This window comes from Carya illinoinensis, chromosome 3 (assembly GCF_018687715.1).
Source record: "Carya illinoinensis cultivar Pawnee chromosome 3, C.illinoinensisPawnee_v1, whole genome shotgun sequence".
NCBI lineage: Eukaryota > Viridiplantae > Streptophyta > Magnoliopsida > Fagales > Juglandaceae > Carya > Carya illinoinensis.
The window spans coordinates 37,799,320-37,871,408 of NC_056754.1; the positions used below are offsets into that span (position 1 = coordinate 37,799,320).

At 36.1% G+C, this 72,089-nt stretch overlaps 2 protein-coding genes across 2 annotated transcripts in view; both read right to left on the reverse strand.

Annotated features, from left to right (window-relative positions):
• Positions 1–5,794: 5,794 nt before the first annotated feature.
• On the reverse strand, positions 5,795–21,424 carry LOC122304179 (protein LIGHT-DEPENDENT SHORT HYPOCOTYLS 10-like). The gene is made up of 2 exons (XM_043116286.1): positions 20,717–21,424; positions 5,795–6,101 (listed from the first exon to the last, which is right to left on the reverse strand). The coding sequence occupies exon 1, from the start codon at positions 21,260–21,262 to the stop codon at positions 20,735–20,737; it is 528 nt and encodes a 175-aa protein (XP_042972220.1). The 5' UTR covers positions 21,263–21,424; the 3' UTR covers positions 5,795–6,101; positions 20,717–20,734.
• Positions 21,425–71,815: 50,391 nt separating this feature from the next.
• LOC122304763 overlaps positions 71,816–72,089 on the reverse strand; it is a 480-nt gene continuing 206 nt past the window's right edge. The window contains exon 1 of the mRNA XM_043117028.1: positions 71,816–72,089. This exon is cut by the window's right edge and continues 206 nt beyond it. Coding sequence (XP_042972962.1) covers positions 71,816–72,089 — 274 coding nt within the window.

Here is a 72,089-nt window from a genome sequence, read left to right on the forward strand (position 1 = left end):
TACAATTTTTTAGACCAAAGTCTCTCAAAAATTGTGATCAATCCATTTTAGTTTGGAATCACTACACCTATTGGGAATAGGTGGGCCTCGCTGGAATCGTCCTCTCTTATTCTCTGTCTATGAATTGTTTGTAATTCTTCTCATGTAATTCTACAGTATGCAATGAATGCAACTGGTACTGATCTGCATGATATCACCAAGGAAAATAAGTGTATATTATTGTATTATCTATAAATTAGTGGTTGATTGTAAACAATTGGGTATTTGATTGCAGAAGAGAAGGGCCCACGTACTCATGTAAAGTCAAGCTTCCAGGAAGCAACAAAGGCGACAACACCAAATGTGCTAAAATCTATGCACCAATAACACCACCTGCACTTCTGGCCAGGATCCAAAATATAAGACACAAAGCACATGCTATGGAGTTTTGGTTTAGCTAGCTTTTGTTTTTAGTATGCATGGTAATTAACACACCCACCACTTTTTAAGATCAATTGACGAATTTTGATCTAGCATGCATGCCAGAGCATTAGTAGCTTTTGAGTTTTTGCTTGTGTAAAAATAGCTGCCCCTTTTCCATGCACTTCAGTTTTCTTGTTTATTTTCTTGTTTTCAAACCTTCCCTCTTTCTAATACATTCCTAATTACACAAGCAAGGATTTAGAAGTGATCAAATGGAGGTAAACAAGCTAGAGAGTCAACCAAATAGAAACTAGTAGGAAGGAATCAATTGCATAAATTTAGAGGAGGAAACGCATTGCATAAAGAGTTTGCTGCTATGCTACAATTTTGGACAGAATTAAAAGAGGGATCTTACCTGCTGCTTTGGTAGCTTCTCTGGTGGTTGTGCTACCTCTTGAGGTGGTCTAGAATGAGGCAAGTTCAATTGCTACAAGAGGCTTGAGTGGAGTAGTTAAGAAATAGGTGAAATAGGTTGTTAGTTCACTGCTGCAGATTTTACTGGTTTGGTTGTTCACATTGGTTTAAGCTTGAGAAATGGCTCACAAACAAGCACTCATTTCTAATGGTTTGACGTATAAAATGGAGGGTTTAAACCTATTGAAAATGGATTAAGGTAAAGGAAATGATAGAGCTAAATCTATAGTAGAAACTATAATAATAGAAATTTAATTGCCTAGACCAAAACAGAGTAGAATTTTATTCTACCTCATCAACTAGTAGGTTGAACTAATTTCTCTTGTTTCTATGTGCATAAATATTTTCTCAAACTCATAAGCCCCTCGACAAAGCATACTCGTGATTTCATAAGTTCAAACCATGATATTCCTCTACTTATACACTCAAAACACAACATGATCTAACTTAATGAATGGAAAAGCAAGTGGCATGAACAAAGGGCTATGTAGGTTGTCTTGGGGCTGAACTACCTTAAAGGAAGAACAAGAAAAAAAAAATTGCAAACTTTGTTCAACTAGATTGAGTATTACTTTTTAATTATAAATAGTAAATTATATCAAGAAGGTCATGAGGAGGCTTAAGAAGAGCTGCCTAAGAAAGCAAAGTTCTTCTTCAGTACTGTAGTTCAAAATTGGGATGCAAAATTTTATGTAAAAGTTGAGGACAATATAGACCTTGATCTTTGAGGTTTGGATTCTCAATCTTTGATTATAGCTACCTTTTCTTTTTTCTTTTTTCCTGGGTATTCCAGTTTAGATATTGGTTATAACTTTTCATGCTTGACTTGATTTGAATATTGCATAACTCTTAATTACTTTACAATTTTGACTAGAGTTGTGTTATAATTTCTATATGGACAAGAGTTGGATACAAATCACTGATAGATTTGGATCTAGGGAATATGCTATGGAAGAAACAAGCTGAGTACGACAAGTTTGAGTACTGCAAAGGTGAGTTTGTGACTTCTATAAGGCATTTTCTTTTTGTAATACTTGCATCTCAAATGGCACAAAACTTGGGTGGAATAATACCAATGATATGCATACCATATACAGGGTAGATGTGTGGAATGAATCACACCAAAGGAAAATTAATTCAATGATTTGAACAAGAACAAACCTTTTCATAAATTGTAACAACAAAATTAATAAAACATGAAAATGTAAAATTGATGGTTACAATTACTTGAGAATTCAATTTTGTGAATTTGACCGGCAAAGGTATATTGGTGAATATAAATTGTTGATCCACATTTGAAATTGGGTTTTATGATTTTCTGTGCATGTCTTTCACTTGGCTGAATGGTCTAGCAAGTGTTGTAGATGTTCAAGATGCTGCCAATAGGTACACCTTTCATTGAATTTTATTTACGGTTTTGATTGATGTGGATTTTCTTTGCATGTCTTTCACTTGGATGATTGTTCGCATACTGGTTTTGAGCATATAAAACTTTGATGTTTTCAAGTAGTAATGATTCAGGCATTCTTCCTTCTTCTCATTTTATATATATATATTTTTAAATGATAAAGGCATTCTTTTTTCTTGTAATTTTTGAAAATATTTTGGGCAGTCACATAAACAACAATTCAATTCGTGGGCAAAAATCCTTTCTTTGATCTAATTCAAATGTCATTGTTTTTTTTTTTTTTATAAATATTTCGAGGACAAGTATGTAAAGATGAAGAAGGAGGAGGGTGTCTTCCACCTTTACCAGAATATATCGAGAGTGCCATGACTTGGTGGAAGTCTTTTCAATTATAACTGACTAGAAAATTCAAAACCCTAATCCTCTCAAAAAGAGCCCCCAATTCAATTTTATGGCGATGGAAGTGGATTGAATGGTTTTGCTTTGATATTTTCTCTAGGTGTATACAGTTACTCATGATTAAGTCATCAAACATTGAGTGACACTTACAAATAACATCATTTTATTGTTTTCTCGAGATAGTTTCCCCATGAATTGGGGCCATAAGTGACTTCAGAAGAGCAAATTACACTGGATAAACTGAATAGTAGTGCTCAACAATTGTGGCTCGGATTCATCAAATAGCTTTGTGGGTTCTTTTGGACCTTTTGCTTTTTTTAATGACATTAGAAAACTTCAACAGTAGTGTTTATCCTTCTTTTTTTTTTCTAAACAAGAAGGAAAAGAAGCTCATTTGGTATGAGTGGATAAAATCCAATATAATTAAAAAAAAAAAAGAGTCTGCAGATCTATTTTGGCAAATTTTGATACTTTTTGCGGCGACTAAATGTCGTCGAAAATAGTAAAATATTTCTGTCAACCACTATAGTAGCTGGGGAAAACCATTCTTGGTTCAAAATTTGTGGCAAGTGTTGGGCAATTATTTTTCGTCGGAAATAAGTATTTGCGGCAAAAATAAGACTATTTACGACAATTTATGTTCGTAGGAAATTAGCTTATTTATTGTAGTGGCTCCGCACTCACACCGGTTGAGCCCCACGCTCGGGGATTATCATCATTTTAGCAAGCAGAAGACCAAGGACCAATTTTCAAAGTTTTATTTTCTACATGAAGTTCAATTTGAAGATTCTCAAGGCCCTCCTATTGAGCACAACAACCTTAAGAATCACGCGATGACTGGAAGGGGTAAATTATCACTAGCCCAAGCTCACAAAGCCCTGTCCAAAGGAGGGGTCCCATCTTCATAAAGGAAGAGAGAAAGAGAGATAGAAGTAAAGTGACAAAAGCTAGGGAAGGAAAAATGTGTCAGGGCAAAAGAAATGAAGTGACTGGAAAAGGGTCAGGCATGCTACAAATGACAACAAAGTGACATAAAGCCAAGCTCTTCACTAACCACTAATAGAGACCAATAAAAGGGATATGAGATCAAAGATGTGGGAACTTTTGGGTGACTTGAGGAAAGAACTTCTTCAACCTCCAGATGGAAGCTTCAGTTTTATTTTCTCCAAGCAGTATTACAGTTACCTTTGAGAGACTGTAAATTTGCCACTTATAGTGGAGTTGCCCTTCAAACGATCCATGAATGTAGGCCTTATGTCAAACTACGTAAATCTAGATGTCTTATTCTCTATTTATATTTGCTGTATCTATTTCTATTTACTGAAATTGACGTACGTGCGGACACTGTACTGCCCTTCCTGACCACTGTCGTGGGCTCCAGACAATACCGACCAAGGCCTGAATCGTCACCATGGGCCAGGAATGACTTCTTCTCCCCTTCTAACCTGTTACAAAATAGGCTTTAACACTACTATTTCTCTTTCTCAAGAATGTTCACCTCCAGTACCGTTGCATTCTCAAGAATAAGGTCTCCCGGCTCCCTTCGATTGTGGACATTTCATTGATTGGTTAATATATATACGGTCGCGTATTTATTTTAGTTGTCTAAAACGGTTGATTGCAATTCGACCCATGTATTTGGTTAATTTAAATGATCGCGGTTGTCTTAAAACCATCTACGCATGACGTACGTAGCTCATCAAACCTGAACTTCGGCGGCTTGCCTCAATGTGTTTCCTCAATATTTCACCAACATATCCTGAGAAAACGTTACATTGGCTTGTATCGTTTCAGCCCCCTGGCCTCCCCCCTCCAGCCTTCAAGAAGCTAATTGGCTTCTTGATCTCTTATGAATTAACTCCCCGGCCAATAACGGCAACTCATGTTTCTCTGGAGATTAATGCCTCTATGTTCTCATAATCTTCCATTCGCTAAAACCGATTTTAAAATCAAAGGTAGAGACCAAAGTGAAAATAATTTTAGGCCCATAAATTTGATTTAAGGAGCTAATAATCCTCTAAGAGATATTCCTCCATTCATGGCTGCTTCCATACTGCAGAAGTTGTCCTTGTCACCCAACATATAGCATTATTTGTGCTTTGGGTCAAAATACTTGTCAAGTTCAGTTAATTTGCATTCATTTTCACCCCATCTCCATTTATGGTTCAATATAGACTAGCTAGTTAACCCTATTATTCCTCAGTTCTCAGTTATGCCCCTATTCTGTTTATTAAGTAGTTTAGTTTGTTGCTGTATATGAAAAATTCAGTCAATTTGTGTAGAAATGACTAACCATCAGATTCTACTTGATCTGACTCTTAATTAGTGATCTCAAACATATATATTATATGATGCTGATTGATGATGCCTAACCATTTGCAACAATATCTCTGTCATGGAACTGGGTTCATGATTTTGAATGCTCTACTCTTCTGAGTTTGTATTGCCAAGTACTGCATGCTCAATGATTGTGACAGATCTAGCAAAGCAATAAATAATTTGACGATACAACCACAAAAATTAAACATGATTAATTAATTACTACGTACTCTAATTATTAAATTGTCGACCCGAATGCATGCTCATCAAGTTTAACTCAGTTTAATTCAGTTTACAGTATTGACGGTTGGATTTTATCAAAAGGTGAATATTAATATATAATAAGCTTTAGTAGTTAGAAGATGTAATGTACGTGTTAGTTTGGATGGTTTGAGCTATATGTAAAGTGTATATATAATCCAATGTTTAATTCCTTGATCGAGATCAGTTGCTGTAAGTACTTTCTTATCATTTTGTATTAAATGTATCACCTCAAAATTAAAAGCATGTATATATATTGGCAAGCTAGCTCCTAGTGCAGCTTCTTCGTAACCACAGGAGCAGAACCAAAGCCAGCAGGACCCACGGCATTCATCCCGGCTGGCCAGCCGGGGGGTTCTAGCTAATATTTAGCATATCGTGTGGTTGGCAACAATGTTCATAAATTTGGAGCTGGCTAGGTTGATCATAACTTTAATATGGTAAAGAAGGTCATGACCTTGCAGCTCCTTCATTTCCAAAACCAACAAATGATCAAAATTTTGATCACAACATGCACACATGCTGCAGCAATATTTATGGATGATCTCGCGACCTCGTTATATACTTACGTCAACGTACAAATAACCATTAATATAGAAATATAATATCACTTCTCCGAAGAAATAAATAACTGTTTATTCACTTTTAATTACAACCTTAAATATATAAAAAACAAGATATATATATATATATAATTCAGACTATCTTATAATTAAAACACCTCCTTATAGATAAAATATATCCAACATAATAATAAACTCAGACCACTTGCATAGTCCAGCTTAGAATTACTTTCTGACAAAGCTTAGCCTGAAAGGATCGATCCTCCATATTCTATCTGTAAAATGTCAATAAGATCATTTTAATGAGTCACTTCAATATATAGGAGTACTTAAATCTCAGGTGTTCGGTCGATCGAACCATTTCAGCAAATTAAAGTACATATCCTTTTCTTTTATCCAACATGAAAAATGACAGCAACCCCAACAAAATCATGTGAACTTTGTAATATATATGTTAACTCAATTTAAAAATATGAAAAAGAAGTACGTACTCCATTGCAAATGGACATATAATATTCTACTGTGTGAGCAAAACAGATATTTCAACATTCCAACAGATCATCACATGATCAATAACACAAGTCATTGTCAATATATGTTTTTAATTCTGTATAGCTAGGGTGGATGCTGGAACTTATGGTCAAATATGTTTTTTCGGCCTCGTAAAGTCAATATGGTTGCACTACTATATTTATCCGGCCAATCAGAAAACGTATATGTGTGTGTGTGTGTGTGTGTGTGTGTGTGTGTGTATGTCTTTATATTCTGCTCCTCGTGACTAACTTATAAACTCTGTGTGTGTGTGTGTGTGATATCGTTCTTCGATCTACAACCATGGTCATGTTACATGCATGCTATCAGGAGTTCGAAAACACAACTAAAGTCGCTTGAGGATATGATCATCATGATATATATAATTTTCAAAGAAACATAGTGAATAATGCAAAATCAAATTTGCAAATGTTTGCGCAAACCCTTTCAGCAAAAATATACATTTCAAATCATGACATCAACATTAAAATCAGTTTATGAGGTTAATATATCATTCAATATAAACCAGTACAAATCCATGGAAAACCTAGCTAGCTCGACTCAGAAGGTAAAGGCCAAAGATGATTATTTGGAAGAGTAGTTGAACCTTTACTTGAATTGTTGTCACACTTCTTGATGACGCTTTGTGAATATTGCATCATATGAGGTTGGGTTTTATTAGAAAATTCTGTTTATCATTGTAAAGTTTGTTTAATTACTCATCTGTATTTTTCCTAGTAGTACTTCGATAAGGATCTGAGCGGTATTGTGTTTTAAGTTGCTTAGAATTTGAATTTTAGTTCCGAACCCTTAATAGAGTTTACTCATTTTGTTTTGTCTCCAAGATTAGATCAGTTGTATTCATTTGAAATGATAGATCTTGCTAGGAGCTAATACTATTAAGTATAAAAGTTCAAACAACCACACAGCTTGTTACCAAAGCAAAAGATCAGAGATCAGAAGATCACACGGGAAAGGGAGGAAAACGTACAAAAGAGTTTAGGTGGCATTTTGATATGCAATGTTATTAGAGATAACCTTGATTCAGTTTACATTTTACTTTACTTTAGTTCTCTTTTAGTTTAGGCTTATGATTAGTTCAGTTAGATATTTAAATTTTACTTTTTCCCGCTTGTATGTTGATATAAAAGCAACACTTCTATTTTATGTAAACTTAACTTTTGAGGAATACAATTTTTCGATACCCTCTGCATCTTCTTGGTATCAATCTTAATATGGTATTAGTTTGAACAACACATTCCTGCACAAAAACACCATGGTATCTTCCTCTACTGATCCTTCTAAGTCTTCCAGTCCATACTATCTTCATCATGGTGATAGTCTAGGATCTGTTCTTGTCACTCAAGTTCTCACATGTGACAATTATCATGCATGGCATCGATCCATGCTCATGGCCCTAACTGCCAAGAAAAAAGTCTATTTCATTGATGGATCTCTTACTAAACCATCCAAAACTTTTCCTCTTTTTTCCTCCTGGACTAGATGTAACAACGTGATCCTGTCTTAGCTTCTCAATTCTCTTTCTAAAGACATTGCTACTAGTGTGATCTATGTTGAATCTACCATGGACATGTGGTTTGACCTTCAAGAAAGGTTTTCTTAGGGTAATGGCTCTCATATTTACCAATTGCATAAGTCAATTGCTTCTCTTATGCAGAAGGACCTTTCTGTCAGTGCATATTTCACTCAAATGAAGGGTTTATGGGATGAGTTGATGAATTATAGACCCTTACCTGTTTGTTTGTGTGGAGGTCTACATACCTTGATGGATATGCATCAGCAAGACTATGTTATGTGATTCTTGATGGGGCTGAATGATTCTTTTTCTCAAATGCGTGCCCAAATCCTCCTCATTGATCCACTTCCTCACATCAACAAGGTTTTCTCCCTTGTTCTTTAAGAAGAGCGTCAGAAAGACATTGGCTCGGTAATGATTTCTAATATTCCATCTACTGTACTTTCATCTTCAGCAAAACTTGTCCATCAGAATAAGCCTTCAATTCGGAAAGATAGACATATTTGCTTCCATTGTTCTATTCTTAGGCATACCATTGAAAAATGTTTCAAGTTACATGGATATCCTCTGGATATCACTCCAAAGGGAAGTTTTCCAATCCCTCATCCTCAACTCATTTTGATTTACCTTGTAACAATGTCAACAACTTCTAGCACTTCTCAATTCTGGGTCACATGATTCTCAAGCAGCAAATGTAACTTCTCCAATTGATCACCTTTTGGGTAAATCTTCCTTCTATTTTTTCCATCAAAACAATATCCCCTTCGTATATTGCTCATAATGATTGGATTATAGATATTGGTGCTATGGATCATATGGTCCATTCCACATCCTTTTTTACTTCTTGTCATTCTGCTCACAATTCATTTGTTCAAATGCCAAATGGATTTTCTACACCAGTTACACATATAGGATCCATTCATCTCTCCCCACAGCTTATCTTACATAGTGTTTTGTGTGTACCCTCTTTTAAATTCAATCTTCATTTTGTTAGTTAATTAACCAAATCAACATCTTGTTGCTTGGTTTTCTCTGGTAATGCTTGCTATATATAGGACCTCACCCATTGGAGAACGATTGGGAACGGTAAAGCCAAAGGAGGATTATGCCTACTACACAAACCAGATGATCATGTTGATCTTCCTTGAGATTCACCTTTCAATTTTGCTTTTGTTTCTAACTCTAATCATTCTAAATTTGATATTTAGCATAAAAGGTTGGGTCAGCCCTCCTTTTCTCGGATAAAATTGTTGTCATCTATTGTACCTACTGTTTCTGTCAATAATAATATTTTGTGTTCAATTTGTCCACTTGCTAAACACAAAAGGTTGCCATTCCCTTCCCATAGTGAGCATAGTTCTTCTTGTCCTTTTCAACTTATCCACTGTGATATATGGGGCCCCTTTCGATATTAGTCATTGGATGGTTTTAAGTATTTTTTAACCATTGTAGATGACTTTTCTCATAGCACTTGGGTTTATTTGATGAGGTCTAAATCTGATGCTCAAGTGCTATTGCAGCATTTCATTAATATGGTTGCCAATCAGTTTGATTCTTCCATCAAAACTATAAGGATAGATAATGGCATTGAATTTGCTATGCCTCAGTTCTTTTCTTCTAAAGGCATAGTTCATCAATTGTCTTGTGCAACCACCCCTCAACAAAATTCAGTTGTTGAAAGAAAGCATTAGCACATTCTCAATGTTGCTTGTGCTCTTCTTTTTCAATCTAATGTTCCTTTGGTTTTATGGTCTGAATGTATCCTTACAGCAGTATACTTGATTAATAGGATTCCTTCTCCTTTGCTACCAAATAAAACTCCATATGAATTAATTTTCCAACAACCACCTTCCTATTCCCATCTTAAAGTCTTTGGTTCTTTTTGCTATGCATCTACACTAGCTCATAACTGATCTAAATTTGCTCCTTGAGCTAGGAGATGCATTTTCATTGCTATCCTCTTGCCATTAAAGGCTACAAAATTTATGATCTTGATAGCCATATTGCTTTTGTTTCTTGAGATGTTGTTTTTCATAAACATATCTTCCCTTTTAAATCCATAACTCAAAATCTTAATACTTCACCGTATTCTTCTCATGTTTTCCCTAAACCTATTTTTGATTATTTTATTTCCATCCCTACTCAATCTGTTCCTTCTCCACATCAATTTGTTTCTATTCCTACTCATATAGAATCTATTTCTAACCAGTCCTCTCCACCTTCTCCTACCCTTACAGAATCTGTTTTATCTTCTTCTCATCAATCACCTTCTTTACCAGCTTCATCCCTTCCTAGAAGATCTTCCCGAGCACACAAGCCACCTGGTTACTTGTATGACTTTCATTGCCATTTGTCATCTTCACAAGCTTGCTCTTCTCCACCTTCAACTGTAAATTCTGGTTCTTTATTAGGTAAGCAATATCCTATTTCCCACTGACTTGGTTATTCTCACTTGTCCTCTAAACACAAAACTTTTACCTTAGCTCTTTCCACCTTTTTTGAACCCTAATTTTATCACCATGCTATCAAACTTCCCCATTATGGTTGATGAAATTAAAGCCTTAGAAACCAACAACACTTGGACATTAACTAATTTTCCCCATGAAAAGAGCCCAATTGGATGCAAATGGGTTTATAAAGTTAAAGTTAAATCTGATGGCACACTTGAGAGGTATATGGCAAGGTTGGTTGCCAAAGGTTATACAAAACAAGAAGGAGTGGATTATTTTGATACCTTTTGTCAGTTGCTAAAATGGTAACTATCAAATGTCTTCTTTCTATAGCAACTGCTAAAGATTAGCATCTAATTCAATTGGATGTCAACAATGCCTTTCTTCATGGAGACTTGTTGGAAGAAGTCTATATGTCTTTGCCCCTGGTTTTGGTGATAAAAATGATAAATGAGTTTGTAGGTTAAAAAAGTCTTTGTATGTTTTGAAACAAGCTTCAAGACAATGATTTGCTAAGTTCTCTTATACCATTCTTGACCTTGGTTTTAAACAATCCAAACCAGACTACTCTCTTTTCACATGGCTTCAAGGTACTAGTTTTATTACTTTACTAGTATATGTGGATGACATCCTTATTGTTAGCAATGATATATATTCAATTAACACTTTCAAAGCATTTCTTGATCAGAAATTCAAGCTTAAGAACATTGGGTCTTTGAAGTATTTTTTATTTTTGGAGGTTGCAAGAAACATCACTGGTATTTCCCTTTCTCAAAGGAAATATGCCTTAGAGATCTTATCAGACACTAGGTTCCTGAGCTTTAAACCTATTAAAACTCCCATGGAACAACACCGTAAACTCTCTTGAGATGATGGTCCTAATGTAGGAGATCCTCAAGCATATAGAAGATTGGTGGGTAGGCTGCTTTATCTTACCATCACAAGACCAAATATCACTTTTACAGTCTACATTTTAAGTCAATTTATGGACTCCCCTCGATTGCCTCATCTTCATGCTGATCAACGAGTTTTGCAGTACATTAAGAATTCACCTGGTTAGGGTTTATTCTTCTCTGCTAGTTCTTATCTTTACTTGACTGCATTTGCTGACTCAGATTGGGCTGGCTGTCAAGATACTCGAAGATCCATCATGAGTTTTTGTGTTTTTCTTGGCTCATCACTCATCTCATGGAAATCCAAGAAGTAGTCCGTAGTTTCTAGGTCCTCAGCTAAATCAGAATATCGAGCCATGGCCAACACAGTTTGTGAGATCGTGTAGTTACTCTCCTTGCTTGATTTGCAAGTCCCTCACTCTCAAGCTGCTGCTCTATATTGTGACAACAAGGTTGCCATTCACATTGCCACTAAGCCCGTGTTTCATACGTTCATGAAACACATAGAGATCGATTGCCATTTTGTTCGTGACAAGGTTCAAGAAGGAGTTGTGAAGCCCTTTCATGTTTCTTCTCATCATCAATTAGTCGATTGTTTCACTAAACCATTAGACCTTCCTCTATTCTCTTCCTTGATATCCAAGCTGGGCATTATTAACATACATGCTCTAGCTTGAAGAGGGGGTATTAGAGATAGCCTTGATTTAGTTTACATTTTACTTTCGTTTACTTCTGTTTTAGTTTAGGCTTATGATTAGTTCAGTTAAATATTTAAATTTTACTTTTTACTACTTGTATGTTGATATAAAAGCAACACTTCTATTTCATGTAAACATAACATTTAAGGAATACAATTTTTTGATACTTTCTGCATCTTCTTGGTATCAGTCTTAATACATGTAGGTGAATTAATTTGCCTATTGCTTAGAGCCAATGCTTGCAATCATGTGCTAGAATCACTCAGCAAGGATACAGACATCCAACCGTTATAGATCATAATTTAATTACTATACATACATATGTATATGTCATTTAGAATTTATATCTATATGTGTGTGTACTCACACATATATATGCATACACATACATGTGTGTCTGTGTGCGTGTGGGTGTGTCGTGTGTGAGTGTGAGATATATAGATGAGATTCATGGAAAATTAATGAGGATTTTTTTGTTCTTTTTACATTTCCTTGCAAAGTCTAAGCACTCTTTTAAGGAGGTTTTTTTTTTTTCCAAAGTGGTTTTAATGCTTTATCTTTCTTACCTTTTGAGGGGGACTTTATCTATATATATTGGTCTATTTTATCTAGTGAAATCTCTATACCTTCGTACTAGGTCATCTCATTGACACTCTATAAGTGAGAGAGCACATTAAAACTTGTTGATCACAAAATACAACTTTCTCATAAATATTGATTGTTCCACTCCAACTAGCTAGCCTAGTTATTGAAGCCTAGGCCCAAAGCCCAGTTTTTTTTGTTATTGTTGGTCTAGCCCATGTAGAAGCTAAAAACCTAGAATTAAGGACTAGCCCCTTTGCCCTGTGTGGTGTCATTTTGGCTCTGATGGGATAAAACCCTAATTTTTTTCTCTTCTCTCTTTCTCTCCTCCTCCCTTTCTTCTCCTGCACTGCAACCCTCCTCACCCCCGTGGCCCTCTCTCCCTTTTCTACTCCCACGAGTCCCACACATCGAAGTTGCTCCAGACATCTACCACCATTTGACTGCCACCCGCCTCCATTTGAAAACAAGCCTCATTGCTGTGAAGGGTGGTTTGGCCTATAATAGGCCAAAATCCACCCCCTCTGATCACCCTATCACCACCTCTGTCGGCTCCACCTCCCTCTCAATTTCTTCCTCCTCTCATATATCTTTTTATCTCTCAACCTCTGCTCCTGTTACTTAGGGATTTTACTGCCACCGCCCCCGTCCTCCAACCTCAAGACCGAGCAAAAGAGACTTTGATCTCTCATTCTCTAGTTTCCTTTCTCTAGCTCTCTCTTTCTCTCTCTCTCTCTCTCAAACACGCAATCCTTCTTCTTCTGTTTTCTCTCTATGGCGTGCCGCCGTCGTTGGCTGTTCAATAGTGCATCTGACCAAGACCATCCATAAGGTTCACCTATTTCCTCCCTCTCTCGACACCACTTTCCTCCCTCATATCTCTATTATCTCTCTTGGATGCTCTCTCTTGTTCTCCGTTTCTCTCTTAGGTTTCCACCTCAATCCACTGTACTCTGACACACCATTGTGGATATGCACACCCAACTCACACCCAAGTACCACCCCACTCACTCTCTTTCCCTATCTCAGAAAGCTTAGCCCTCTGGGTTTGAAAAACCCTTGCCGCCACTGTCACCCTGCCATGCTTCCGCCTTCCACAGTAGGCTCCCTCCTGTAACACCCCACTTAAAAACACCTTAGGCCTTAACCCTAGTAGCTATGACCCTAGCTAAGTAGAGGTTGTGATACTTGAGAAGAAAGGAGATTTTGGAGCTTGAGTTGGCAAAAGAGCTTACACCTTTGGTTTAGTTAGGATTATTAGAAAATTTTAGTGCTTTATTAAATTGAGGAAATGTGTCAAGAGGCCAATGGAAGAATGACACCTGGCATAGTGGAAGAATGACACATGGCCTCAACCCACACGACCCTAGGGTTAACTTCAGACCATCATAAGGCTTCTAACTTGAGTTAAGGTTACTATTCATCACACCCAGGAATAGTAACTCAAAGCATCATGACTTGCATAGTTTTCTTGAAACCATTTTCTTCATAATTTTAGATATAAAATTTTTGTCTTTTACAATTTTTTACATCACTCTTAGCTTTGAAGGATAGAATTACAACCCATGTCACTTGAGGCAAAGGCATGTTAATGACACAACAACCCACCAATTAGTACCCTTGGTGCAAAACCATGCAATCCTTCAACAAGTTACCAAAGCCATGTCTCTTCCACAAGCTTTTCAAGAGGTTTTCTACACCATTCAAACCTATTATGCCACCTAAAATCAGACCTAGGAGGTGGCCAAAAACAGTCCCATAAGGCAAGCAAAAATCACAACTATTTCACCTAGGAAATGAAGTTTTGTTCCAACCGAGTATCCTTGTTCCTTCAAGAATTTTCTGTACTTAAATTACCCACCTCATGCCATTTCACCCTAAATAAGTTATTCAAAGCACTCCATTACAATCTTAGCCAATCCCCTTCTACGAACCTTAAAACCGATTGGCAAATGGGAAGGTGAAGCACATCATGTTGATTGAAACCCATGCACTTTCAAATCCCTTTCTTCATTTTCTGCTCAAACCAAATAAATTGACCACCACTATACTTCTTTGCCCACCTGAGAAAGTCACTCAATGGTGATAATTATGCCCTCAAATCAAACCAAGAGGATGGGAAAAGAGAGGGATCAAAATTGGACAGTTTTGGATGAAACCAAAATCGTCGACCATAACTTGCTTTCCTTGTGAATTTTGCTTCAAATTTCTAGAACTACTCAGCCCCTGCACCTCTGGCCATCTTCTAGCGCTTGACCATGAGGTAATCATGAAGGTTTAGGCCACTATTCAACTAACCAAACCATGACAACTGAAATTGCACTCAACACCCTCCACCACCCACTACCCTCACCCTTCAACCAAGCCCCCCTTCATCCCCCACTTCCTCTAAAAACTTCCTCAAGCATTCTCCTAGAATTATCAAGAGCAAAATACTCCTAGTGTGAGAGTGAGTTCTTGGAGTGAATTTATTTTTGGAGCATCAAAGCCACGGTTTGGTGAGTTATCCTACCCTATCTTTTGTTGGGTGTTAGAATTACATGTTAGGCTTTTAATTATGGCGTGAGAATGGAGATTTGATTGAGTTATATGAGGTTTAACTTGAAGACATGCATTTCGGTTTAGATTTGAAGTCTTACTTGAATTAATTGTTTTGGGATGAAATTTTAGCTATTACATATCTTGATATGATCTTACATATTTTACTAATGTCCTGAATGATTGATTGGAGGTTTAAATTTGAGGAAAATAGCATGTCATGATAAGTTTATAAATCAATATCTTGTATTGATCATCAAGCATGTTTCAGGTTACAATTGGTTGAAGTTTATCTTGAGGAATCTTAGCTAACTTTCCAAAGCATGAGTGTTAAAAATCTAGAAATGCTTTGTTATCAAGATGAGAGTTAGAATGCATGATTCATTTAGGCTTTAAAACCCACATTGACAAAGAGAAGTTAGTAACATCATGCATGCACTCGATTTGAAGGTTTTATGATGATTTGTTGTTAATCAATGCATAAGTGTTGGGATAAACTCCTATGACCTGAATCTAAGTTATAAACATGTTTCCAAGATCATATTAAAGGTTCATTTTGGATTGAGAAATACTTTTAACCTATCTCATCTCATATCATCTCATTATTATAACTTTTACAAATTCTCACATAAAATACAATAAACAGTTCAATTTTTTCAAATCTCAAAACAATAATAATATTTAAAAAATAATATTCTAACAATTTTTTATTCAACTTTCATCTCAACTCACTATCCAAACCTAACCTAAGGTGCTATTTGATGAAAAGTTATAAACATGTTTCCAAGATCATATTAAAGGTTCATTTTAGATTGAGAAATACTCTCAACCTATCTCATCTCATATCATCTCATTATTACAACTTTTACAAATTCTCACATAAAATACAATAAACAATTCAATTTTTTTCAAATCCCAAAACAATAATAATATTTAAAAAATAATATTCTAATAATTTTTTATTCAAATTTCAACTTTCAGCTCAACTCACTATCCAAACCTAACCTAAGGTGCTATTTGATGAAACTTGATTACACATGCATCCAAAGGGGTTATAGGCTTGGAAATCACAAAAAGGCCCACAAAATGCATGCTAGGGGTTGGATTGATTTTCTCATAGTAATTGATTGATTCTTGCAATTCTAAAGTCATATATAGATTTAGATTTAGTGAAATTGGTGAAATTTGGGGCTAAAATGCAAATAGGAAAAGTTTAGTGCCTAAGTGGCAATTTCGGAAAAATGTAGGGGCAATTTTGTAGGTATGTTTTTAAACCCTTTTGATTTTGAACATATTCCTTAGTTTTAAAATTTTTAACTTAGAATAACTTTTATTATGGCCGCATCAAATTCTTAAGTACCCGAAAAGTTTGTAAGTTAGCTTCTAACTTACTATTAGATAATTTATTTATGATTCTTGTATAAATGTAACATTCATATGAAATATCATTTTGAGGATGAAAAATTATATGATACATCATTAAGTATTTGATTTCCTACTTGCATGACATGTGAAATTCTCATCATTTTAGCGTATTGCATATAAATATCATTTTCACATGAAACTTGCTATATATGCACATGTCATGAACTATATTTTTTTTCAAGCATAGCATGAAAATATATTTTTTTATGACCCCAAAAGCTAGAATGAGGAATTATCCTAGTGGAACTCCTCTTTCTACTCTGGAGTGGGTAAAAATGGAGTGGTAATCCTTGAGTTGACAAATAACCGTCAATAGTTTTAAATCGATTCTTTTTCAAGATTGCTAGAGTAAAGTCATATATGGCACCTAATGCTGATGAGTGCATACGTTATGATGATCTTTTATCATAATGATATGTTATGATGAAATGTTAATGATACCAATGCATTGGGTTACGATATCTGTAGACAAAGACGTAGTTTTAATGTGAGTTATACTACAGTCACCGGTAGGTACTCATAGTGCATATAGGGGAGCTGTAACAATACAATATGTTATGTTAATGATGGCTTTAATAACTATGTTATGTTTTTTAAAAGATGAAGTGAAAATTGTTCTCTGTAAAAAAAGATGTAAAGGAATCTGGATGGTAGATAAATACCGATTTATCTTCTGTATGCATCTCAAGTTTATCATTAATTATAAATATCTTATCTTTGTGCAAGTTGGTTATTTGGTTATTTAAATTATTGAGATTTTAAGGCATCTCATTGTGTTAGTCCCACTACCATTCCTTCCAAAATGGTAGAAGTTGTGTCAAGACTGACATACAATGAATAGGATAAACTGTTGGCTTCAGATGGTTAAGGATGAGCCCGAGCGGAGGCTGGATTTGATTTTAGTATTTATAGCAATGGCTCTATACACCATAGAGTGGATGAGAGAATTGACTTGAAACTTTGATGTTGTCTTTGAAGTAAGGAGATTCTCTCTCCCACTTTATGTATGAACTCATGCCTTAATATGTAGATCTCTGAAGTAAGGGAGTATCTAGTTATGATTAATTTAATCTATCAGGATGTTTAGTTCATTCTGACATAAAATTTTTTTAAGTCACACTATTGCCGCTGTGATTATTGTATACTGCTAGTTGTATACTATGATGCATTATACATTAACTGTCATGAAAGAGGGTATATAACCATGTGTTGCATGTCTGGACACATCAAGTCTCTATTACATCCCAAGCAGAGGTCTGAAGCATCACACACCCCTCTCAGACTCACCATCCCTCCAAATCTCTCACTCTCTCGCACTCTCTACCCTCACACACACATCATTTCTCTCTCAATCTGAGACATCATATCGCCACTTGGAGGACCACTTCAACATCTACTGTCAGGAACAACCATTAATGGTAAAGTAACACTCATGGCGTCTTGATCATCTAGAATTCCTACATCCGCGCTGTAAGTGGTTCTCAAACTAGCTTTTAAAATAGTTGTAGTTGAAAAAATTATGAAACTGTATTTTGTGTAGTCTGGGTGTGAATTATGAACGGATTATTTATGTGAATAGTTGGGATTAATCTATAATGAAGGCTGTGAATTTGTGAAGTGGTCGAGGGTCGTGGAGCGTTGGGAAGGAAACATATAGTTGATTATGATGTTGAAAATTGGTTGATGTTAAATAATGTATTTGGTTTCATTATAAATTTTATGTTGTTGCTATGTCATTCACTAATTAATTGTTACATGTTTCTCTGCATTATATTTGATAATTGTCATTAATATTTCTGTAATTATGCTTTGGTTATGTCTAAACTGGACTTGGAAAAACTGTTAGTTTTTTAGTCAAATAATTTTGTGGGTGTGTGTGTATCATGACCCCAACCTGAGATGGGCCATTATCTCGATAGAGTTCCTCTGGTCATTTGAGAGTATATAAAATTGAGTGACGTCTTCTAAGTTGTCATCAGGCAACAACAAGTTCGAGCGAGATGGTAACACTCTTGGGTCAACTATGTTGCCTCTCTACCAGCAAAGGCTAGAGGATGCCCAGTCACTTACTTGCTGAGCGTGAAGTTGGACATTGCTTGTTACAAAGGCATACGCACGGTCGTTTTTCATGGTGTGATGAAACGAGTGAAGATTTGGGGCCTTTTTCCCCTTTGTGTTTAAGCTTTGTTATTTGGCTTAATCTTATTTCGATGACTGTTATATTTTTTTAAGCGTAGTTTGGAAAACTTGTGGTTTATGGATATCTGCTTGGTAGTTTAGCTTTAGTTTCTAGTTCTATTAGAATTAATGACTGCCCTTTTTATTTTTACGCTTTGAATTAACTGCACACTATTGTATTGTATGTATGCACACACTTGCTATCACAATCCGCTAAGGATGTATGATCCAAGCGGCCAACATCCTGACATCACAACTTTAGCCAAAACACAAGGAAGGGTTGAGGGTGGTATCAAAGTTTTTGCGGCTCTGGGTAAATCCATAAGCCACCTAGATATAGTACTAGATTTTGGCTTTAATCTTAGTACGACTGACTTGAGATTTGTCAAGTAATACTTGGATTTTAAGCAAAGTTGTTTGAGATTTTAGTATGAGGCATGAATCTTTAGTAATGCTAGGTTGAATAATTAGTCATTAGGTTTGAATATGAGTCTAAATTATTAACATGCGCGAGGTTAGTATTTAGATTGGACAGATCATGTTCTTTTAGGAGATCCTCCGTCAGGAGGCTTCCTGGCTAGTTCAACTATCACTGCAACAGTTCCTTTTTCTTGTGATCAACGTATTTGTATATATGTTGTGTATAAACATACAAACACACAATTTTGAGCAAAGCTAAATATTCTTGATCATGCGGCCAAGAACTTGATCTGTCCAATCTATATACTAAGCTCACGCATGTTAATAATTTAGACTCATTTTTGTGTGTACGTACAAGTTAGAGTTGTGTATCATGAAGAGCAGAAAACAACATTTCAGATTGAGCTAACATATATATATATATATATATCACCAGTAAAATATTAACTTCTAGCTATATAGGTAATTATATAATTCATCATAAGCAAAATTCTCAAGCATTTCATGACTACCCCGGAAAAATTCTACAAAGTTTAGTTTGAGAAATATGCAAATCTAGTATTGAAGGCACAAAGTATTAAAAAAAAAAAAAAAAAAAACTGCTCCCCAGCGTGGATACATCTTCTGCTGTAAGGAGAAGCAACTAGCTGCTAGTGGGGAACTTTTAAGCTAGATAACAACTTGCTACTTTATTAATTAACATTAGCTCCTGATGATCCTACATCCAAGAAATTTGATTAATTGGGTGAAGAATTTATATATACACGACTATATCTGAGGAAAGCCATACATAATAACAGTAGTACTAGTATATATATATATATGTTCGTTTAGGAGGACAGCGTAAAATCTTAAAACTTGTTTGTTTCTTTGTGTAAACGCGTGACAGAAAAGTTAAACTAGGGAAAATTTAAGATCCAAAGAACAATTAATATTTAGCCAATGCACCAAGAACACACTGTTTAACTAGTATATATGTTTCTTTGTGTATGTGAATGTGTGCGTGTGTGTGTGTGTGTGTGTGTGTGTGTGTGTGTGAGAGAGAGAGAGAGAGAGAGAGAGAGAGAGAGAGAGAGAGAGAGAGAGAGGGAGGGAGGGAGTATTGATCTTCTCAAGGCCAGTATCACAGTTTTGAATTTACTCATGAGTTAGTTTTCAAGAGTAAAGTGTGCTAAACTACGTTCTGATATGATCGACTGGCATCAAAATTAATATTTCGGTGAGCTTAAAAGCATTTCATTGTACTTACAGACCCCATTCCATCTTGGGGACGCGTACCTCATTTATAATTAATTAGGTCTTCTAGTGCTTATATATACCAATTAGGGTTTCAGGGATTTATAAGTTTGAAAGAAAGATATATACTTCATTTGATCTTTAGTACTACCCTCATTTATAAAATATTCCTTGATCAGTATATTTTGTAGTCCACCAATTGAATTCGAGGACGAAATATAAATCAAAAGATCTTGTAGATTAAAGTTGGCTCACTGTATTTTCTCTTTATATATAGTTTCTTCAACGTGCATGATATTAGAATTTCAATTTAATGACAGGAAATAGAGGTTAGGCTTCTCAGCAAAAACTATTTATGATCTGGAATTTGAAAGCAACTGATAATCATAAAGAAATAATTACCATATCCAATTGCAGGAATCAACCTGCAAAGTGCGTAGAAGAAGTTGATTCTTCATTTCCCTTGCTTTGATTAGTCTTCTTCTTTTTCTTCTTATAAGGGATCCCCCTTGCTTTAGCTTGATAGTCCCTCACCTCTCGAAGATAAACTCGGATTGCACTATTGGCAAAGGGATTCATCTCTGGTGAGCCTCCATTCTCTTCATAAGCAGCTCTAAGTCGCCCAATGAGAGCATCTAGGCTACCCCAAGCTTGTCTTAGTGGGCAGGCGCAAGGTGCTGGCGGCTCTGGCTGTCCATAAAACATACAGCCTTGAAGATGAACTTTGGTCTTTCCAAATTGGTCAAGATATCGAAGAAAGTCTAACACATGATTGCAATTGCACTGGGAGAGTGGAACTAGGGGCCTCTGGTTCTTCAGATATTGGCCAAAAGTGTTCCAATCCCTTCTTTTTTGCGATTCATAACGGCTTGGTGTTGTTTGTTGGTGTTGCTGATAATCGTTTGGAGAGTTTGACGATCCTTGTGCAAGATCTTTCCCACTAGACATTGTGGTCCTGATTAATGAATACTGAAGATAATTGATAGATTTGATTTAATTTGCTAAATAAAGCAAAGGTCAAGCCGATGCGGGTGAAGGGAATAGAAATAGGAAAGTGGAGGAAGATGAAGATTACATCATGAGGCTATTGAGTAGACATGCCATGGGCCATATGTATGAATTGCCATTTTTCTTCATCTTTCATTCTCAATAATATATATATATTTTTTAAATTACCATCAGTATTAATTGTTCATTTCACCCCTAGCTAGCTATAATTAGCTGCATACGATCATCGAATATATGTATTTATAAAGGGGTATAGTAAGAGGGTTTCGAACCTAGATTTTCTATTTATATAACTGGCTCATATATTATCAGGTCATCAAACTTTTGACACATCATCATTAAATATTAATTAGGTATATATGCCCTTAATTTGTCAACGGAAGCCACCTTAATCATTGAATTAAAAACCTGCAAATTTACCATTATTTATTATAACCCTAGACACTACCATCAGTAATATTCACCATTCAATATTGCAATCGGATTAATTTTTTATTTTATATTACTGGTAATATAAAAATATATATATATATGTACAAAAAATAGCTGAATTAATTAATGTTCAAACATTAAAGATCGAATTAATGTCATATATATATATATATATATATATATTGTTATGCTCTCATGATCTAGATGTATTGATCCATCGATCTTGTAAGACGTTGTACGTGTGTTAATCTTTTTACTGTTGGAGCACAGTGTTGGGTGAAACAAGTTGCAAATTGGGATGACTTTTTGTGTTGTTAAACAACTGTTCATATTTGAATTATTAAGCAGATTTGTAAACGAGATATGCTAGAAAGATTTGATGTTGCTGGCTTCATATATTTATGGTTGTCTTTGTCAATAAAAGCTGGATCGAATATATATATATATATATATATAAACAAACCCTAAGTACTACAAGAAAAAGAGATACTAAAACTACCACCAGTCATAGAAACTCCCCATCAAACCTGTTATCAAATTCAAACTTCAGAAGTTTCTCGAAAATAATAATGATCGATCGAGGCGCAGCTGCATGCATGCCATGCCATGCCAAACACATATTATATATGCAGTACTGCAGCTGTAAACCATGCATGCATGCAAGTGTAAAGTCATGCATATATAGGGAAACATGTATATATATATCTTCTTTCTTACTTTTTTATCTTTCTCCTCCTTTTTCTCCCTACCAACCCGGCCCTGATCCTCTCTTTACATGCATGCTTAATTAGTACATGATCATGCATGCATGTGCATGCGAGGCAGGACGTACAAAAGGCTTTTTAGCCATAAGTTTTTTCAAAGATTGCTCTATAGCAAGCCAGCTAAATATATAGTGAAACCTTATTAATTAACACATCCATCTGATTATAATTAGTATTTTTTTTAATAACAAGCTTTCCAATAAAAGAAAAACCTTTAGAAACACTATTTATCCACCCAAATAACAGAGATAAGAAAATCAGGAAAAGACCCCTCCCAAACGCTTTGATCTGTAATGATCCAAGCATGCTTAGCCAGCTTGTGTGCCCCTTCATTACCTATGCGACCAACATGTTGTATGTTGCACTGGTGGAAGAGCCTCATCATCTCTTGAATCTCTTTAACCATACATGCATTACTAAGGAGCTAGAGACATAGAATCTCCATTGTCTTAAATGGTTTGAACCATTATTAAAAAATCACTTTCGATCACCAAGTTTGTAATTCACCTATGGATACAAAGTTACAGACCTCTTAAATTTTCCAACAGTTCTATTTCAATAGGATCATTGACTGCCATCTCCTTATTGCTAGCTGCGAATAGTACCTCTCCTTTCTCATATCTAAGAATGACGCCTACCACTGATCTTTGTTGATCATGGAATATTGCGCCATCAACATTAAGCTTCAAAGATCCTTATCTTGTGGAGGAGGTAGCCAAGACCCTTTATGCTTCTTATCCACATATATAATCACTTCATGATCAGACCATAAAGAGAGAGCATTATGCAGAACGGCTTCGTCAGGTTGAAAATCTTTATTCTCATACAATTTATGATTCCATCTATACCAGAATGCCCATGCAATTAGGAAAAATTTCTCGGGTTCTTGTTTACTTCTTTTAGTGTGGATAGATCTAGCAAGATCACCAAAATTAAAAAAATTTGCTTGAGGTTGCACCCATAAATCTTGATTCTCCCAACATTGTCTCAACCTGGGACATTTATATAAAGCATGCAAAACATCTTCTCCTTCATCTCCACAAAAAATGCATGAATCCTGCTTAAGACTTGCTTTTTCTTCAAGTTTACTCTTGTAGGAAGACCATTCGTACAAGCCGTCCATATAAAAATCTTTTCTTTTTAGGGGTATTTGTAACTTCGAAAGTCATTTCCATATCTTCTTCTGTTCTGCTGCATTAGAAGTTTCAGCAAGTCTATCATCCTTCTCCAAAGATCTAAATAATTTGTATGCACTATAAATTAAATAATTATAACTACAATCACGTCATTTCTTTCTCTAATATATATATATATATAATATCTTGTTCTACCAATGAAATCACAGATTTGGTCGGAAACAATATCATTTGTCATGCCAAGTGTTGCTTTACTCGTGATGGGAGAGTACTGTTGGCCTTGGGACCTCAAAAAATGTCCAGGATCGCGCAGATTCCCTATTTACTAATATTTCCCTTTTTTTTGTCTTTGTTGATCATTCGTTTCCATTTACATACATCCTCTCATGGCCTTTTCTGAATTGTAGGGATTGTGGCCCAAAAACGACGTCATCAACGTGTGCACCATGTCAGAGATTCTAGCTGATTAATAGTATCTCTGGGATTTTTATTTTTATTTTTGCTTTCTATATGGTGGTTGTGAATGCATTAATCAGGTATTAAAGATCCTGATCATCTTAACCCACATATAATTACAACCAACGAAAAAGACATTAGACTTGCATGTTGTATAAGCAACAACGTTAATAATACTACTATTTCTCTTCCCAAGAAATAGTTTGTTTTTTTTTTTTTTTTTAATTCAAATGGATTCACAATATTTGTAACCGACTGAGTGAATTATTTAAGTAGCATTAAATTGTTTTCTGACATAGAATTGAAAATTCTTGGTTTGATTATTTTTTATAAATAAATATAAGAAAGAAAAAGCTGAACCCATGCATGAACCTAATTCGGTATATCTTAGACCTTTTATGCACTAAAGATACCTTCCGTACGAGGGGGTCCTCTTCACTGTCTTCTCTAAAATATTTATACTCATGAAATCACAAAGTACGGAAAAGTTGAAATTGTGAAGCATCGTCGATAAACAGATCTGCAGTAAAGCGGAAAAGAAGTGTATATTAATCACCAAGTTCTAATCTTAGTCTGTTTACTTTTTATACTTGTAATTTTGATCAAATATTTAATCCTTTTTAACTATTTCGTTAGTAGACTAGTACTGTTGAAAGTGTTACGTCCGCACCAATAAATATTTTACACGTATGTATAGTACACTTTACAATTTTTCAAACAATGAAGAAATAATATTATAAAAAACGTTCTTCACAAAATTGAGAAAAACATCTAAATACATATCAAAATCCATACTACCCACCATTTATAATCTCTCAAAATACATATCTGAATCCATATGCTTACCTTAGAGTAGCGTGGTAGATGGCTTTTATCGTTTTAAAAAGTTTGTTTGATGACTTTTGAATCTAATGTTGCGCCGAATTGCTGCATCCTTTTGGACCAATATGTCATACCCTCCATCGAATAATCCGAAAGACTTGAGACTAATTGAGGAGACCATCCAATTAGATGCATTTTAATTTTTCAACAAGTTTTATTATATGTATATTTTTTTCTTTCTAACACCATGCTTAATTGCAACATCCGTCGATGTCACCTTATATGCCATACCCTCTGTTGAGTAATCTGTAAGACTTGAGACGAGTTGAAGAGACCATCCAGGTAGATGTATTTTATTTTTATTTTTCAAAAAATGTTTTTTCGTAAGTGCATTTTAGTCTTTTTAATACTGTGTCTAATTGCAGCAACCGTCAATATCACCTTATATATCGTACCTTCTATAGAGTAATCCGGAGGACTTGAGATGAATTGAAGAGATCGTCTAGGTAGATGCATCTTAGTTTTTTTTTTTTTTTAATTTTTTTAATTTCATATATGCATTTCAATCTTTTTAACATTGTCTAGTTGCTGCATTTGTTGATGACACCTTATATGTTGTACCCTTCGTTGAGTAATTTGGAGGACTTGAGATGAGTTTAAATGACCCCATCATCAACTGTGCCAAATAATGTTGAAAGTTCTAATAATATTGGAAGGACATCACTGACGATTGATCAAAGTTGTCATGCTACTAACAGTATTACACTTTTAACTCGATGACTTTAACATCTAGTGTATTTAATATAAATGCTAATCTCATTCACATATTTGCACTTTTAGAAATTGTATCCAACGTAAATAAAGAGATGGAGGTGGAGGGGACTAATGAAGTATCGAATAATAATGTACGAGTTGAAGCACCATAATTTGGTATAAAGCTTGCAACTTAGAAAGAGCTTATGGCCTATTACAAATGATATGCCAAGCAAGAGAGTTTTAGTGTAAGAACACAAAAGATAAAGAGAGAAGCAGATGAGAGTGCAAAGTATGTGGCAATTGGTTGTTCACGTGGCTGTAAGTACCGACCTAGCCACAATAATGTCTCGAGGCCACAACCAATAGCTAAAATAGATTTTAAGGTGAAGGTAAATGCTCACTTGAACAAGAATGGGATATTGGTTTTGACCACTATTGAAATTACTGACAATCATAGTACTGTCAACTCTAAGAAGTTCAAACTTTTGAGATCTTACAAGTGTTTTATATGAATATAGTCAAATGATGCTCGATTTGAATGACAAAGCAGGTATTCGAATGAACAAGAATTTCAACGCACTTGTTGTAGATCACCCGAGGAGGGGGGAGGGTTGGGAATTTTGAATTTCAAGAAAAAGATTATCGGAGTTTCATTGACAAAACTAGACACAAACAATAATTTCACAAACCGGCATTTCACAATTTTTCATTACCAACTTGTTGATCTGGTATATTACACAGCTTGCTGCATTTGATAGTTAAACACCCATTCAAATAAAGTCTAACTCAATAAGTTAATTGCAAGGTCAAGCACATGCCGGCATTTCACAAACTGGTTAATATATATACTCCATAGTAACAGGTTAGTTTCACAAATAGGCATTTTCATACACATATGGATATCATACATATGGATACCTCTTTTGTATATCATATCCAAAACATCATAACCACCTCATTGGCCAAGTGCAAATAGAAAACATAAGGGGAGTACTATTACAGTTGATCCATATAAAAACCATCCAGACCACACTCAACTATTTATATGTTATAATTTATCCAAACCAAGCAAAAACTATTACAATTGATAGAATCTAGTACAAACACAATAATATTCTCTTTTCCTTATGAACATCTCTCTCTCTCTCTCTCTCTCTCTCTCTCTCTCTCTCTCTCTCTCTCTCACACAATTTATCTTCCATTTTTTGAGTTTCATACTCGCGCAGCAATATGTCATCTCACATCTTCCGAACTACATTCTCTGTTTTACAAATGTTCTCCTCTATCAAGTAAAGTATATCCACACATATAAAAATTCACATCTTGCTTCTCTCTGTACACATTACGAGCATTTAATTAACATGATAAAGTACACCTTGCAAACTAAAAAGCAATATGCAAACATTATAAGAGAAAGTTGCTTTACTGTTTTATACTTTGGGTAGACATAAAATTTTCTTCCAGAATTTTTCTTAGTATGTGACGTTTTTAGTGGTACTTTCAAACCATACCAACAATTTGGTGGTTTCATCACAAAATCATTAACTACATACGATGATGATTGGGTTAATGCCATACTTGATTCTAAAAAACTAAACAAAAGTTCATAAAATAGATTTACTGTTGTACAAAAAGTTTTGTTCTCAATTGTTAAAATGCTCGAATTTTATTGTATTTTCATAAAAACGTTTTGAAAATTATTTGTAGAGTACAAGTGGAATTAAAAGCAGGAATCATTTGAAGAATAAATATAATAGAAATATGACTGAATTGCTTTTTCATGCATGCTCATATGCATGCTACAAGTATAATCTAATTTTTTTTAAGATGTGAATTGTGGGTATAAACATTTATAAAGAATTCTAATGTTCTGTTTGATAATGATATGGCAAGTAGAGATGTCAAACATCCCAACTGAAATGTATCAATCATAATGCAACGGTGCTTCCTTCATGTCTAATGTTCTGTTTTATGCAGATTCACCCAGATCATGAAACTCAATATGGAGTGCTACCTAGCCTAAGGAAGTTGAACAACTTGCTAGGTAGTTCCTTTACAAGCCATACAAAATAAAGTCCCCTCAATGAGTTCTGTTATCGTAGTGGGATATCATGTAAGAAGTTTTTTTACTTTTTTTTTTTTTGGCAGTACAATTTTTATTCTACACTTTTGAAGCATTAAATTGCCAATCAAGTTGTTATTCTACACTTTTAAACATTGAAGTATTAGATTGTTAGAAGCTATTTACATGTGATAATATTGGAAATGTGTTCACTTAGATTGTTAATCCAAAATTTCTTTTTTGTAGACACAACAATGGAACAATTGGTGAGCCATACAAAAAAATACACAATTAAAGACTCCAATCACTTGTCACACAACAAAAATCATTGTAATGGGGAAACAAAAAAGGAGGATTCTTCAACCAAAAATTACCATACTGTGGCAAGATAAAAATCTGGATGCGGGGCTGGGTTCTCTTCTGTAGATATGGAACACGATTTCTCTTCTGTAGATCTGGACACATTAATACTCAAACAATATTCCATGTGCTGGTTTCCAAACAAAGTCACAAACCCACGACCCATAAATGTCTATGTTTGCTTAGAATCACAAAGAGGCAAAGAGATGGAGTAAAAAGGGAGAGAAGAGCATGGGAGGAAGTGTGTGTGTGTGTGTGTGTGTGTGCGCGGGCGCGCGTGAGAGAGAGAGAGAGAGAGAGAGAGAGAGAGAGAGAGGAGCATGCAAGGCTTTGCCCTAGAATCACAAAGAAATGAGAGAGAGGAGTAAAGAGTGTGACAGAGGAACATAGGAGGAAGTGATAGAGGAGCACAATGAGGAGACGGAGTCCAGTGCTTCAGTGGATGACTTGGTGCACGAGGAGATGAAGCATGAGCAAAGGAGAGAAGTCCTTCAAGTGTAAGAGATGAAGATAGAGCACAGGAGATTCGTGGGTTTAGAGAGGGAAGAGTAGAGGAAACGCATGAACGAGGAGAGAATCTGGGGGGCTAGTTCGAGTGCTTTTATTTTTAATTCGTGAACCCGATTTACCATATTAAGTGTGTGGTGTAGAATATGTGAACCTACTGATGAGTATATTTTCCTATTAGTTTTCCATGTATGTATCACAAAAAATGATAGAGGTCTCACTATTACACAAGTTTTGCATATTTACACAATGAGATATTAATCTTTTTAGATGTTATTTTTTTGTTTTGACTTTGATGCATTTAAATTTGAGAAATAGTACTTTATTATAGAGTTGTGAATTGATTTTATATATATTGCATCACTAACTACACTTAAAGTCTCTACGGGGTTTCTTAACAATGATTATTGTGGCATATGGTTGTGGGTATGCCTAGAGCACTATTTTAATATATTTATTGTTGTTGTTGAACCCAATGTTTCAAGTTTCATGTGATTATAAATCTACACATGGATTTTGATGATAACAAATGAATTCAAAGAATAAAGGAGTTTTAAGGTCAAGTTGTTCACACAATGGAATCAAGCACATCAAAGAACCAAGCATGAGCAAAAAGGAAACAAGTTCACATTAAAGTCATAGAGTAATGTTGAAAATCTCTTAAAATTCGAAATTAAGATTAATGCTCAAAATTAATATTTTATCATAAAGCATTAAAATACATTTTCCACATGTGCATGAATATTTTTGAAAATTAAATTTGAAAATTTTGAAAGATGATTGATTGTCATCTTTTGCATGTGCGTGCCTTAATTAAAGGGTTGAACTTTGAAAATATTAAAGATGATTGATTGTCATCTTTCACATGTGCATGTTTTATTTGAATATTTTCAAAAGTGATTGATGTTTTTTTAGACTTATACAAAAGGTAGATGATTTTGTTTGAAAATTTTGAAAAGTAAAGTGTGCTCATTTTGTCATATGCAAAAAGTAAAAGATTAGGTTTGAATTTTTTGAAAAGGAAAGTGTGCTCATTTTGTCATATGCCAAAAGTAAAATATTAGGTTTGATTTTTTTGAAAAAGTGAATGATGTTGTCTTTGACAATTGAAAAAGAATAACCTTTTATTTGAATTTTTTGAAAAAAGTGAATGATGTTATCTTTGACATGTGAATCTTTTTAAATTTGAATATGAAGTCTCATATGCCTATAAATAGATCATTTGAGAGCTTCATATTTACAACACCAAGAGCATACAACATTCATTCAAAGTTTTCATTCTCTCTTTTCTAAGCATTGAGCCTTAATCCTTGTTCATTTTGAGAGATATAATTTACGTTGTATTGTTCTTATTTCACTCATTGAGGAGTGTTTTCTGATAACCTACCCACTATCAGCTCTTGTATCAGAAAAAGGGTGTGTATAACCCTTGTGTGTGTAGAAAGTATTCTACACGGAGAATAGTTGAATCACCACGTGTAAGGTGATTGCAAGTGTAGAGGGTGTTCTACACGGATCCTTTGTAGCGGTGTTGTTCAAAGGTTTAATAGGTTTATATCTCCACCTAAAGGAGGTTGAATAGTGAATTTGAGAATCCTCAAGGGGTAGCTTGAGGCGAGGACGTAGGCAGTGGGGCCGAACCTCGTTAACATACTGAGTTTGCTTCTCTCTTACCCTTACTCTTTATATTTATTGTTATTTCATATTTTGTTTATATTTTATATTATATATTTGATTTATAATTATTATTTTTTTAATACAACTCAATTCACCCCCCCTCTTGTGTTAGTCATCTGGGCAACAGTTGTAAACTGGTAAGGAAGAAGAACAAAACATAGAGAAGTTGTGTTTAGGGTTACCTAAGAAAGCAACGCAGAAACTTGAACCATCGAGAGCAAGACCAAACTGGAACAAGATCCAACCACTATGAGTCTCCAAAGTTGAAAGCACAAAAAATAAATAAAGCTCAAATGAGGCACACTGAAAAGTAGAAGTAGAACCGTGAACCAACTCACGTAATTGTAAATCAACACTATACCTTGGAATAGTAAAACACCATGAGAAAGATTTCACAAGACTCCTGCTCAAGCCAAAAAATGTGGCAATGATAAATATATGATAGGAACAATAGGGAGAGCCATCCCTTGGGTTGACCTAGAGATGTAGCTGTGCCATGTTCAGGGTTGTGAACCCATCCCATCAATATGCTGAAAACATGATGGGTGGTGCCTCTATTTGATTAAATCGAAGAAGCTGAATATGCTAAGGAGATCTGCATAAATTAGTCAACTGGTCCCTTGGAAGAGGTGCTCATCCCCCGCTGCCAACCATTAATTGATCCCTTCGAAGAATAGATGGATTGTATGTAAGCTTAAAACGTGACAAGTCGATCCAATTCAAACATGAGATAGATAAATAGTAGGATTGAGGGATTGATGGGTGAGTTCAGTTGATCATAAGGGTAAATTTTTGTGAAATCTTGCAAAAAATACATAGAGGAATTCGGCTTTGGTGAGATCTTGTAGAAACCACAAAGGGGAAATTGGTTTTAGAGGATCTGAATGTGACAGAGGGGTTTCATCAGGAGCAAGTTTACCAAAACGGACACCAAACAAGCTACACTCAGGCAGCAATTGGAGGGCAATCTCGTTTATCCCGAGCTTGGAATTACCGAAAGAGCCATTTTATTAGTCCCACTTAGACAACACATTGAAGGGCAATTTCATCCATTCAAGTGCCAAGAATATTGCTACAACTCTCCCTTTAACTATAGAGAATAGGTATTCTGCAGAGACGCTCTTGATATTTAGATGACTAGTAGGAGGGCACGTGCGTTGTACGTGCCCGACTCCCCTTATAAAAGTTATGTGAAATTTGGAGAAAAACAAAACAAGAAGGAATATTTTTAAAATATTACTGGAGGCAAGTGCTTGAACCCAGAGCAAACAATGACAATCAGGGTGAACAAACAATGCTCGGATCCAGAGTGAGCAAGCAATGCTACTACTCGAAACCTAGGCAAGCAAGGAGTGCCCGAACGAGAGTATTTACATCTCAAGTGAGTGTGAGTAAAGAGTACTCAAACCTAGGGCAAGCAACAGCATTTTCAATAAATGAAAGTGCTTGTGCTTGAGGCAAGCACCATGGAAGAGCATTAAAGGGCTAAAAGTGCTCACCCAGTGGAGTGCAGAGAAAAGTGTTCATCCTAGGGGCCACTAAAAGTACTCCCTAGCTGAGTGGCAATAAAAAGTGTTTGCCCCAAGAGCCACTAAAAGTGTTGGCTCTGGGTGAGGAATATGTTGGTCAAAAATGTTTGTCACCTTCTAGGGCAAGCATGATCTTGATCAGAAGTGCTTGCAACCCGAAACTTGAGCAAAATTGCTTGGTCAAGAAGGGCGAGCAAAAAGGCTCTAACTCCGGGTCAAGCAACAATTCTCACCAGTCAGCAAACACAACAGGAAAAAAAGTGTCTAGGTAAGCACTATGTTGAGAAAAAGTTATCACCACATAAAACTAAAGGTAGGACAGAAAATGAAGGGATGAAAAAATGAAGGTAGGACGAAAAACTAAAACCATCCCTCAGGGTGAGCAAAATTGTTCGCCTCGCCCTCTGGGAATGACTATGTTGATCAAGAGTGCTTGTCACTCTCGTGGGCAAGCACTATGTTGAGCAATAGAGCCCGGAGTGAGCAACTTGTTCCAAAGGGCGAGTGACAACATTGAAGAAGGCAAGTGCCCTAGCAAGGTACTTTTGCTCATGCCCCAACAAGGCACTAAGTTCTTGGACGATGAGAAAAATGATCCAACCCCCATGGGAAATGCTATTCTAAGGGTGATCATTCAAAAAAGAATAATTGAAAACATGTTTGCAAAAGTGCTTGCCACCTAGGCTTTACATGCTCGTACTACATCCTCAGGTGAGAGCTTGGCTCTCGAGCATGTGAAACATACCCAATCTCCATAAGTATCTAACCTTCGATCAAATTAGTTGGATTATGTAACGAGCAACAAGAAATGATGTTTTCAAAACACCATGGGAGGCAAGTGCTCAGAAGGGGTGAGCACAGAATGCTCGCAACTCGAGGCAAGCAAAACTCCTCAAACGCAAGGGCAAGCAAGGAGTGCATGTACAGATATGTTTGTACGCAGGGCAAGAAATGATTTCTTGAGCACTAGGAGAGCGGCATTAGCTCCAAAAAAAGTCACCCTTTAGTTAGCACTGTGAAAGAGCTTGAAGGGTTCCAACAATGGGCTATGAATGCTCGTCCAATGGGGTGGCAAGAAAAAGTGCTTATCCCAAGAGCCATTAAAAGTGCTAGCTTCGAGCAAGAATGATGTTGATCAAAAGTTTCGCAAAGTGACCTAAGAGTGCTAGCACCCCCAAGGTGAGCAACAAGTACTCCTCTCATGGATGAGCATTCAAACAATTAAATGAGGTGGTTTCTCACCCAGGGCGAGCACTTTGCTTGGTGCAAGTAGCACAAGAAAATAACCTTTGCTTGGAATAACCAAGTAGAGCAAGAAAATACCACTTCATCGAGTGATCCCGAATAATGCTAGTCTGACTGACATAGTGCCTTGGATAACCAAGTAGAGCAAGACAAATAATACTTGCTCAGGTGAGGCCAGGTCGACCAATACACTACTTGGGATAGCCAATCAGAGAAGAAAACAATCATTCTTGGGATCATAGAGCAACTACATTATGATCAAAACAATGCTCAAGTAACTGATCAGCGCAAGAAAATAATCCCTGCTTGAGGTGAGTTTCATTGCTTACCCGTGATGGGCCGTGTAGAGTGCCCGCCATGTTGATTGTTCAGCTATGTAGGCTTGTATGCTAGCACTTATGCTCACCTTAGGCCTGAATTTCTTCTATCTTGGACTGGGAGCACTCATTGCTCTCTTGATGCAAAGTGTTGTTGCTCGCCTGGTATGAGCGCTCTTTGCTCGCTTCGAGTGTGAACACTTATGCTTGTCTCGAGCGTAATTTTTGCTCTCCTAGGGGGCGAGGTGTACACTTCTGCAATGCTTAGCACTATTGCTATTCTAGGTCACCTTGGGTTATGCACTATTTATTTGCCCCGATGCAAGATGTTTTTGTTTTCCCTGGTGGGAGCATTTTATATACAATAATTTAAAAGAATATTTTTATATTTATTTCTATATTTAAAAATATTATTATTTCTATATAATACTATTTGGTAAAAAATAGCAAATATCCTCATCTTATTTTCAGCAATAATTCATAAAATAAATAATATTTGTTATACCAATATTGTTATCATTTTATAAAATGAAATTCTTATTTTTAGGTTCTAATTTATGATTTAATTAATGATTGATCTTTAATTTATCATTCCACCGTTTTATTTTGATAACGCGTTTTAATCGGACATATTTGCCTTGTACATATAATCTTTGATAGTGTATATAATATATATAACAATACTTCAGTTACATTGCTATATAACGTGCATATAATTGGTGGGCATAAAACCTGCTTTGGGCCTCGTAACATTAATGATTTTTAATAAAATATGATAAAAAGACAACACTAGCACGAAGACCAAGAAAATGGGCATCAAGACTTCAAAGGAGGATAGCATCTTCTCCTTGCCTACACTTTATATTTTTCCCCCACACCATGACTAAGAACAAATGGAACTTGAGAGCATGCGGTATATTATAACATCATTTATAATACATCTCGCACTTTAGACCTATAGATGTAGTAAGTATTATTTTTGAACCATGTACAAAAAAATCTGTCTGTTTTGTTTACTTTATATGCAGTCTATTTATATTTACAAGTTATGAGGGAAACTTCAAATGGAATAAAACATCCCCAAGGGCATGTGGCCTAATGGTATAAGACCCACATCTCCAAAATGGAGATTATGGATTCGACCCCCTTTCTCAATGTATTAAAAGGAAAAATGAGAAAAAAAGTCATCAATAATAAAAATGAGTTATATCAATACTATCTATCTACGTCAAGATGAGTCATGATGAATTATATCAGTGCTATTTATCTAAGTCAAGATGCGCAAGGATGAGTTATATCAATACTATCTATCTGTATCAAGATGAGTCACGATGTCTCTACTATCACTTAAAATTATTAAAAACTATTGAATTAGCTAGCAATTCCATGTATTTGATGGGATGGATGAGTGAATTTGTCTCTAAAAGAAGTCTTGGCAGGAAATTCTACCTGCCCGGCCCCGGGGGCATCATCTCCTAAACCAACTAAATATGGAATCCATATTGATGACAACAGAGTTAGCTAGCGCGCTTAGATATATGAACATGGTGATCAAAATGGTGGCACTTTTTGCTGGACGGATCTCCTTTCGGAAGGCTCTAGTAGTGGGGATCTAAGTACAATCATTTTTTTTTTTTTAAATGCTTTTGGGCAATCCTCTCAAGTTGATGTCGACATGAGTACTAGTACCTACTCTATCTAATCATCAACTAGCCCACACATGCAATGATGCTTCCATTATCTAAACGACGATGCTATGTAATTCTCACCCATCAGACTTTTTTTTCTTTAAAATAATTTTTTAAAGTATTTAAATATTTTTTAAAAAAATTATAAATTTATTTAAAAACATTTTCTTCATCATTAAATAAAAAAATTTAAAATAAAAATAAAATATAATTCGATATAAACTTTATATGGGAATAGTATTTTTTTTTTAGGGTCAGACTACTATGTTGCCCAGTTGTTACTGTTAGGAGCACATGTCGTCCAGGTTTTTTTTTTAATTTTCTTTTTATATTTTTTTAATATATTTCAATATTTTTAAAAAATAAAAAATATAGCAATACACTTAAAATTACTTTATTAATCACTATATAACAAAAAAAATTATCGAGTAGTACACTTGAACGGTACGTCCTAAGCGGTATAGTAACTTTTTCCTTTTCCTTATCTAAATCCTACATCAAGTTGCAATTAGGATCCTTATTGATCATGATATATAATCCCTCCTCTATTTGTGAGTTCCAAAAACCTAGCTAGGTTTAATTTATGCTTATATATAGTCAAGAAAGCATAATGAATTAAGTAAATAGGTCAACGTTTACCAAATTAAGCAATGAGCAAAAAATGGATTTAAGTGATCTCCACTTCGATCGTGTATTATTAATGGCTAATAGGTAGTGTGCAGACGTATTATGTTCTAACTCACTCTCATTCTTTTGGTGGACCTTTCTGTCATCGACAACTTCTACTAATTCATTTCTTAGTTTTCAACTCCATCATCATCTTTTGAGCGTCTCCACATGCATGTATATATAGTAAAGTCTTGCAGGTCATGATCAGGCCGATCGAAGAAGTTGTGTTAATATAAAGATCTATTGATGTTTAGCTTGGGTACTGTTTATATTTATTACTATAAGAAAATTATTTATTTATAATTAATTATTTTTTACTAAAATAATTAGTTTTTATTAAAATTAATTTTTTCTCGTTGCAAATGATCCTTGCCGTCGGAAATAATTTATTATAAATATTGATTTTTTTGGTAATGAGATTAGTGGCTGGAATATTTTATATATTTCTTTTTAAGTCTTTTTCAACTTTATCACGAGCCACAGACCAAGGTGAACGACAATCAGATGTACAGCTAGTACGACTAGATGTCACCAAAAATTGAAAAAGCAGAAGGGTTACGAAGGGTTTTAATTTTTCTCTCTGTTTCTCCATAGACTCTCTCTCGACTCTCCCTCCCCCCGAGAGTGCCAGGCCAGTACTGTTGGACTTAGGGCTGAACAAAAAAACCGAAATACCGACCCGACCCGAAAACCCGCTTTTGGCCGACCCGAAAAATCGACCCGTTTGAGTTAAAATCGGAAACGGGTATTACCCGTTACCCGATTTTAACCCATTACGATTTTTAGGCTTTCAGCCCCGTGTGGTACCACAGAGAGGCGATTCTCTTCCTCTGCCTTCCTGGTTTGCTCACAGAGACTCTGTTATAACTCGACGACGAAGATGAGTTTCTCCTGCGACGATCGACCGCGGCGTCGCTCCAGAATTCTACCCATCTTGGCGTCCTCGCTCCTGTCGACCCCAGACCCGTGTCCAGGCTTCTGCGTGGGAAATATGAGGACGACCCGGCCGATTTCTCGCTCACGGATCTTTGCCTTTTGAGAACCTGAGGATCGGACTGTGAGCTGCGGAAGAGAGATTCACGCTCGAAGAAATCCAAAAGATCCAAACCGCAACAGAAGATACGGTTCTCGTCCACGAAGAAGATCGGGTTTCCGGCTAAACACGGGTTGCAAGGAATGTAGCAATGGTTGAAGATGGGAATCAAGAGGGGAGCTCTCTTGCGAAGACCTTCTCCCTAATTATTGCCAATTGATCTCGAAGGGGAGGGGCACGAGGAAGTTAATGGCGTACAAGGAGAAGAAAAACGCAAGAGGAAGACGGAGGGCATCAATGGCTGAACAAAAGGCCCGAATTGGTTATTGTGATTTGGAACCGGGTAATCGGTTAACGGGTAATCGGTATGAATCTTTTTCGAGTCGGGTCAGAATATGGTATTTTCGGTTCGGATCGGGTCGGCGTACATCCCTAGTTGGACTTGCTAAATTCTCAAGCACTAATGTAGGAAGCGAAACTCTGCAAGGCGCATGATGATGTTAAAAGTTAAAAAAGCAGTAGTACGTTTATGGGAATTCCTTCTTAATCCATGGCGACATTCCAGATCTAGCTGGCTAGCTACTATCATCCTACGTTCATCATGTATAGCATGTTTCTTTGTAAGGAAATACTCCGATCGATCGTGTTGATCATTTATGGAAATTCTTCTCTTTTAATATTTGTTTTTCCTTTATTTAGCCGAGAACAACTGTTCATGACAGCTCTTATAATAACACTGTACCCATTTTGCATATTTTTCATTGAGTGGTGCAAGGGCCACTACCGAAGCGCGAAGATTCCACGCATTTTGTCTGCCAAATGGTGTAAATAACTTCTTCTTTTTTTCTTTTTTCTTTTTTGTATTTTTAAATCCATTTAAACATTTTTAAAAATACAAAATCATTAAAAAAATACTATTTAAATCATTAAGTAAAAGAATTTATTTAAAAAAAATTCGATACAAAATAAGTATATACTTTTTCAGTAGCTTTATCATTTTTCTTTTTCATTTTTCAGTATTGGAACCTTCTCTCATACATTTAATTAGCCAATACGCATTTCTTTTATCCACACATATCATACCAAGACTAACTATAAAGAGAAGTGATCAAGGATTCCTACAATTACCTGATTAATTTGGACAATTTATATATACAAAAGCTACATTAAACTAAAGCCATCAAATTAAGATCTGATTATAGGTGAAATTCAATCCCTTGTCTTCGATAATCCTTAAGTTCCTCCACCCCAAAAGTAGTAAAATGAAACAAAACAAGGGACCATAATTATACATTATGGTGTGTGGGGTTTAATTTTTCATTTAAATTATTTCGCTATTTAGCTGTATTCGTACAATCATTTCACCATCATCATTATCATCGACATTACTTAAATTTTTAAGTTAAAAGACAATTATTAAAAGGCCACAATCTTGAGTAGAGAAATTTCCCTCTTGATGATCTATTCACTATCATCAACTATATATGAATACGTGTGCTATTCTATCTCTATTTATATTAATACATTATGTGATATTCTTCTAATATGCATTAATTTGAACAAGCTAAACTTGTAGGGGAGGTGAAAATCATCCATTAATTTAGAGAGCTATTTAAGAAGAGATCATCAAAGAAATGTGGAGATGATCGATAGAACCCATTTACCTAAAATGAAAAAGGAAAGGCGATATTATTCGTATGAAAATCTTCAATGGCATGGCAAAAAAGGGCCACTTCCTTTGGAATGATGCGAGACGGCCTGTTTGTTGTTAGGTGGCATTAGAACGTGCATTAAATATAATGATGACTTCTTTTACAAACCCTCTGATCCGTATCTTTCTAGAAAGAATAAAGCATCGGGAGCAATATTTAGGTTTTAGAAATATATATATATATATATATATATATATATAAATATGTTATATCTATCGAAGATGTAGTACGAGTTTGATTTTGAGAAGAATAAATTTTTTTATTTATTTTGATTTTTTTTTTCATTTTTTTATGTTTTCTTACATAGATTTTTAAAAAAATTCATAATATTATTAAAAAAAATATTTTTTAATCATTAAATAAAAGATAAAAAAAAAAAAAAACCTTTTATCGAAATCTAATCGATATCCATATCCCGGTAAGTCTAGCATTTTATATATATATATATATATATAATTGCCAGCTTAAATAATTAATACTGTTATCTTTCCCATGCAGTAATTTTTAGTACCGTTCAACAGGTCCAGGCCCTCACGATATATTGGTACCGTCCTTGAGAATATTTTCATCTGTTTGTCACTTTAGCTAGCTGGTTATAAGTTGATTGAAGGCACCGAACCCCACAAATCTCTTTCCCCTTTTTGTTGACAGCGAATGCTTCCCCCACACATTTACACTAACTTCTTTTCTTTCAAAGGATTGGACAAAACTCAATATATTAATGCGGTTCTAGTACTATTGCCGCTGCATGCATGCCATACTTTCCTCAGTGTCTGTCAAGTTGATTTCTTCCTTTGAATATCCTCGATACTGTTTTCTGTCTGTCTATTTATCTGCACTAACATGGTAAGGTACCCATCTTTTCCTCTTTTTGCATGACAGCATGACAGTGAATACATATATGCCACGCTTAGGATAAAAAAAAAAAAAAAAAACACATATATATATATATATGCCTTCTCGATCCACACACATTATCCCACAATATTAATGTTATACATATATATATATATATATATATTTATATTTAAAAATTGTGCAAATGCGCTGGAGCATCTAATATTTATGTTTAGGGATACACTTTACGCCTACTTAGTCGTGAAGATAATCAAGTTGTTGTGTTGATCCAATATGTCCTTACACTTATATATATATATATATATATATATATGTCAAGTAATTCTAAAATCACATTTGATCATATACTTAAAGTTATTAAACATCATTCTTTACTAACTTAGGTATCTGGTTGTAGGTATATATCGTATCATCTAGTGTCATCAATTTTTTACTTACAAACTGATGATTATGCTCGATGGTGTCCTTTACATGCACATTCTTTTAAAAAGAGTTCATCTTTGTAACGGATATGCCGATCTCATGTGTGTAATGCCCTCTAATACTCGCAAGACATCTCAGCACTCCATGCACTAATTTCATGAGCCGCATCACGTGATTAAATTGAAAACAGAAGGTCGTCGTCTTCCATCTTCTTTCGTTTGAAAACACAAAACTCCATCTCAACTTGCCGCACCCTCTCCTGACCGCCGCACTGTGCATGACTTCTAGATTGGCGCAGCCCCTCCAGACATGATGTATTTTCATCTATTGAAATTGGTCTATGTTATTCAAGATAGAAATTTTGAGATGGGTTTCTGTCAATTGGATATTGCTGATCTAGAAATGTCAATTGAAGATTATGACGTGGGTTTCTCTTTCTTTTGGTTGATTTTGTTCAGTTTATAGGCTCTTTAAGTCCTCAAGGATTTGACTATAAGACCATGACGGCTAGGAACGAGTAGAAGAACCAATGGGAAGAAATGGAGGTGCGGTAAGAAATTAAAAATGTGGTGCCGGATAAGAAATACTGTGAGCGGCATATGCACATAAGGCCATCAGTATGAGGGAAGAGAAATGGTCTGGGCATTCTGGACATGAGGGCCGGAAGAGAAAGGGTCTTCGATATCTTATGTTATGCGGTTCAAGATAAGTCCCCTGCAAGGTCTACGTGGCAATCCTTCATTAGAGGTTGTTTTTTGGGCAATAGCCGAATGTTCAGTTAGAACATTTTGTCTTTTAAAAAAAATGATAGATCTAATATTAAAAAAATTAATTCCTATATTTTATAAATTTCATATTTATTTATTTTAAAAAAATAAATAAGCTATACTTACACACTCTATAAATACAATTTATCCTCCCACAAATTTCTTCTCTTGTGTACGATTAATGGACTAAATTATGATTGATCAGACAGTTGTACTGATTCCTCTCACTAGTGTTTAGGTAGTAGACGACCATGATCACGAAGCAAGTGGCCGGCTATTGCCGGGCCCCCTCCCTCATATGTATCTTTCTTCAACTCTCTCTGTTTTCTTGATTCCTTCCCTCAAAAGGTTACAAAATTATAAACACGTGTCGTCTAACTAGATCTCTAATCCTTAACCCCTCTGTAACTTATATTCTTCGTTTTTAAATTTGTTGCAAGAGCCATTCAAAGTTATTTTATTAAATTACAATATAATAAAATATAAATTATTATATAGAATATTTTTCTAAATATTCTATAATATTCGAAATTTTTAAATAGAAATTTTCTAATTTATATTTAATACAAAAATTTAAAATGAGGTCTCACTGTACATTTTGTGCAACAATTTAGCAAGCTCTTAAAAAGTTATCTAAAATTATAAATTATTTATTGTATTAAATATAAGATTTGATATCATGAGGTGCACACATTAAAAATATAAAACTTATTTAAATTTTATTTAATGAAATGATTTTTATATATATTTTAAAAAAAATTAAGTTAAAATATGTCACTTTTACGTTTGGAGGGCCTTGTATAGTGTGGGGTTTGGACAATGGCTGGGCTAAGTGGCCTTATCTTTGGGCTTGAATAAGGCCGTTCTTGATTTGTCATCTCCTGTTGCATCATGTCATATAATGAATCACTTTTCATTTAATGTATAAATCCATTATATAATTAAAGATATATAAAGAGTAGCAGCATTACTCTTAATTTTCAATTAGACCTCAAGTATATAGATTAAAAATATTAAAAATTTGGAGCTGTTTAAGAGCTGGATTTATATGAGTCTCCTCTCTAGTTTCTCTCAAGGTTTCTCTCTTGGAAGAGTTTAGAGGTGGTGTGTAGTACCTGAGGGGTGTTTCTATTTCCAGTCTCTGTGGCTTTCATCTAGAATGGAAGAGTTTCAAAATTTGTGGAGTAATTTTACGGCTGAGTGAAGAGAAAGATGCGTCTATTGTGCTGGAGGAGGTGGATGTCTCATTGGTGAAGAGTAAGGGTGATCTGAGTTTGATTGGCAAAATTTGATATGATTGGCAGTTGGGAAAGCAGGTTGTTGAATCAACTATGGCAGGAATATGGCGTCTTAGTAAACCAGCTGTGTTGAAGGAGGTTTGAAGAAATGTGTTTGTGATGAGTTTTGCGACTCATGCCGATAAGAAACGAATAGAAGCAAGAAGGCCATGGTTTTTTTATGGTTAATTATTTGTGATTATTCCGTTTGATGGCATTACTCCAGTTCATACATTGAAGTTTGATGTGGCACCTTTCTGGGTGCAATTCCATAACCTTCCTTTGTTTGGTATGAATAAGGATTATGGTATCAAGTTGGTTGGATCTATTGGTGAAGTACTGGATGTGGATGTTGATACTGATGAGGTCGGTTGGGGTAGCTGTCTCAGAGTGAAAATTATGATAGACTTGAAGAAACTGCTTGCTCGAGGAAGGACATGCATGGTACAGGGTACTAAAGTTTGGTGTCCTATACAGTTTGAGAAGCTCCCTCGGTTCTATTTTACATGTGGTAGAATTATTCACGAAAGTTATACTTGCTAAATGGAACCTCAATCATCTCTCCAATTTGGTGCTTGGCTGTGAGCAAAGTCAAATTTTAAAAGGAGATGGGAACTACCGCAGGATCAAAATTCCAAAGTTGGTGCTAAGAACACTGGGCTGGTGCAGGAGCAGAATAAGGCGGCGGTTGGTGGTGCTGCGCTTGCTGAGGCCATAAATGGTAACATATGTCCAACTTCAATGCTCCATTATGAGGGAGTTTCTGTGACTGTAATGGCTATACTTGATAGTATTGAAGCTGAAGCAGTTGTAGAAGCATACGTGCAAAAAGGAAGTGATCTTGGGCTATAAGACCATCTCATATTGGGCCTATTGTTGGGCCTGATGTTGGGTTGTCTGAGGTTATTGGAGGGGCTGTTGCTAAGCTTGTCCATGGAGATGAAGATCATTTGGATGATGTTGTAAGTGTTCAAACTACGTCTTCGCAGAGAAGGTGCACCAGACGTATTTGGAAGAAAAGAGCTAGAGCATCCTCCTATGATATATCTATACAGTCTTCAGTACAAGTTGATGAGGATGTTAAAAGGAAGAGATCAGTGGAGGGGTTGTGCTGGTGATGTTATACTTGGTAGTGAGCATAAAAAATGTAAGTTTACAGTATTATCTAATGATGATGGTGTGCATCTTGAAAAAGAAGTTCACATTAGAAGGGAAAACAAACAATTGGGATCGGTAGTGGTTATGCAACAGTCCTGCCAAGGTCAATGAGTTTTATAAGCTGGAATTCCTGTGGGCTTGGGAACCCACTGGGAATTCAGATCCTATCTGAGATGGTCATAAAAAAAAAAAAAAAACTCTTGAGATTTTATTTTTACAAGAAACAAGAGTACATTCTCGAGCTATGGAAAGATTGAAGTTTAAGCTGGGTTTTTTTGGCTATTTAACTGTTAGTAGTGAAGGGAGGAGTGAGGGAATAGCACTGTATTGGAAGAAGAAATATAGAGTAAAAGTTCAAAGTGTTTCTAAGTTTCATGTTCATGCTGAAGTGACTAAGGAAGATGTAAATGGTGACTCCTAGTGGCTGACTAAGTTTTATGGTCAACCATAAGTGAGTAGAAGAAATGAATCGTGGTCTTTGTTGAGGTCTCTAAAGGTTCCTCCTGATATAGGATGGATTCTGTTGCCCAGATGACTAACACAAGAGGGGGGGTGAATTGAGTTGTATTTAAAAAAAATAACAATTTAAATCAAATATATAATATAAAATATAAACAAAATATGAAATAACAATAAATATAAAGAGTAAGGATAAGAGAGAAGCAAACTCAGTATGTTAACGAGGTTCGGCCCCACTGCCTACGTCCTCGCCTCAAGCTACCCCTTGAGAATTCCCAAATTCACTATTCAACCTCCTTCAGGTGGAGATAGAAACCTATTACACCTTTGAACAACACCGCTACAAAGGATCCGTGTAGAACACCCTCTACACTTGCAATCACCTTTCACGTGGTGATTCAACTATTCCCCGTGTAGAATAGTTTCTACACGCACAAGGGTTATACACACCCTTTTTCTGATACAAAAGCTGATAGTGGGTAGGTTATCAGAAAACACTCCTCAATGAGTGAAATAAGAACAATACAGTACAAACTATATCTCTCAAAATGAACAAAGATTAATGCTCAATGCTTAGAGAAGAGAGAATGAAAGTTTTGAATGAATGTTGTATGCTCTTGGTGTTGTAAATGTGAAGCTCTCAAATGATCTATTTATAGGCATATGAGACTTCATATTCAAATTTAAAAAGATTCACATGTCAAAGACAACATCATTTACTTTTTCAAAAAATTCAAATAAAAGGTTCTTCTTTTTCAATTGTCAAAGACAATATCATTCACTTTTTCAAAAAAATCAAACCTAATCTTTTACTTTTGGCATATGACAAAATGAGCACACTTTCCTTTTCAAAAAATTCAAACCTAATCTTTTACTTTTTGCATATGACAAAATGAGCACACTTTACTTTTCAAATTTTTCAAACAAAATCATCTACATTTTGTATAAGTCTAAAAAAGCATCAATCACTTTTGAAAATATTCAAATAAAACATGCACATGTGAAAGATGACAATCAATCATCTTTAATATTTTCAAAGTTCAACCCTTTAATCAAGGCATGCACATGCAAAAGATGACAATCAATCATCTTTCAAAATTTTCAAATTTAATTTTCAAAAGTATTCATGCACATGTGGAAAATGTATTTTAATACTTTATGATAAAATATTAATTTTGAGCATTAATCCTAATTTCAAATTTTAAGAGATTTACAACATTACTCTATGACTTTAATGTGAACTTGTTTCCTTTTTGCTCATGTTTGGTTTTTTGATGTGCTTGATTCCATTGTGTGAACAACTTGAGCTTGAAACTCCTTTATTCTTTGAATTCATTTGTTATCATCAAAATCCATGTGTAGATTTATAATCACATGAAACTTGAAACCTTGGATTCAACAATCTCCCCCTTTTTGATGATGACAAATACTTGATAGAACTTGAAACCTGTATTAATACTTAAGCTCCCCCTGAAAATATGCGTTAGTTTTTCAAACAAAAGTATAAATATAATTCCAAGTATATATAACAAGTTTAGCAATTTAAACAACGTTAATGTTCTAGTCTAAAACTTCTCCCCTTTTTGGCATCATTAAAAAGGATCGGCAGCAAGTAAATAAACCTGAAGAAAACGGTGCGTTAGTAGACACTGTAGATAGTTAAATAAATAAATAAATTTCATCCGTCCATGACCCGACAAGTGCGGCTGGAGATTTGAAAAAAATTGCCTGATGTTGTTGACAAACGAGATTGAAGGATCCGAGTTTCTAAATATGTCATTTTCACCGATCAGGAAAAAAATATATTGCTCTTTGACTTGGATGATAGCTTGTCTTATTCTTTATGCTATCTCTATAAAATCAGTCCTGAAGTTCATCCAATCCGCATCAAGTTTTCTTCTCATCTCTATAACTCATCTGCATTCCTTCAACATTCTCGTTTTAAGTCTTCTATTCTTTTCTCAATGGCTCATTCTTCTAACATTTCTCTAGATCCATCCATGAGGCATTCTGCATCTCAACCTCCTGTTCTTTCTGCAGCTACCATTGGTGCCATGTTGCAGCAAGAAAATAATAATCTGACTAATAAGTCAGATTCTGATGCTATTTATGACTTGGTGAGTCTTGGGACTCGCTACTCTTCCTCTATTGTGGCTTTTTCTCAGCGGCTACAAGCCAAAAATCACGAAGTTGAAAAGCTCAAAGAAAAAATTGTTGTACTTCAACGAATTGTTCAAGAGTCTCACACAAGGGAAGGAATCATTTGGTAGAAGAATAAACAGTTGAAATCTTTATTAGATTCTTCATTCCGCTTGCCGGTTCCCATGGATAAGAATGACATGATATTGTATGAAGAGAATGAGCGTCTCAAACATGAGGCTAAGAATCTTAAGTTTATGTAAAATTATTTAAAAAATCTATCTCTATTTTTATTGACTCTGGTTTATCTTTTAAGAGATATTCATAGCATGCATTATACTTATTTCTCTTCTGATCATACATAATCTATCTTCTGGTAAAGGTTTTGTGAAAATATCTGCTAACTGATCGTGTGTGTTTGTGAACTCTAATATTATATCGCCTTTTTGCACATGATCTCGAAGAAAATGATACCTTATTTCAATATGCTTAGTTCTAGAATGTTGTATTGGGTTTTTTGAAAGATTTATAGCACTTGTATTATCACATTTGATTGAAATGTGATTATACATAAGTTTAAAGTCTTCAAGTTGTTGCTTCATGTAGAGAACTTGAGCACAACAACTACCCGCAGCAACATATTCTGCCTTAGCAGTAGATAGTGCAACAGAATTTTGTTTTTTACTAAACCAGGAAACTAGTACATGACCTAAGAAATGACATGCTCCACTAGTGCTTTTTCGATCTATTTTACAGCCAGCATAATCTGCATCTGTGTAACTGATTAGATCGAAATATGTGTGCTTAGGGTACCATAACCCTAGGTTAATTGTACCACTAAGATATCTAAAAATGAGCTTAACTACAATTAAATGTGATTGTTTTGGAGATGATTGAAAGCGTGCATATAAGTACATACTAAACATAATATCTGGTCTACTGGCTGTTAAATATAATAAACTACCAATCATACCTCGATATATTTTCGAGTCAATTGGTTTACCGGATTCATCTTTATCAAGTTTAGTTGATGGGCTCATTGGCGTTCCAATTTCCTTAACATTTTCCATCCCAAACTTCTTCAGTAATTCCTTAATATATTTTGATTGATTGATGAATGTCCCACTTTTTGTTTGCTTAATTTGTAATTCGAGAAAGAATGTAAGTTCTCCCATCATGCTCATCTCAAATTCTTCCTGCATAGTCTTAGCAAAAACTTGACACATATTTTCATTAGTAGCACCGAATATTATATCATCAACATAAATCTGAATCAAAAGAATATCATCATTTTCATATTTAATGAAAAGAGTTGTGTCGATTTTTCCTCTTGAAAAACCTTTTTCAATCAAGAAACCACTGAGTCTCTCGTACCAAGCTCTAGGAGCTTGTTTAAGTCCATATAATGCTTTTGTGAGTTTGAAAACATGATTTGGGGAAATATGATTTTCAAAACCTGGAGGTTGCTCAACATATACCTCTTCATTTATAAAACCATTTAAGAAAGCACTTTTAACATCCATTTGAAAAAGTTTGAAATCTTTATAACAAGCATATGCAAGTAGCATTCGAATAGCTTCTAATCTTGCTACAGGTGCATATGTCTCATCATAATCGATTCCTTCTTCTTGATTAAAACCTTGGGTTACAAGTCGAGCCTTATTTCTAGTAATGACTCCGGACTCATCTTTCTTGTTTCTAAAAACCCATTTTGTTCCAATAATAGTATGATTTTTGGGTCTAGGAACAAGTGTCCAAACATTATTTCTTTCAAATTGATTCAACTCTTCTTGCATAGTTAGAATCCAAGATTCATCAAGAAGTGCGTCATCAATATTTTTGGGTTCAATTTGAGATAGAAAAGCAGTATGATTGCAAATATTTCTAAGAGATGATCGAGTACTTACACCTTGTGAAGGTTCTCCCAAAATTTGTTCTACTAGATGATTTTTCACAAATTTCCACTGTTTGGTTGCATCTTGTATTAAATTTTGATGATCTTTCCTGATAGCTCCATGTTGAACTTCCTCTATTGTTTTCTCTTTGTTGAGATTGAGACTTTCTATGTTATTTATACGTTCTGTTTCTTCATCAATAGATTTCTTGGAGAGTAGAGAATTAGATTCAGTAAATACTACATGCATAGATTCTTGTACAGTTAAAGTCTTTTTATTGAATACTCTATAAGCTTTACTATTAGTAGAATACCCGAAAAAGATACCTTCATCAGATTTTGCATCAAACTTGCATAAATTATCCGTGTCATTCAAAATAAAACATTTGCATTCAAATACATGAAAGTAACCAATGTTGGGTTTTTTCTCATTCCAAAGCTCATAGGGGGTTTTATCTAATTTAGACTTTAGCATAACTCTATTTATAACATAACATGCAGTACTTACCGATTCGGCCCAAAAATAACTAGGCAAGTTGTTCTCATTGAGCATTGTTCTTGCCATCTCTTGAAGAGATCTATTTTTCCTCTCTACTACCCCATTTTGTTGAGGAGTTCGAGGAGCAGAAAAATTATGCACAAAACCATTTTCATCACAAAATGTTTCAATATTTTTATTAATAAACTCTTTTCCCCTATCACTTCGGATACTTGAAATAGTATAGCCCTTTTCATTTTGAATTCTCTTACATAACTTGGTAAAAGCATTATGTGCCTCATCCTTATGAGCAAGAAAGATGACCCAAGTATATCTAGAGAAATCATCAACAATAACAAATGCATAATATTTTCCTCCTAGACTTGCAACTCTATTTGGTCCAAAAAGATCCATGTGTATCAGTTGCAATGGTCTAGTAGTGGAAATATGTTTTTTAGTTTTAAAAGAAGTTTTTGTTTGTTTACCAAATTGACATGCATCACAAATTTTGTCTTTAAGAAAATTTGTTTTTGGTAAACCTCTCACAAGATCATTTTTTGAAAGTTTGGAAATAAGTTCCATATTGGCATGACCTAATCTTCTATGCCATAGCCAACTAGTTTCATTTTGAGCTGAAAAGCAAATAGCATCTTGTGAGGTAATTTCTTCAAAATCGATTGTATAAACATTATTGTTTCTAAAAGCAATAAAACAAATATTACAATCATGTTCATTCAAAATAATGCATTTATCCATTTTGAAAGTAACTGTAAATCCTTTATCACATAATTGACTTATGCTCAAAAGATTATGTTTTAAACCTTCAACAAGTAGAACATCTTCAATTATGAGAGAAGATTCATTACCAATTTTACCTATTCCCACGATCTTCCCTTTCGAGTTGTTTCCAAATGTCACGTGTCCTTCTTCTTTAGATCTAAGATCAAAGAAATTAGTCTTGTCGCCCGTTATGTGTCTTGAACATCCACTATCTAAAAACCACTTATTTTTGCTTGTGGATGACTTCATGCATACCTATAAAAACAATTAAAATGATTTTTCTTGGTATCCAAGTTCTTTGGATCCTTTATTTATTAGTATTAGAAAAAACAATATTTTTAGGTACCCATATGACCCTAATAGTCATTGTATGATTTCTTCTAATAGGACAAGTATGATAATTATGACCATTTCCATTACAAAAATTACAAATAGCATGTGACATATATGAAAAACTTGAATGATTATAATAATATCCTTTTTTGACAAAATTATTTTTATGAAAAGAATTTTGAATATTAGTCTTTGATGTAGAATGATTATCAAAGAAATTTTTATAAGGTTTGTATTTTTGTTTTGGCATATATCCCAATCCTGCCTTGTCAAAAATACATCTTTGACTACCAAGAAGTTTTTCAAAATTTCTTTTTCCATTCGTAAAGTTTTCAACAATATGTTCTAAATCGGTTTTCTTCTTATTCAATTCAAGATTTTCATCTTTCAAAATGATACTTTCTTTTCTTAAAATTTCAATTTCGTTTGTTAAAGAAGAATTTTTCTTTTTCAAAGCAGTATACTTGATACCCAATTTTTCAAATTCCTCATAAATCTCTTCTAAAATATTTTGCAATTCTTCATATGAAGGATTTTCAATATTATCAAGATTTGTTACCTCAATGTCATCTTTAGCCATAAGACAAAGATTTGCTGATTCTTCATTGCTTGCTTCACTATCTGAGCTACTTGAATCATCATCCCATATAGCTTTCATTGCTTTCTTGCCCTTGTTTCGATCTTTCTTTAGCAGATGACAATCTGGCTTGATATGACCAGGCTTATTGCATTTATAACAAATTAAAGTGTCATTTTTACCTGAATCTTTCTTGGAAAACTTTTTGAAGGATTTCCTCGGAGGAGTTCTATTTTTCTTCAAGAATCTCTGAATTCTTCTTGTTATTATCGCAACTTCTTCATCTTTATCATCATTTTCCTCATCTTCATCACTTTCACTTTCATGAGGAACAGCTTTAAGTGCTAGACTCTTCTTTGGCTTTCCTTCTTCTTCTCCTCTTTTCAATGTGTACTCATGGGTGATAAGTGACCCGATGAGTTCATTGACTTCGAGCTTCTTGAGGTCTCTAGCTTCAAGAATTGCTGTAACTTTTGATTCCCAACGTTTTGGTAAAGAGTTGAGAATTTTTCTTACTATCTCCACCTTGGAATAAACTTTGCCAAGAGCTGTCAAACTGTTTATGATGTTAGTAAAATGAGTGTGCATACTAGAAATAGATTCATCATCATTCATCTTAAACATTTCATATTCATGAGTAAGAATATAAATTTTTGATTCCTTGACTTGCGAAGTTCCTTCATGAGTTACTTCCAAGTTATCCCAAATTTCCTTTGCCGTAGCGCAATTCATTATTCTATTAAACTCATTTCCATTAAGAGCATTATATAATAAATTCATAGCAGTTAAATTTAAAGTATAAAGTCTATCGTCTTCACGATCAAACTCTTCTTCTTCCTTTTTGACCTTTACTCCATCAACCACTTTTGTTGGAATATAAGGTCCATTTACAATACATTTCCAGATTTCTCTACCTTGAGCCTGAAGAAATATTCTCATTCTAACTTTCCAGAATGAGTAATTATCTCCACAAAAGAGTGGAGGCCGACTGCTAGATTGACCTTCACCAAATGAAACTGCAATGTTAGCCATAAGATCATAACTCAAAAGATAGTTAATCTTATAATAGAGCTTTTAGCTTTGATACCAATTGTTGCCCAGATGACTAACACAAGAGGGGGGTGAATTGAGTTGTATTTAAAAAAAAACAACAATTTAAATCAAATATATAATATAAAATATAAACAAAATATGAAATAACAATAAATATAAAGAGTAAGGGTAAGAGAGAAGCAAACTCAGTATGTTAACGAGGTTCGGCTCCACTGCCTACGTCCTCGCCTCAAGCTACCCCTTGAGGATTCCCAAATTCACTATTCAACCTCCTTCAGGTGGAGATAGAAACCTATTACACCTTTGAACAACACCGCTACAAAGGATCCGTGTAGAACACCCTCTACACTTGCAATCACCTTTCACGTGGTGATTCAACTATTCCCCGTGTAGAATACTTTCTACACGCACAAGGGTTATACACACCCTTTTTCTGATACAAAAGCTGATAGTGGGTAGGTTATCAGAAAACACTCCTCAATGAGTGAAATAAGAACAATACAGCGCAAACTATATCTCTCAAAATGAACAAAGATTAATGCTCAATGCTTAGAGAAGAGAGAATGAAAGCTTTGAATGAATGTTGTATGCTCTTGGTGTTGTAAATGTGAAGCTCTCAAATGATCTATTTATAAGCATATGAGACTTCATATTCAAATTTAAAAAGATTCACATGTCAAAGACAACATCATTCACTTTTTCAAAAAATTCAAATAAAAGGTTCTTCTTTTTCAATTGTCAAAGACAATATCATTCACTTTTTCAAAAAAATCAAACCTAATCTTTTACTTTTGGCATATGACAAAATGAGCACACTTTCCTTTTCAAAAAATTCAAACCTAATCTTTTACTTTTTGCATATGACAAAATGAGCACACTTTACTTTTCAAAATTTTCAAACAAAATCATCTACATTTTGTATAAGTCTAAAAAAGCATCAATCACTTTTGAAAATATTCAAATAAAACATGCACATGTGAAAGATGACAATCAATCATCTTTAATATTTTCAAAGTTCAACCCTTTAATTAAGGCATGCACATGCAAAAGATGACAATCAATCATCTTTCAAAATTTTTAAATTTAATTTTCAAAAATATTCATGCACATGTGGAAAATGTATTTTAATGCTTTATGATAAAATATTAATTTTGAGCATTAATCCTAATTTCAAATTTTAAGAGATTTACAACATTACTCTATGACTTTAATGTGAACTTGTTTCCTTTTTGCTCATGTTTGGTTCTTTGATGTGCTTGATTCCATTGTGTGAACAACTTGAGCTTGAAACTCCTTTATTCTTTGAATTCATTTGTTATCATCAAAATCCATGTGTAGATTTATAATCACATGAAACTTGAAACCTTGGATTCAACATATTCTTTTGGGAGATTTCAATGAGATTATAAGTAATGATGAAAAGAGTGGTGGAAGAGCTAAACCAGATAGGCAACTGAAGGCCTTTAGAGATGTCATTGCAGAATGTCAAGTGCATGATCTGGGGTTTAGAGGTAGTCCATTTACTTGGTGTAATGAGATGGAAGAGGGCCATACAATTAGTGAGAGACTAGATAGGTGCTTCTAAAATTTGAAGTGGCATTCTTGTTATCCAATGGTTGTGGTTAGCTATGGGGTAGTTGCTTATTCAGATCATAGGTCTATCAGTTTAAAACCGTCAGAAGAGGTACAAAAGGGACCAAGAAGGAAATTGTTTCATTTTGAGGCAATGTGGGTAGAAGACTCTAGTTGTAAGCAAGTTGTGGATGGGGCTTGGAAGGCTGTTGAAGGAAGAAGGGAACTGAATACAGTAATGAAGAAGATTGAGCATTGTAGTGAAAAATTGTCAGTATGGAATAGATCAAGCTTTGGTAATGTGCAGAGGAATTTACATCTAGCCCAAGAAAAGCTCATATTGGCTCATCGTGATCATCTTTCTTTTAATAGGCAGCAAATTAAAATGGCACGAAAGGAGGTTCAATAGTGGCTGCAAAGAAGTGAGACTATGTGGAAATAAAGATCAAAGGTTCTGTGGTTAGCTGAGGGAGATAAGAATTCATGATTCTTCCATCATAAAGCATCTCAAAGGAAGAAGAAGCATTGCATCAAAGGGATCAAAGACTCAACTGGTAGGTGGCAAATTGATGAGGCAAGAGATAGGGTCATTACTGAGTACTTTCAGACTCTTTTTACTGCTACTGAGGAATTGGGTAATATGGACTTTCTGCAATATCTAAGTGGTAGAGTAGATGCTCAAATGCTAGACCAGTTTGATGTAACTTTTATAGCTGAGGAAGTGAAGAGAGCACTAGATGAAATGCATCCTACAAAAGCACCTGGACCAGATGGTATAGCCTCTATCTTTTATCAAAAATTCTGGTTTGTTGTTGGAGTTTATGTAACTGAAGCAGTGTTGAATGCCCTTAACAGTGGTTCTTTTCCTTTGGAGATTAACCATACCTTTGTTACTTTGATTCCTAAAAAGAAAATGCCTGAGTTTGTTTATGATTATAGGCCTATTAGTTTGTGTAATGCCATTTATAAGTTGATCTCCAAGGTCTTAGCTAACATATGCAAACTAGTTTTGCCTGTTGTTATTTCACCATCACAAACAGCTTTTGTACCAAGTAGATTAATCACAAATAATGTTCTAGTGACCTATGAAATGGTGCATTTCTTAAGAAGGAAGAGAAGGGGAAAAGATGGTTTTATGTCTTTGAAGTTGGACATGAGCAAGGCTTATGATCGAATTGAGTAGAAGTTTCTTGAAGAGGTGATGTATTATATGGGTTTCAATTCAAGGTGGATTCAGTTGGTGATGCTTTGTGTCATAACTGTATCTTTTTCAATTCTTGTGAATGGGGGAGCCTAAGGGACCAATTTTGCCAACTCGTGGACTGTATTGAAGGCCTTATAACATTGCTGAACAAGGCAAATGTGTATCAACAGATTGAAGGAATTCGAGTATGTAGAGGGGCCCCTAAGCTGAATCATCTATTGTTTGCATATGATAGTGTTCTGTTATGTAAAACTAACATGCAATCTTGTTTAATCTTGCAACATAGACTTGATATCTATGAAAAAGCCTCTGGACAGAAGATTAATAGAGCAAAGACTTCCATGGTATTTAGTCACAATGTGCCTTCAGCTCAAAGAATGGAGATCATGCAGTTTTGGGGTGTCACTCATTTCTAGCAATATGAAAAATATTTAGGGCTGCCACCTATGGTTCGACAAGGTAAATATCAAGCCTTCTCTATTTTAAAACATAGAGTTTGGTCTAAATTACAAGGTTGGAAAGAAAAACTCTTATCACAATGAAGGAAAGAAGTCTTGTTGAAAGCTATGGCCCTATCCATACCTACTTATTCTATGAGTTGCTTTAAATTGCTTAAGTCACTATGTTCTGAACTAGAAGGCTTAATGGCTAGTTTCCAGTGGGGTCAAAGAAAAGAGGAGAGAAAATTAAGTTGGATTAGTTGGAGGAAGATGTGTGAGTAAAAAATGGATGGAGGGATAGGTTTTAAATGTATTCAAACCTTTAATAAGGCTCTTCTAGCTAAGAAGGGATGGAGGATAATGAATGAAGATTCATCCCTACTGCATAAGGTTTTTAAAGCTAGATATTTTCCAACATCTAGCTTTATTGAATCTAGTTTGGGTGCTAATCCTTCTTATGTGTGGAGGGGTATATGGGAAACCAAGAATGAGTCAAAAATGGATGGAGGGATAGGTTTTAAATGTATTCAAACCTTTAATAAGGCTCTTCTAGCTAAGAAGGGATGGAGGATAATGAATGAAGATTCATCCCTACTGCATAAGGTTTTTAAAGCTAGATATTTTCCAACATCTAGCTTTATTGAATCTAGTTTGGGTGCTAATCCTTCTTATGTGTGAAGGGGTATATGGGAAACCAAGAATAGTTTACTTAAAGGCTGCAGGTGGAGGGTTGGCAATGGTCTCTCCATAAACATCTGGTCTGATTATTGGCTTCCAAACCATAAGTTGCTAGCTAATCTGGTTGACATTCCTACTACAACAGAGTTACAAATGGTGGCCTCTCTTATTAAACCAGAACAAAACAACTGGGACAATGAGAAGGTAAGAAGTGTATTGCCAGTAAGAGAAGTTAATGAAGTGCTAAGTACACGATTACCACCAGATAATATACCTGATATACTTATATGGGAGCATGAGAAGAGTGGGATTTTTAGTGTAAAATTTTGTTTTTTCAATTCTTTGGAGCATAATAGAGATGAGGCTGAAAGTTCCAGAGCTGCAGATGATAAATTATTATGGAAGCATTTTAGGAAGATGCATGTTCCTCAAAGAGTCAAGGTATTTGCATGGAGAGTGTGTAAAAATATTCTTCCAACTTTTGAGAATTTGAAGAATAGAAGGGTGATGGAAGAGGCTAGCTGTCAAGGGTGTCAAGAAGAAGATAAAGATCTAAATCATGCGCTGGTTTATTGTCCTTATACAATCAATTGCTGGCTGCAGTTTTTCCCTTCAATAACACAAGCAACAACCAGGATGCAGTTTACACAAATGGCTATTTATGTTATTCAACGAAGAAAAATAGGAGAATTGGATAGGTTCTTCCTTCTAGCATGGGGCCTTTGGTATAGAAGAAATCAAAGAATATATGAAGGAAATATTCTATCAACTTAGCAAGTCATGGAGCATGCTTTTACTCTATACCAGGAACATAAAGAAGTAGTAGAGGCCATAAAGACTAAACAGAAGTACAAATGCTATTGGCAGCCTCCCCCTACATGTGTTTTGAAACTTAATGTTGATGTTGCTCCATTTAGTGATCAATGTAAGGCTGGTATTGGTGCTGTGCTTCGTGATCATGAAGGGAGGGTGCTCTTGCCATTTTAAGGGGCTTGCAACTGTGTGTGTCCCTTGGAATTATAGAACTAAGAGTTGAATCCGATGCATTGTTAGTAGTTCAAGAATTGGAAAAGGAAGGCTTTTCTACAACATTGTGGGGTGGATTGATTCAAGAAATCAAAAATATGTTTCAAAGGTGATAACTTGGTCCCTTCATCATAAGGGAAGGGAAGCGAATGGAGTTGCTCATGCATTGGCTCGTTTTGCATGGAATCTAGAAGATATTAGTATTTAGTGGGACTCAATTCCAGATTGTATTTCCCAAGCTATTTGGGTTGATTCAAATTTGTAATATTTGAGTTTGATGAATAGAAAGCGCTTCTTCTTATAAAATAAATAAATAAATATAAAAGACATTTTCAAATAAATCCACAAATATATTTAGAGAAATGCTATACATAAGCCATTATTCACCTCCACATTCCACACCTGATATCGTCGGGCTTTTTCTTTTTCTTTTTATTTTAATGTCAGACCATCAAGCTCTCTCTCCTCAATCTACCTCTTTGACCACTATTCACCATCTCTCTCATCTATCTCAATCTCTCTCTCATCAAGCTCTCTCTCTATCTCTCTCTCCCCTCAAGCTCCCTCTCTCTCTTCAAGCTCTCTCTCTCATCAAACCCCTCTCTCTCATCAAGCTCTCTCTCACCGAACCCCCCCACCCCCTCTCATCAAGAGCTCTCTCTCATACCCTTCTGTTTTTGTCAGTGATTGGTTTGAGTACTAGCACAGAAAGTGTGGGGTGTAAAATGAATTAAGGGGCTAATGAGAAGAATAATTCATATACTTAATATAGACCAACTTATATAAAATAAATAAATAAAAAGTACTACCAGTATCAACTATTTAATTTGATTGATTTATTAATAACTTTTGCATAAAAATATTCATCTCATCATGTTGGAAAAAAAAAAAAGCAGAATGATATTACTAGGCATTGGTCTTGATGGTGGCAATATTGCATCGATAAAGATCAGCCCACGCACGGATGATTATTCCACCCTAGTTGTCCATTTCATATTGTTGTTCAATGTTTAGGATCGATACAAAAGGGGTATGGAGATCTTGTAATAAATCTTTTATTTCTAATATGATATATTCCACTTCTATTGTTGCAAAAATCTATCAAACTTTACTATGGATGTGTTTCACCGCCACTGACTCGCGATCCTCTGCAACCAAAGAGTAAGACGGCTTGGGGGGTTTGAGGGAATGCTTGTGATGCCTAAGTTAGTGGTCGAATAAGCTATCTTGAATACTAATAAATCAGATGCCTCTACGTACCTGAACTTTTCGTAATATAAGGCTTGTGATCAGTTTGTTGCTTATGAGATAATGGACTTATTTGCTATTTGAAATTCAAGCTTGCGGATAAGGGATACATTTGAGGTTTAAATCAAATGGTAACGGTCCGTATCCAATGTAACTTTGAAATGGTAACCAATCGGTATGGGGAATGGACTGGATCCACAAATTGGGCCTCCGAGATTGGTCCTTGTTCTTACAAAGGCAGTGGACCAAATGCCTAGTTGATGACCCAGATTGATTCGGGCCCTTACAGATATTCAATACTCTCCAGTTACCCAATGAAGCCTCATCAAATGTGGTTTGATGTGACTTAAACCCACACTGCCATTTCGTGGGTTGGGATTAATTATCATGATGTCGTTTCCCGAATTAAGTCTAACTGTCAAGACGTCATTTTTTGAATTGAACGATACAGTCAGTGCGTCATTTTGTATTCATGCCCTTTTATGTCTCAACTATCGCTTTTCTTTAAGGCTCCTAGACTCTCATTTTCACTCTTCATCTTACCTGAATCTTTTTCTCTCCTCTTTTAAAACTTCTTACCATTCTTGGGTTCTTGCCCCATTTTGTGATCTTTTATTGGTGTCATTCCCTTTTTGCAAACTCCCAATCTCTTCCAATGGCTTCTTCTTCTTCTAAGGGTAAGGCCTCGGTTTCTTCTCGGGGAATTGGTTCTTCAATGCCTTGTGATTCCTCCCATTGAGTTGTTGACACTCTAGCAAACCTTAGCAGGGTAGGAGGAAGCGTTCTGACTTCCATCTTTTTGGGCCACCGTTGGTCATCTAATGTATCTCCTCACGAACTCGAGAATGCCAGAAAAAACTTTAACATTCCCTATTATGCAATTCTAAAGGCACATCTTCAAGGATTGCAGGCTGTCAGTGTAAGAGGTATGGTTGTTTTTGTGACTCTTTACTTAGCAATGTTCACCACGGGGCTCCATCTACCCTTTGTACGGCATGTCTAGGATGTATTAGACGACCTAGGGCTTGCCCCGGCCCGATTGGTTCCAATGCTTGAAGAAACCTGATGGCTTGTTGCATTTTATGACGATGGGTATTGGAGCCCACAAGCGATGAATACCCTGACTTAACAACTCGTGAATTCTTGTTGCTTCACAAGTTCAAGCATTTAGGGGGCAACCTTTGTAGTTTTATGTCCCATAGAAAATTTGTTGAATTGGAACGCAAGTATTCTCATACTAAAGACTAGAGAAATAAGTTTTTCTTCATTTCTGGTCTGGGTTGGAAATTTTCCCGCAGTTGAAGTTCTCGATTGGGAGTTTCTCCTTAAGGCTTGTTGGTCCCCTGTTCCTAATGAGGATGATTCTGAGGTACTTATTTCCCCTCGTGAAGAGGCTCGTGTGCAGTTGGTAAAGACTTGGGTTTAGAATAATCCCAAGTTATGTTTTTGAGACATTATTTTGACCCCCAGTAATATTGAGAGATTTTTTATGGTGCCTAGTCAGCAGGTCCACATATTGAGTTGTGAATTTTTGGGTGCCCCTTCGCCGGTGGGTGATTTGAAGAGGAAGTCTCGACCTGATTCTGGTGGGAAAAAGAAGAAGAAGAAGAATAAGAGGGCTCGCATTTCCTCTCGTTCAGATGAGCCTGGCTTAGCAAAGCTTAGCTCCCCGCCTTCTCCTTAGGCAAGTAGTGGTGTTAAGTCAGTTCCTCCTCTAGTGCAGTCGAGTACTCATAAGGAGCCTGAGCTTACTTTGGCGAGATTTGGCTTCTCGCCTTCTCTTCAGGCAAGTGGTGGTACTAGGTTCATCGCTCCTCTGGCGCAACTGAGTACTCATGAGAGATTGATTGCCCTTGTGGCACCCCCGATTCTTTCCCTTGAAGAGGTTATGGCCATGGCCGAGGAGGATCTTGAGACTATGTTAGTCGCTGAGTAGGCCTGTTCATCCGGGTTCCAACCTGGAAATCCGGGTAGACCCAAACCGGGACCCAGATTTCAAATCCGGACAGGAACCCGAACCGGATTAGCCCGGGTCATAAACGGGTCGAAACCTAGATGAATCCGGGTTTTTCAAAACCCGGATTCCGAATTGAACCCAGTTTTTTTTTTAACCCATATAAAAGCCTAAATGTATATACAATATTTTCACATGTAGCTATGATTTTTTTATAAAAATCAAAAAAATAAATTTGATTGTGCACTTTAGAGGTTGAAAAACAAAAGAATAAACATGTAGCTATGCATGTTTCATTTGTTTGATGCAAAACATAGTCAAAGATGACCAAATACACACAGAAAAAAACATACTCATAAAAACATAGTCAAAGGATAATATTTGTGTTCTAAAAATACTAGATGCATCTAAAAATAAATAAAAAAATCCAACATTCATCTATGCATGCATCATAATGCAATCCACTACATATTCCATTATTTGCTATATATACATTACAAAATACAAAATTACAATATCTAAATTACAAAATTACAATATATAAATTACAAAATCAGATGCATTTCCATCAATTATTGAATCTCCACACCAAATAGCAACTTCAAGTGATTGGAACGAAAGAGATCTTGCAAAAAATAAAAACTTGAGTAAATCCATGGGTAGACTAAGATATGGTTGGCTGAATATGGTCCAAAAAATTATATTTAACATAACATTTGAATCAAGTTTCATAATTGCTGAAGAATTATCAAGCCAGTCATAGCCGAAAAAATATATATCCACACTTTTCATGCCAAGAAAAACAACCTATTTTTTATGCTGTTTATTGATCCATTATGCTTTCTATCTTATAATATTCACCCATTGTATTTTCTCATTATAAAAACACCTGTTGTATTTTTCATCTGGCCATATAAATTTTGTGCAGATTACATCAAAGCATATCTATTATTCTCCTCATTACATCCTAGGGTATAAGCACATGAGCATGTATAAAAGATCCAATAGAGAAAATTTAAATGGATTTAAATTATTCATCACTGTAATCAACATCAAGGACTCTGGATTTTTCTTCACATTTCCTAAGATCTATCAAACTCATGACAGCATATACTTTATACCATCAAACATATAACAGCATCACGTTGCCTCACTTCAACAATCAAGCTTGGTGACCACATTACCAAGATTATATTCTTAATTTCTCCTCCACTTGTTTAAATAGTAACAAACGTCCCAAAAAAGCTTGTTCGAGAAACACATCAGCTTATGATTAAAACACACCTTTAGATGGAAACTTCAGTTAAAACACCCAAGAACAATATTGGGGGTAAAAAGTCTCCTTTTTCTGAAATTTAAACTGATGTAGCCAATGCAGATAGGAATTTCTCAGTTCAAATCCATGGTGGCGTCTACTCATTGCTTCTATTTTGAACAGGGAACTATGAACTTCACGTTTTGGGTACTGTTATCCCCAAGCAACTAATTAATGGTGTATCATCGAAAGATCCACCCACCCATATAGACAGAACCAATTGATAAATACACTTATTTCTAGTACTAAGTCCTAAAATTTTACTTACAAAATTAACAGCTACCTCCTTCCTTTTATATCATACCAAAACAGGACAAATTTTGGATTAGTAAATACTAAATATTGAAAGGATGCTCCAGGATTAAAGAAAAAGACAATCTTTTAGCAAATCAACAACTATTTCAACAAAGAAAAAATTACTTTGGTATTCACCCAATTCTATCCATCCAAGAAATCCATCGAAAACTACCTAATGGCATAGAAAGAGCAAGGTATCTGGTATATGAAAAAACCTATTTAAAGTCGCCTAGTCTCCTTAAGAACCAAAAAACCTCTCATCCACAGCACACTCCGGATAGTGAGAGAGGCAGACAGATTAAAAATACCCATCTCGTGGAAAAGTCACAGATCTAGGACGCTTAAAGAAAAAATAACAAAACAGCGAAAACTAACCCATGTTAAATAAAAAATGGCAGATCTAGGAAAACCATGTTTATAAATGCTCAAAAGGAGAGAGAAAGAGAGACGCTTACCTGGTTTTTAGATCGGGATCCCCAGATCTTCTCAGTCCTCCTCTCCCTTCTCAGATCAAATCGTCTCCCCTCCATATCTCGCAGATTCTCCATGCAAGAGCTTGCTGATGAGGCAATCTACTACGGGATCGAGTCGCACCTCAGGTCCGCCTCTAACGAAGGAGAAGATTCAAGGGCAGTGTTAAAACGAAAGAAGAAAGCGTTTACACGAGAGAGAGAGAGAGAGAGAGAGAGAGAGAGAGAGAGAGAGAGAGAGAGAGAGAGAGAGAGAATGTGTGAAGTGAACACGGGTACGGGTTTAGAGTTGCCGAAAAAGAACAAAATTAAATGAAAACCGGGTACCGGATTTTAAATTCGGTACCCAGTTTTTAAACCCAGATCTGGACCAGATAGGTCCGGATTTTGCAACCCGGTTCTGGGCCGAAACCCGGAACCGAAATCAGGTAAAACCGGATTCTGGGCCGGGCCGGATGTATGAACAGTCCTACTGCTGAGGTTGCTGCTGATGAGGTTGCTACCAGAGTCGCCTTGAAGGGAACATAAGTGAAATCACATGCTCTTCGCCTGCTTTGACTAGTGTTGTGAGTCATTAAGGTGATAGAGTTCATTTGAGGAGGGCAAGGACATTACCCTCTTGAACCCCAATTTATTCATTGGACCCTCGTCAAGGGAAATGACTTTTCCTTCTTTTGATGCCCCTGTGGGGTCTCTTCAACCCGAACATGTTGAAGAGATAGTAATAGTATCTGATTCGCCCCTTGCTTCTACTATTTTTGGTGGATTTACTCCTGATTGTTAGCGTGAAATTATCTACAAATGCATAGAATTGTAACAAGTACTAAAGTGTTTTAAAGAAAACGGATATCAAACCCACATAAATTAATTTTTGTTATTGAGTTATGAAATTTACTAAATTAATGACTATTTGGAAAACCAAAAAAGAAAGAGAGAAATATTCCACTATCTAAATTAAATTGAAATACTTGACAAAAATAAATTTAAGAATAAAAGAGCATAAAATATAAGATTGTAAATATAATAAAAATAGGTCTAGAGCATTTGATTTCATCTAGGAAATCCCACACAATTTATTCTTCCTCATTATAAAATTCCAAATTTCTCAAGTTGATGATAAAAACCCTTAAATATTCAATATATGCTCTCAAATAATATTAAAAATATCTCCAACTAATAACTCCATATCTCTGTGAATTTAACTCATTAGAGACTCATTAATTTTTTTGAATTTTTCTTGAAAATACGCTAATCACCGTAAAGTATCTCTACTTTCACTCAACAAATGGTGCTTAATCTTAGAGCTCTAATTGCAAATCACCTCTCAGTCTCATTGTGATTCAATAGATCGAACTATAACTAGCTAGAAAATTGCAAGCATTAAGAACAAGGAATAAACACTCAATCAAGGAAATATTCAAAATAAAATAATTTGGAATATAAATTGTGTATTCAAAGCTAGAGTACATCAAAGTTCTAGAAAATAAAATTAGTTCATAATGAAATTGAAAAAAAAAAAAGGAATAAAAATAGTTTTCTTCGTTGGAGTTGGTTGATGAAGCATGTAGCTCTCACCTTTGCTCTCCAAATCCACCTCCTCCTTAGAAAAATAAAGAATAAAAACTCAACTATGAAAATAGACTTTGGACTATAGGACTCTCCAACCTAATTCATCCCACAAGCCGGGATTAAATAGTTGTTAAAGTTGACAAAATGGAATAAGAGACTTACAGCTACAATCTAGCCTAAAGATCTGGAAAATAGTCTCTAAAGATAAATATTAAAAAAAGAGAAAAGTATCCCAAAAATAACGAGATTATCTAAAATAGAAGATTCAGTGATATGTGGCTTGAATTGTGGAATCTAGCATCTCGGGTCCCACCATATAGATGTTGTGTGCGTTGAATATAACTAGTCTCCTAGCCTACATGGAAAGACTGTTCACCTAACGAGGGGTTAGTCTTCTCACCTTTGGTAAATCTCTTTGTTGCTCGCTGATGACTTGCAAAAATTTCATATTGCAGATTTTACAAGTTCGCTCGAGCGGAGGCTTTTGGCCGCTCGAGCGAATTCAGGCAGATTCAAACGCTCGACTGCCGCTCGACAGGGAGCTCGAGCGGGTTGCTGAAAAACAAGGATCGCTCGAGTGGAGGCTTTTGGCCGCTCGAGCGAAATCAGGTAGAGTCGAACGCTCGACGTGCGCTCGATAAGATGCTCGAGCGAAATCAGGCAGAGTCGAACGCTCGATGCGCGCTCGACAACCCGCTCGAGCGAACATCGTATTTTCACAGATTTAAGATTTTCAGTCGTCGCACCATATAAAAGCAATTTTTCACTCTAGGGCCGCGACTTTTGACTGGAGAACACTTAGAAAAACATAGCTAGAGGGATTCAAATCATCTGTTTTGGAGAGGGAATTCCAATTATTGCACGTACGTTGGAATCATACACGAGCACGGATGGGAGAAAAGCGTTGAATCGTTCCCTTGAGCTTTTGAAGACGATTTGCGGCTGCAAGGAGGATTTTTCAGTGTTTATTTTCTTCCAATCTTCTCAGAACAATTATGGTGAATTCGTTTATGTTGAATTCCATTTCTAGCATGAGCTAAATTTACTTTATTCTAGGAAAACGATGTAACCTATTTCCAAACTATGCTTGTTTGTCTATGCTAATTTAATGCAATTCTCTCTTTGTTTATCTGATTTATTCTGAGTTTATTGCTTCTAATTAACTGGCAATTGATTAGATGATAATTAATCTTGTGATTTGCTATCGAAAGAGGGAATCATAGGGTAGATCTTGGATATTTCAGCATAGGTAAGTATAGAGATCGAAAGACTTGTATGAGCCTATGTAGTAATTAAATCTTTAGTCTTATTGCGTCCTTAATTATTGAATTTGCATATTCTTGTGTGAATTGATAACCAAGAGTCAATTCCAATTGACTATCGAAAGAGGCTTTTGGATGAATTAGAGATTTGCTAATAGATCAAAGATATTTAAATTAAGTTAGCTGGATGAGAAAAGCATAGTGAAGAATTAGGTGAAATCAATTTCCTAGAAGTTTTCATCCCCATTAAGTTGATCTTCGAACATCAGTTTTATTTTCTTTGCATATTTCTCTTTGAGTCGATTTTAGTTTAAATTGCAACTACAAAAATCTTAGTGATTCCTCTAGATAAAATCAAGTTTAGTATAATTTTGGTATTTGGCAAACGTAAGGTACCAATCCCTGAGGACGATACTCTTCTTATTACTTTACTATAAAACTACGATACTGTGTACTTGCAGTTTTGCACCGGTCACTCGCAGGACAAGTCTCCTTGCCAAACCTTCTCGACTCTCATTAGATCTCGTTGCCTCTTGTTGGTTTGAATCCGTAGTCTCCTCTTTTGTACCAAAATGCTCTACTTTTGTATTAAATCTTCTCATTCCTTCAAATCCATGAAAATAAATAAAAATATATAGAAATAAAATAAAATCAATATAGTTAAAGGAAAACTAACACTTTTCGTAAATAAAAGAGTAACAAAAATCACACTTATCACCGATCTACCCTTTAACTTTTCAAATGTATTTGTGGCACCGACTATCTTTGTGGTGAGTGGGAGCAAGGTATCGATTCCTTCCTCGCCTTTCAGCAGATCTCCTAGTGGAGGTGATGGACCTTCTTGGGACTTAGGCAAGGAGGATCTTTTAGTTGATTGGGTGTCCTCCCCCCCCCCTTCTCTCTCTCTCTCTCTCTCTCTCTCTCTCTCTCTCTCTCTCTCTCTCTCTCTCTCTCTCTCTCGGTGATGATACTGAGGCGCTTTTGGGTTCATGAGTAGAGGTGCCTGTGAACATTATTGTCTCTATTCCCTCTAAGTCAGCTTAGGAAAATCCTGCACAAGGAAGTTTCGCTAATGTTTCCTTCAGAGTTCCTAACCCGTGAAGCTCCTCTAGTTCTCGCTAGTCAAGCTCCTCTCCATCCCTGTGTACCTACCATGAGGAGGCCTTCTAGTTTGCAGTTTAGCATCTTAGAAGCATCCTCTTGCAGGTAAATTTCTCATGCTTGCTTCTTCCCTTTTTACTTGTATGAAGTCTCCCCTCTTTCCTTCCTTTTTTTTTTTATTTATTTTTTTAAACTGGGAGTCGATCGCCTAGCTGCTAACTTGGTGGAAGACCGTTTGCAACAGGAAAAAGAAAATCAATCTATATTATCTTTCATCAATCAAGCTTATAGTGCCATCAGTGAGGCTCGTGCTGGGAAAGATCGAATAGCTGGCAAGTTGGCTCAAGTCCTAGCTCATTGGCGACTTGGCCTCCCTCCATGCCCTAGTTGATTCGCTTCAAGAAGAATTGGCAACTTCTGCATCGGACACTGATCATTATTGCTAAGAAGTGATAGTGATTGGGAGGGACCGAGATGGCCTTGCCATTTGCCTAAGCCATGTGATAGTAGCTATGAGGGAGTGAGATGAGTTGGCTGCTCAAGAAAATGAAACTAAAAATGAAATTTGTCCTAGGAAAATTCAAACTGAAAAAGAAAAAAAGGACTTCTGTCCTCTGTTCTCGTGCGACTCTGCTCTCTCTCTCTATGAGGCCACATTTGTGCTGCATTTCTTTCTCCCATGTGCGTGAATCTGTTGTGGTCCAAGAGCTATTGAAGGCCACGTTCCCCTGCCATTCTAGTGCCTCTCTCTCTCATTTCCAGCATGTAGCCTGTAGACATACTCTGCATTTTTTTTTCATTCTCCATCCATGCCGCACCTGCCCCCCTCTGGAATCCACTTATTTGATTTGTTCCTGTCAGCCACATCTTACTCTTTTATCCTTTCCTTCAGATTTAGCACACTTCCTTTCCAATAATGTCCCTGCTCTCAAGGGAATATCATGTCTTTCTTTCCAAAAATGCCCTGCACATACAAGTATGATATGAGTGTTTAATTATTTTAGAGGCAAATGTGAAACTTTTGCGTGCAAAATATTGGCATCAATTAACTTGGAGTCCGGTATTAAAATTTGATGTGTAATTAAGTGCTTAACTCATATTTGATGAAACATATCACTCACTTAAACAACTTAATTATACATTTCCAACACTTTATTAGCAGCCGTGAAAGAATGAAATGATTTGGCCTCTAAAATGGAGGCAATTGTGAAAGAGCTGGATGATCTGACTGCTCAAGCATAGGCTGTTTTTAAAAGAATGAGATGCCTTAGTTGTTTAGGTAGAGGCCACCTCAAAAGAATAGGATGCTTTGTTGCTATTCTTGCTCAAGCGAAGGCAGATCTTGAAGAGATGTAAAATACCAAATCCGATTATGCTTCTCATTTGATTTCTCTTGAAGATGAGCGGCGAGAGCTTAACACAAGGTTGAGTGTGGCGGAGGGGGAGAAAGTCCAGGCTGAGAAGAATCTGGCTGAAGTGAAAAGCCATCTTAAGGATAGTGACCACCAGTACCTCCAACCGAACGAAGTTGTTGAGTGTGCCAAGAGAAGTTTGACAACTTCAGAGAAGAAGATGACAGAGTTGAATGTCACTTTGGGAAAATCTCAATATGAACTTGCTCGGGTCCTTCCTCAACTAGCAGTAGCTCCCAATGTTCATTTATTAGTATGGGGCCTAGGTTTCAAGCTCAAGATCAAGCAACCACACGAACTTCTCCTTCGCAAGCTCGAGACAGGCTTGCAAACTTTGTAGTGGAAATCCCTTAGTGCCAGCCTTGCTGCTTTTCAAGTTTTTGAATCTTTCGGTCGTGATGATATGCCGGATGCTTTTCCTCCCCTCGCCCATCCTGAAAACTATGTTTATATGCTTTTGCTTTGTAACCCATAAGGGACCAATTTACACTTTGTGATATATTTGACCATGTTTGATCCAATGTAATTTCTTCCTTTGTTTTGGTTTTTAGAAACCTGTTCATGCCTCGACATTAAATTTGTTATGCAATATACCTGGAAATTTTCGGGCACGTTTCCATACTAAAGTATATTGTAGTTCGTTCATGTCCATTTATTTCCTTTATTTTAGTAGGATGGCAAGAGGAGTTCAAACTAGGTTAGTGGGAAAGTTCCTCGACCACGTTATCTTGGCAAGAGAGTCCCTCGACCGCTCGACTCTTTAGCTAGAAGGTGTAATGGGAGATCCCTCGACTGTTCTACCTTTAAATTTTAGATTAGTGGGAGAGCTCCTCGACCACTTCACCTTGGTGGGAAGAGTTTGGCGGGTGTGTCCCACGATTGCTTGACTCTTTGGCGAGAATGCGTAACAGGAGATCCCTCGAACGTTTTACCTTCAAATTTTAGGTTAGTGGGAGAGTTCCTCGACCACGTTATCTTGATGCGAAGGGTTGTGAATGAAACTTAAATAAAATTTAGACAACAAAAAGAGAGGAAGAGCATATGCAAGCACTTATTATTGAATAAAAAAAAGCAACAAATGTTAAGGATTTATATATTTCTTCCTTAACTGTAGTACTTTCTTAAATGCTTTGCATTCCCAGGACGTGAGGTAGCTCACCGCCTGTGGCATCCTTGAGGTGGTAAGCTCCCAATCAATGACTTATTATTACCACGTAGGGCCCCTCCTATTGTGGGCCCAACTTCCCTTCTTCCGTTGTGGTGACACCTGTCTCCTTCAAAACCATGTCACCAATTTTGAAGGATCTAGGCCTTATCCTTTTATTGAAATACTATTATGCTTTTCTTTTAGAAGTTGCTACTCTAGCTTTTGCATCCATCCTTACTCTAGCAAATCCAAGATTTCTTCTAAATTCACCCCTTTCATCTCTAGGTCAAAACTTTCTCTCTCATGGCTTGGCAATCCCACTTCTACTGGAACCATGGTTTCGTTCCCATACTCCAAAGAGAAGGGTGTTTTGCCCGTTGAAGTTTTTGGTGTTGTTCTATAAGCCCACAAAATTTCTGGGAGTTCGTCAGCCCATAGTCCCTTCTTCTCACCTATCTTCTTCTTTAATATCCCGATGATGGTTTTGTTAGTTGCCTCAACCTATCCGTTAACCTGAGAATGTCCTAGGGAAGTGTATTTTATTTTATTCCTAACTCCACACACCACTGGCAATAGTATTCAAAATCAAATTGCTTGTCGTTGCTAGATATGATGCACTGAGGTATTATGAATTTGCACACCATAACCTTCCATAGAAATTTTGTTACACTTTGGGCCATTACTGTCTCGATCATCTCAGCCTCTGCCCACTTCGTGAAGTAGTTGATAGCAATAATGATAAATTTTGTTCCCCCCTTGCTTAGGAGCATAGGGCCTACCAGGTCTATTCTCCATGTGCAAATGACCATGGTGAAGTTATAGATCTCATCTCCTTGGGAGGTGCATTTGGGACTGGTGCGTGCAACTAGCACTGGACACATTTCCTTACAAACTCCTTTGTATCTTTAAGTGCATTTGGCCAATAAGATCCTGCTCTTATGATCTTCGCGGCGAGCGACCATCCTCTTGAATGATTCCCACATATTCACTCATGTATTTCCCTCATCACATATTCTTGCTCCTTCGCTATACATCTCAATAATGGGTTTGAGAAACCTCACCTATATAGTATCCCATCTATTATAGTAAACCTGGCCACCCTACTTTTTATCTTCCTTGCCTCCTCCCGAGATTGGGGAAGGTCACCTGTTTTCATGTATTTACTTATACTATCAGCCCATCCTAGTGTACTTTCTCCAATTTGCAAAGTCTTCTCCCCTACAACCAGGTTGTCTATCGTTTGAATATTAACCTTTCATGGTAAGGCATCTTCTTGCTTTGCCGATGCCGGTCATGCTAACCGATCAGCTTTAAAATTATTGCCTCGAGGTATTCACTCGATTTGAAATATTTGAGGGAGTTTCGATTTTCTTGAACTTGGTGGAGATATTTTATTAATTTAACTCCCCTTGTCAAATATTCTCCTTTGATCTGTCCAACTACTACCTGCGAATCAGCTTTCATTTCTATCTCTTCACATCCAGATACCTTTGCTATTGCCAATCCTGCAAGCACCGCTTTGTATTCGGCTTCATTTTTTGTCACCTTGAAATTTAATCATACAGTGTGGTATGATTCTTCCTCATTGTTCGACACCATATACATGCCAATGCCTCCTCCTACTTAGTAGGATGACCCGTCTACATATACTCGCCATGGCTTCTTTTCAGGTGACTTTGGGATTTCTTCTCTGAAATTTGAAAACTCTACTACGAAGTTGGCTAGGATTTGCCTTTTGATGGCACTTTTAGGTACGTAACTGATGTCATACTCGCTTATCTCAATAGACCACTTGATCAGTCGTCTCGAGGTGTCAAACTTCTATAGTATCTTCTGTAAAGGCGATGAGGTGACTAACCTTATCATGTGGGCTTGAAAGTAAGGCCGAAATTGCCTTGCTACTATCACCACAGTGAAGGCAACTAACTCGATCTTCAAATACCTGGCTTCAGCTCCTCTTAGGGCCCTACTTACATAGTATCGACTTCTATTCCTTCCCCTATTCTCTCACTAATGTCACTAATACAACATCTAGGGTCATTGCCAAATACAGCTACGGAGGTTCTCCTTGTTTGGTTTGGCTGAGTAATGATGGGTGAGTCAGGTATTCTTTTAGCTGTGTAAATACCCCTTCGTACTTGGTATCTCAGTCCTGAGCTTTCTTAAGCACTTGAAGGAAAGGGAGGCATTTGTCTGTAGATCGAGATACAAACCCGTTGAGGGCCGTTATTCTTCCTGCCAATTTCTATACTTTGTTTAGATTATGGGCAACCTAATTTCTATTATTGCTCTTAGCTTTTCAGGATTAGCCTCAATACCTCTTTTTGACACCATAAATCCGAGGAATTTTCCCTACTTACCCCCAACGGGCATTTGGTCGGGTTGAGTTTCATTCGATACTTTCTCAAAACTTCAAAGGTTTCCCTAAGATCTTTTACATGCTGGTTAAAGTCCATATTTTTCACCAACAAATCATTGACGTGCACTTCCATGTTCCTCCCGATCTTATCTTTGAACTTCTTGTTTACCAGCCTCTGGTATGTTGCCCTTGCATTCTTCAAGCCAAAAGGCATCACTTTGTCACTTTGTAATAGTATGGCCCTCGGTCAGTTACAAAAGCGGTCTTCTGCTGGTCAGCCTCGTTCATCTTGATTTGATTGTATCCCAAATATGTGTCCATAAAGCTCAAGACTTTATGCACTGTTGTTGCATCCATGATCAAGTCTATCCATGGGAGTGGAAAACTGTCCTTCGAGCAGGTTTTGTTGGGATCCGTGAAGTCTACACACATTCGTCACTTTCCATTGGACTTCTTCATCAACACTACATTTGACAGCCATTTTGGGTAATGTGCTTCACTGATGAATCTAGCTGCCAATAACCTGTCTACTTCTTCTGCTATTGCTACCTACTTCTTGGCACTGAAATTCCTTTTCTTCTGTTTGACCATGCATACTTTTAGGTCCACAATCAACCTGTGCTCAATGACCCCCTTGCCTATTCTGGGCATATCCTTGTGACTCCATGTGAACACATCTTTGTGCTCTAGGAGGAGGTTGGTCAATTGTTGCCTTTCTTCCTTTGTTAGCTTGGTTCCTATTTTCACATAACCCTATGGATGAACTGAATCAAAAGTGACCAGCTACAGAGGTTCAACCACTTCTCCCTGTTTCAAGGCATCTTCATCCCTGGTTTCTGCTTCAGTCATCAATACTTGGGGTGGCGGTGGAAAGGCCATGTCTGCTACTTCTCCTGACTCTACTACACTCACTTCTCTTTCTCCTTGTCTGAGTTCTTGTGCATAGCATTCCTTGACCAAGATCTGCTCGCCACATACTTCCCACACTCCTGTCCTTGTTGAAAATTTTGTCTTCAGATGATGTGTCAATGTAATCGCCTTTGGTGCATTCAATGTGGGCCGACCGATAATTGTATTGTATGCTAACCAAGTTTGTACTACTAAGAAATCTATCATAGTAGTGGCGACGTGGGATCTGCGCCCACGGATACTGGCAATGCAATGGATCCCATAGGTTGAATTGTGTCCCCAGTGAACCCTTTCAAAGTAGTCGGTGTAGGTCGCAACTGACCTGCAGTAATTCCCATCTTGTTGAAAGCCTCCCAAAATAGGATGCAGGGGCCAAACTTTCATTATCAATCAGTATCCTCCTTGTGGTATAATTTGTCACCAACATTGTTACTACCAAAGTATCGTCATGTGGGTATACAACCCCTTAGCAGTCCTTGTCGCCAAAAGATATTATGGGGGATTCCTATACCCGGGGCTATTTGACGGGTCTCTCCACATTATAAACTTCCTCATATCTCACCCATCTCGCAAATGCCTTTCTCCCAATGAGGTTGGACCACCCTTAGCATATCCTTCAACGATTGTGTGTATCTCCTTAGGGGGTTCCTTTTATCCATTTCTGTCCTTGGTCATCGATCTCGAGGTTCTTGTGACCACATTTTTCTCTTTGGGGAGCCCTATCTCCTGGGGCTCTCACTTTGTCGACTTTTATGCTCAGATTTTCAGTCACTTGAACGTCGTGTGGGGTGGGCATTCTGGGAGACCAATCACTCCAACTCGCCATTATCTCTCAATCTTCAATTTTTCACTTCAGATTATGGTAGTCTTTAGTCCTATGCCCATTTGTTTTGTGGCAAGTACAATATTTTCCAGTTTTTTGCCTATTATCAGCATCTTTCCTTTCTTCCTTTGCTTTGTCTCGATTATGCACACTAGAATAGTGTACGTAACCGCAATTATGTCTTCTTACATTCCTGTCCCACCTTAGTTCATGTTGGTCTCTCCTTGTCTTTTATCCTCCATTCCAATCTTTCTTTTGACCTCTCTTCAATACACATTCCTCCTTCCCCTTCAATCTGGTGGTTAAGGCAATAAGTGTATCTCCTGCATTAATAAAGTCGTCAGCCTTATCCATAAACTGTTGATAATGTGGAAGGGGTCTTCCTTGCCAGTTCAGCCATAAAGGAACTTCTTGGCCATATGCCCCCAAGCAGTGCGGCCAACATAATCTTCTCATCCTGGTCATTAGTCGTCATACTCTCCTTATTTAGGCATGTGACATACACTTTTAGGCTCTCTTCTTCTCGTTGCTTTACAGTTAGCAAGTATGCAACCGGTCTTTTGCATTTTCTACTCACCATAAACTGAGTCAGGAGTTGTCGGCCTAGCTCATCAAAGCTA

What these genes read in the sequence shown, in the direction of transcription:
- LOC122304179 (XM_043116286.1), bottom strand. Translation starts at nt 21,262, where the DNA reads ATGTCTAGTGGGAAAGATCTTGCACAAGGATCGTCAAACTCTCCAAAC.